This window comes from Notolepis coatsorum (genome assembly GCF_963971535.1).
Source record: "Notolepis coatsorum genome assembly, chromosome: 1".
Lineage (NCBI taxonomy): Eukaryota > Metazoa > Chordata > Actinopteri > Aulopiformes > Paralepididae > Notolepis > Notolepis coatsorum.
The window spans coordinates 125,593,700-125,665,788 of NC_140165.1; the positions used below are offsets into that span (position 1 = coordinate 125,593,700).

The 72,089-nt window shown below is 43.9% G+C and overlaps 1 protein-coding gene and 2 long non-coding RNA genes across 5 annotated transcripts; 1 reads left to right on the top strand and 2 right to left on the bottom strand.

The window, feature by feature from the left end:
* Positions 1–3,980: 3,980 nt before the first annotated feature.
* On the bottom strand, positions 3,981–20,577 carry LOC311222680 (uncharacterized protein). The gene is made up of 9 exons (XM_084307283.1): positions 20,556–20,577; positions 10,142–10,448; positions 9,503–9,549; positions 9,358–9,397; positions 8,774–8,863; positions 6,891–6,962; positions 6,618–6,646; positions 6,285–6,517; positions 3,981–4,288 (listed from the first exon to the last, which is right to left on the bottom strand). The coding sequence occupies exons 2-9, from the start codon at positions 10,440–10,442 to the stop codon at positions 4,153–4,155; spliced, it is 948 nt and encodes a 315-aa protein (XP_084163409.1). The 5' UTR covers positions 10,443–10,448; positions 20,556–20,577; the 3' UTR covers positions 3,981–4,152.
* Positions 20,578–21,351: 774 nt separating this feature from the next.
* LOC311235057 lies at positions 21,352–23,241 on the bottom strand. Of its 2 annotated transcripts, none has more exons than XR_014620124.1 (4): positions 23,114–23,241; positions 22,609–22,630; positions 21,794–21,877; positions 21,352–21,506 (listed from the first exon to the last, which is right to left on the bottom strand). It is a non-coding gene; the product is annotated as an uncharacterized lncRNA (long non-coding RNA). The 2 variants fall into 2 exon arrangements; XR_014620125.1 differs by having other exon boundaries at positions 21,794–21,966.
* Positions 23,242–24,369: 1,128 nt separating this feature from the next.
* On the top strand, positions 24,370–28,300 carry LOC311235046. Of its 2 annotated transcripts, none has more exons than XR_014620122.1 (4): positions 24,370–24,486; positions 24,700–24,810; positions 27,119–27,859; positions 28,145–28,300. It is a non-coding gene; the product is annotated as an uncharacterized lncRNA (long non-coding RNA). The 2 variants fall into 2 exon arrangements; XR_014620123.1 differs by lacking the exon at positions 24,370–24,486 and adding an exon at positions 24,582–24,618.
* The last annotated feature ends 43,789 nt before the right edge of the window (positions 28,301–72,089 follow it).

Below are 72,089 nucleotides of genomic sequence, written 5' to 3' on the forward strand. Positions count from 1 at the left end.
TAGAACACAGCTGTGGTACAAACATAAGAAATAATTATGTGCAAACAGTGATTTTGTACTTTTCTTCAGATTGCAGAATGGGTACAATACAGTACAGCTCAATACACACAATTGTTATGGGGATGTAAACCAGAGAAAGACTTTAGTCTTGTTTACATCAGGGTCCCCCATTTTCAATTCATCATAACATGACATACATGACATACAGATAGACATGTATGTATATGAATGAATGAATGACCTTTATTTATAGAGCACCCTTCACAGCACGAATGCACAGGGTGCTTTACACTACAGCTTAATATAAAAATACAATAAAAACAAAATCAGAAATAAATGACAACAGACAAACAGCAGTTAAAAACAGTGAAACCAGATAGAAAAAGTAGAATAAAAGAATTTGGATAAAATCATGAGTCACTAATTAAAACAACACTATAGAACAGAAAAAGGCGCCTATGTGTGATTAAAAGCCTGCCTGAACAAATGTGTTTTTAGTTGTTTTTTAAAAGAGTTCTCAGAGGGGGCAGTTCGCAGGTCCAGGGGGAGAGCGTTCCAGAGCCTTGGTGCTGTCACCTCGAAGGCTCGATCACCCCTTGTTTTTAGCCTGGTCCTGGGGATCACTAGGAGGTGCTGATCGGCAGATCTGAGTGAGCGGGTGTTGGTGTAGGGATGGATGAGTTCCGTGATGTAGATAGGGGCCTGACCGTGAAGTGCTCTGAAAGTGAAAGTGAGGACTTTGAAGTGAATTCTATAGTGTACCGGGAGCCAGTGCAGGGATACCAAAATGGGAGTGACGTGACATGATTTTTTTGACCTTGTGAGTAGCCTGGCTGCAGCATTTTGGACCATTTGTAGTTTATCTGTGGATGATTTGGTGAGACAGGTGAAAAGTGAGTTGCAGTAGTCAAGCCTAGAGGAAATAAAAGCATGCACGGATAGTTCTAGTTCAGAGTGAGATATGATGGTGCGCAGTTTTGCAATGTTTCTGAGGTGAAAGAAGCAGGTGCGTGTGAGTGTTTTGACATGTTTGTCTAGGTTCATGGCCTGGTCAAAGACAACACCCAGGTTTCTCAGGTGGGGACGTATGTTGTCTTTAAGGGACCCCAAGTGAGTGGCCACTCTAGCTGCAGTCTTTTCAGCTGCTATGATCAGCACCTCCGTTTTATTTGCATTTAACTGGAGGAAGTTACTCCCCATCCAGCTCTCAATGCCGAGCAGGCACTCCTGGAGAAGGCTGAGTTTCTCCAAGTTGTCGGGTTTAAAAGAGCAGAGTAGTTGTATGTCGTCTGCGTAGCAGTGATATTTAATGCCGGTGAATTTGTTGATGAGGAGGCCTAGGGGAAGCATATAAATGGCAAAGAGGAGTGGTCCTAGCACCGATCCCTGTGGTACCCCACATGAGAGAGGGGTGGGGTCAGATTTAAAAGGACCCACAGCCACCGAGAACGTTCTCTCCCTCAGATAAGAGGCGAACCAGTTTAGAGCGCTCCCATAGGCCTGTTGCAATAAGCAATAAATCAATTTATCGCGCAATAATGAAAATGAATGCAATGATTTTGACGGGCGCAATTAATTGCTATTTGCGTGTTTGTTTTAATGAGGCGGGAACCAGTACCTCTCCGTGTGGGGAGGCGGGCCGCTGACGTTACTACAGAGTACAGCACGGGAGCTCCTGTGAGCACCATGCGTATGTTGGGCAGTAGCAACGCTACATAGCTTAACTACATTTCTCAGTAGCGTGATTGTAGCGTCGCTCCTTTTGAACCAAGTAGCGTTCTTTGTAGTGTAGCTATTTTTAGACCCAAGTAGTGATGTAGCGTGAACAAACGCTATACGCTACTGCCCGGAGAAACTGGACTGCTAAATAAAGATTAAAGATCTAGCGTTGATGCTATAGTAGTTAACGTTAGTAGCTAACGTTAAAACTAACCTAAAGTTAGTTGTTCACCAACAATCTCAACATTTGTTTTATCATTAGCTCAAAAACACAGAACCGGACGACACAAGTTGTCCGCTCATAGGTTCTGCTAGGATAATAACAACAATACTTCCGGTCGGTGGGTTTAAAAATAAAAGAGCAAAGTCTAAAACACCGGAAAAGACGTTTATTTTGTACAGCGTTTTCCTCCACGAGTACTCAAGTACATCATGTGATCAATCGATCTGTTTTTTTTTGCCCATCCCTAGTTTATCCTGTGCTGAAAAGTCTCCATTCCAATAGAGATAGTATATATTTGTGTTTATTTGATTATTGTTGAGCTATATTTTAATCGAGAGTAACTGGTAGTGCAGCTTACTACATTTTCAAGTAGCTTGCCCATCACATAATCCGCGAGCTACAGTAAACAAATGCGAGCCACAATTAGGGTGACCAGGTGTCCCGCTTTTGGTTGTATACTGCACAGCCATTTTACCTAATGTCCCACGTCCCTCTTTTCGAAGCAAAAAATAAAAACATGGGTCTAAAAGCCCCTTCCTACAGTAAACGTAGCAACCCGCCTCTTGTCCACACACATTGCTCTGCTCGTTTTATCATTGCTCTCACGGAGATAAAACTGGGAACGAGGTTACTCTGCTTCTGACGCTACCTCATATCTGATTGGTTAGGTAGTAATTTAGGATATTTAAAATGTCTTCCAATGTTAAATAAAGGTTTATTGCACTTTGAAACGGTTTCCTTGCATTATTATGCTATTATCATTATATTAGTAAAAAAAAAAAAAGTTGATTGAAAACTTTTGGGAAATACATTTCTCAAAAAAATTATTTCTCTCAAAACCGCAATAATATCACTTATCGCAATAATTTCTGGGACAATTAATCGCCCAGCAAAATGTGTTATCGTGACAGGCCTAGCTCCCAGAGATGCCGACCCACTCCCTGAGCCTGTCCAAAAGGATGTTGTGGTTGACCGTGTCAAACGCTGCGCTCAGGTCTAACAGGACCAGAACAGAGCATTCACCAGAGTCAGCAGACATCAGGAGATCATTGGATACTCTGAGAAGGGCAGATTCAGTGGAGTGGAGTTTGCGGAAGCCAGATTGGAATTTGTCACAGATGTTATTCTGTGACATGTGGGTGGTGAGCTGGTTGGCTACAACCTTTTCTAACACCTTTGATAGTCATGTATAGTATACGTTTTCATTCATTCACTGTAATGTACATGTACCTTATATGTGACAAATAAAATAACATCTCAGTTAAGGCAACTCAAATATTGTTATTATTTGTATTTCTATCAGACTTTGTAAAACGAATTCCACTATACGATCCATGTTTGATCCAAGTCTGTAAGCACACATGAATCCCTTGCTGATGGAGATGACCCAATGCTGTTTTGTACCTTACAAGCTGTGGTTGTGTGTTCCAAATTGTATACAGAATAAAACCACACTCTACTGCTCCAGCACCTGATTCCGTGTCGGTCCTGGATGAGACAGCAGGCAGGACAGAATAGGAGAGGTCACACTGGTCACACAATTTTTTTTTTTTTTTACATTTCTACAACCTTTATTTACCCAGGCAAGCAAGTAAGAACAAATTCTGATTTTATTTATTGTCAAAAGTATGCATAATGTTGTGTTAATTCCACAACAAGAGATGTAATGTTAATTACCTGAAATTATAAAAATTTTGGGGGGGGGGAACCCTGCATATATCGGTATCGGTTGATATCGGTATCAAAAATTAAGAGTTGGACAATATCGGTATATCGGTATGGGTAAAAAAGCCAATATCGAGCATCCCTAACACCAATACATCTTGCACCCAGAGTGAAAATTGTGTAGTCCGCCGAGGTGGGAACAGGGTGAAATGATACAGCCTTCACTTTACGGCCTATAGGGACATTTTATTTCAGTCATCAGACACCATCCCATCTGGAGAGCCATGAGCAGGCCGCTAATAGAATAGAATAGATCTTTATTGTCATTGTTACAGTTGTTACAACGAAATTTAAAATACAGCCCTAGGTGCTAGTAAAAATATAAAAACAGTCCTAAACACAGTATTAAATATAAAAACAGGAGTAAGGCATAAATAACATTAACATAAACAGGGGGGTATAAAAGATAATTGCACTATCCCTTAATGTTGTGTGTGCGTGGGGGGGGGGGGCAAGGGAGACTGTCATCAATATGTGCACTAAACTCAGCTAAAATTTAAAACAACAACAGAGACTCTCTCCACGCATCCCCCGTCGATGTACAGGGGCTGTATGTCGGTCTTCTTCCTCCTGTAGTCCACGATCATCTCCTGGGTCTTTAGCTTACTGTATTCAGTGTAACTAGTAAGAGATATGTACAGATATAGTTATAGTATTAATATGTACAGTGATACAGGTATAAAGACACTATGGTAGTGGTCATACTGGCCAGCAGCGTAACTAGTAAGAGTAGGTAAGAGATATGTACAGATATAGTTATAGTATTAATATGTACAGTGATACAGGTATAAAGACACTATGGTAGTGGTCATACTGGCCAGCAGCGTAACTAGTAAGAGTAGGTAAGAGATATGTACAGATATAGTTATAGTATTAATATGTACAGTGATACAGGTATAAAGACACTATGGTAGTAAGGCATACTGGCCAGCAGCGTAACTAGTAAGAGTAGGTAAGAGATATGTACAGATATAGATATAGTATTAATATATACAGTGATACAGGTATAAAGACACTATGGTAGTGGTCATACTGGCCAGCAGCGTAACTAGTAAGAGTAGGTAAGAGATATGTACAGATATAGTTATAGTATTAATATGTACAGTGATACAGGTATAAAGACACTATGGTAGTAAGTCATACTGGCCAGCAGCGTAACTAGTAAGAGTAGGTAAGAGATATGTACAGATATAGATATAGTATTAATATGTACAGTGATACAGGTATAAAGACACTATGGTAGTGGTCATACTGGCCAGCAGCGTAACTAGTAAGAGTAGGTAAGGGATGTACAGATATAGATATAGTATCTACAGATATGTAAATGTCATTAACAGATTGCAGAATGGGTACAATACAGTACAGCTCAATACACACAATTGTTAAGGGGATGCAGACCAGAGAAAGACTTTCGTCTTGTTTACATCAGGGTCCCCCATTTTCAATTCATAGTGATATATATTTTTGGGCATACACTTACAATATAAGCAGCTGGGAAACACATTATATGATGTATTCAGGGCCATTTCACGTTGATTAAACGTTACACATTACATCCTGCTAAATGAACGTTAGCTAATATTACGCGGCCAGTGTTGAAAAGCCTTGAGGTCGCATTCAATTTTCGAGAGACCATAACGTTAACTTGACAGCAATGTGGATACAGCTTTATTTGAGCAGTTGCTACTGTAACGTTACCTTAGTTGATTGTCATTCTGACCTAACTGCAGTAAACAAACTAACGTTAAACCTAAGTTAACTTACCAGTAAATTCAGTACAGCGACAGCTGAAATCCACAGGACAGCCTGATCACAATAATCGACGGGCCAGTTACATTTCCCCCAACCAGAGCCTAACTAGAGCCACATTCTGCGAATCAGAGGCAGAGTAGGGGCGGGTCTTCGGTGCCAGCACGTTGGGTTGTCTCATAAAGAATAATACTGCACTGTATCTGAGTATCTAGATGATTATCCATAAAAAACGCACGTTAATCGAAAATACCACACCATTACTGTACCAATGACAGTCAAATAATCTACAGAAAAGCATTACATTGCAAAATAATATGTCCAAGACTAGTGTTGCATGCACACACAATTGTAGAATAGCTCCCTCTCTCCACCGTGTAACTCGACTCCCCCTACTGGTTGAACCAGGCAGAGCAGCGTCAAAAGACGTCATCTTGCGTCAACCACCGGCATCTAGCTTGCTACCGGCGGGAGACGCCTCGTTTTCCAGTCCCACATCTGTAGCTCATAGCTCTTCTAGCTCATACAGCTCGTATAGCTCATACAGCTCTTATAGCTCATACAGCTCTTATAGCTCATACAGCTCTTATAGCTCATACAGCTCTTATAGCTCATACAGCTCTTATAGCTCATACAGCTCTTATAGCTCATAGCTCATACAGCTCTTATAGCTCATACAGCTCTTATAGCTCATACAGCTTGTATAGCTCATACAGCTCGTATAGCTCATACAGCTCATAGCTCTTCTAGCTCTAGTAGCCCGTATAGCTTATAGCTGCAGGGAAGAGAAGGAGGCCAGGGTTTGAACAGGAAACAACTCTAGTTAAATAATCAAAGGTCAAAATGGACGTAAGGAAAGACTACACACCTCGGTGAGAGGAAGGACTCCGTGGAGCGGGGAGTGAGAGGGTCAAACTTGAAGGAAGGAAGACCGGAGAGAACGGTGGGAGCCTGGAAGACGAAGCCCTGGGGAGCGAAGGAGGAGGCGGGAGCCACGGGATCCTCCGAAGGGAGCGTCTCTGCTGGGGCAGGATCCTCCTCCTCCTCCTCCTCCTCCGCACGGGGTGTTGGGCTGATGGGACGGGCCATCTGCTCCGGCTCCTAGAGCGAGGGGGACAAACGCCAGACGTGAGTTTACCTTGAGTTACCAGCTATAGGACCACTGCACTGGGTATAAAACAGAGAAACTGAAAGTTCTCACCTTTGGCACGGCAGGTTGAACTTTAGCCCCTGAATAATAAATAAAAACAGTTAGTCAAATAAAAAAGTGTTCATTCAGGGAGAGTGAAATTGACCCGTCTCAAGTACCGCCCTCTTTTCTTGATCCTCCAATCACAACTGTTGCTTTGAGGGACTGGAGGAACAATAAAAGAGGGGTGAGACTTGAGATATGTCAATTGATGGGACACCATGTCAAAACTAAAGGTTTGTGACAGGTACATGTCCAAGCCGTTGGGTTGCTAAGAGACAATACCTTTGTTGGTCTTCACTCTGCCAGATGGGGGCGCTGCTTTGTTATTAAAGCTGCTCCTGGTGACTCTTGCTTCTGTTGGAATAAAAGACAACACATTCTCGAAGTCAACTTCCTGTCTGTTGTTGCTAGGTAACTGCAGCGTGGGGGGAAACTGCCCCGCCTGGTACATTGTGTACGCTTCATTTAGTGGAGAAACGGATCGTTAAAGCGGCAAATTAAAAACAATCAAGCGGAATTTTCTTCAGTCCTTCACAATGCCAAAGAGCTGCCGTGTTACACGTTGTACTGACAAAAACAGAAATCCAAATCGCAAGTTTTATACCATCACAGAGGAAAAAGTGTCTGGCAGCTAACGTTAACCTAGACAAATAGCTACATGCTGAGCTAACGTTAATTATATCATATCGAACAGATAGGAGCTTATCTTATCTAATCTTACGTGGCTGTTTGATCGGGTAGTGGCACATGTGGTACCACCACGTAAGATTAGATAAGATAAGCTCCTATCGGTTCGATATGATCTAATTAACGTTAGCTTAGCATGTAGCTACCACGACACCAGAGGGAGTTAGCCAAACGTTAGCCGCCAGCCACTTTTTCCTCCGTGATGCATCAGCTGGTATTATATAAAACTTGCGGTTTGTTATTAGTACAAAACGTAACACAGCAGGTTTTCCAAGTTGTAGGCCTTTCCCTGACTACATTGGAGCCAGTGTTGTAGGACTCGGGTCCAGGACAGCGACTGATAGCCATCTGATGGAAGTCATGTATAGTATGTATATATATCCAGTGCATTCCCAGAGTTCTAGGCAAGTGCATTTGTTTGGCTATTGTCACAAAATAAATAAACTCACTTTGAAATGGTGACCGTGACTGTCATTTATGTTTAATGTAGGGCTGTCTTAAATACTTCGAAGCTTCATTCGATGGGCATGGCATTCGAATATGAAAATAAAATTCAATTATAAAAAAATTTAAATAAATTTTTATTTTTTGTGTGTGCAAATCAACTCTGTTAACTACAACAAGCAATGCCGTTTGTTATTCAAGATGAGGTCGGACTCGGCACTGACAGATTTGTGTTCATTGTGCTGCTTTTATAAAGCCTCAAATGACGGCTTACAATATTTCATGAAAGCAAAGTGTTTAGTTTGTCTAAGATTTAAAAAGGTTTAAACTTTACAGCACTGACAAAGTTGAACAAAGTGCTGTACAAGTCCCACAACATAAAAAGATTTATTACAAAATGAAAATAAACTAAGCAGTCAGGTGGCGTAGCGGAGATTGCGCTCGTCACCAATGCAAGAGGCTGCGGTCTCGACTCCCAGAGTCAGCATTGCCTTGGCTTGGGCTGATCGCTATACTAACTCGTTTGGCTGGGTTAGGGGGAGGGAAGCCATGGGTGGGAAACTGGCGTTGTGAACAGCGACGCCTACAGGTCAGGTCTGGGCGCCTGCTCAGCGGAGGCAGGACTTGAGGAAGGCAGCGTGACCTCCGACGCGTTACGCTTCACCAATGAAAGCCCTCGCTGCCAGGTGAAAAAAGAGTCACTGGCTGTCGCCGCACGTGTTGGAGGAAGCATGCGGATACTTCAGGGTTCCCTTGTACCGACCAGTAGGAGAACATGCGCACAACAACCAGGTAGGGGGGGGGGGGGGGGGGATTGGCACAATGACTAAATTGGGACGGGGAGAAAAGAGAAAAATCGGAGAAAGAGAGATTATTATTTTTTTTTTAATCTCGAAGCTTCGAATTAAAATCGAATCTCGGCCCCGAAGCTCGGCCCCCTAGAAGTCACGTATACTGCACCTCCCAAGAGCTCCACAACATGCCCAGAGTTCTAGGACAGGAGGGAATCCTGAGATGTGGCACTCACTAGTTACCTATAGCAACTCTTCCTCTGGTAGTGGCCCGTGCTGGAGGGGGCTGGACCACAGCGGCTCGGGCGGTCCTGGTACCTACAGCTGGCTCAACTGCAGGACGATATGATGTCGCAACAAAAAGAGGGAAGGTTTTTTAGTTAACAAAAAAAGTCAATCGGCATCAAGATCAGGAGCTTTCACACTTTTTAAGTAACTGGACAATGTTCCTTAAAGTGCTAAGTACTAGGGATGCACCGATACCCATAGACCGATACCAGGCTAAAATATGGTATTGGAGCAATTCCCCGATACTAAAATCAGAAACAAAAGACAACGATGTCAGAAATCAAAGCATTTTTTACATAGTCGAGCACGTTAGATTGCTCTAATGGGAGACATTTCTATTATATCTTTTTGTCCAGTGGTGCAAACTTATGGTCCAACTCTATACGGTTATATAAGCTATGGATCAGATTGGTACTCGACAGACACTGGACTCGTAATCGGTATCGGCGAATCCCCACAGCGCGTGATGTCTTTGTGAAGCCCGGCCCTGGACAGGCGTGAAGGAGGAGGAAGAGAAAACATCATGAACATCAATTTACCTTTCCTCACGGCCACGCTTCGCTGCTGCTCCACTGGAGGCTGTGAGGAGATGTGAGGGAAAATAAGTACGATTCAAGATTGTATGCAACGAAATCACGATGAGAAGTGGACACAAGATGTTGGGAGGATTTAGAATGAAAATACCTTCTGCTGTTGCGGTTTCATAGAGCGGGTTACTCTGGTGCTCTGAGCTGTTTTCATAGTTGTCCCATGAGGAAGAAAAAGACAACATTGGATACAAATCCATGGACCGATTCAGTCAAAGTGAAGCCAAGAGGGAAGGCTCCATGGAAGGATTTCAGGACAAACGCAATAAGCAAATCCCTTTGGTCACAGGGCTCTTTGAATTAGGGGTTAGTTACTCGTTATCATATAGGGCAGATACAAGAATCAAACAGGGTATTGTATACGAGACTTCCCCCAATACAAAAAATCGGATACCAATAGATTATGTGAAACATGAAATGAAAGTGGCTTGATTTTTGCACACATTGAACCGTGTTAGATCTCTCCGATTGATTATATTGCAATGTTTATCGTCCAATGAGTAATGGATGAGATTACTGTATCAGCCAATACTTCCCAAGTTCGGGTCTCAGAGAGAATCTGTATCAGCGGTGAAACGGACCCCTCTCAAACGCCGGCCTCCTCCAATCACAGCTGTTGTCGTCGGTTACCGTTGCTTTCGGAAAGCAACAGCTGTGATTGGCGGATCAAGAAAAGAGGGCAGGGTTTGCGATAGGTCAGCAGCATCCCCGACTTTGGAACAAAGCGCTTCCTCACCTCCTTGGCTCTGGTCATAGTGCGGGTGAGGACGGGGGACAGGGGGACAAGGGTCATGGCGTCCTTCGTGACATTGACCGGGGGGGGGGGGTTCCTGCACGGCGGACACGTTGACCGCCATCACGGAGGAGACGTTGTGAGAGGAGCACTCCAGCTCCACAAGCTCGCCCAGCTGCCGGCGGCTGTTCACGGCCCGGTGCCGGTTCTCTTTCTGGGTCTGGGACCTCCTACGGGACATCTTGGCCCTCAGCATGCTCATGCTGCTGTCCCGCTGGCGCAGGTGGGCGTAGCGAGACTCCATGGTGATCTTGATCGCGTTGTAACATTACAGCGGGCGTGGACGGGGGGGGGGGACAAAGGGACATGTTAATGAATAGTATACCACAGGATAATGTTGCTCTTAATCACGCCGTGACCCTCGCCGACTACGTTGTGCCATTTGCAACGATCCGTGACAACTGGCTACTACTTACGCCGGAAATCAGAGACTAAACACTTGAATTTGAGACGTCATCAAGTGACACTCTCGATGAACTAATGACCGAATTTGTGGATTTAGTTTGAGCTATAACCTAAAGTCTGTCTCTATTACATAGAAGGAGAAGATGATTTTATTGTTTTATTTCTAGCTTTACCTCTCTAGGCCATCGTGCCTACAATTGAGTTTTACTGACTTCTAGGGCTTACAGCCTATTACACGGGCGGGCCTTTACACGGGCATCAACAAATCCTTGCTCCGCCGCCTACAACTGGTGCAGAACGCAGCCGCGTGCCTCCTCACCAAAACAAAAAAACATGAACATATCAGCCCAGTCTTGGCCTCGCTCCACTGGCTGCTTTAGGATCGATTTTAAATTAGACCTAAATGTTTTTAAATCACTAAATGGCACGGCTCCTCCCTATCTGTCCGAACTCCTGCACCGCCACACCCCCCACCGATCCCTCAGATCAGCTGACCAGCTGCTACTGGTGGTGCCTAGAACTAGGCTCAAGACTAGGGGAGACAGAACTTTCTCCACCACAGCGCCTAGATTGTGGAACAGCCTCCCCCTCAGCGTACGGACCGCCCAGACCGTGCAGGCTTTTAAATCACTTTTAAAAACCTACCTGTTCTCCTTGGCCTTCCCCCCCACTTAATCACTACTAGACCCCTGGCCCTTCTATCCTCTTTGTTTTACTGTGCCCTACCTGTTTTTATTACTTTCATTGCTTTACTATGTTTTTAATCTTATATCTTGCATCATATTATTTTGTTTTTATTACTTTCATTGCTTTATTATGTTTTTAATCTTATATCTTGCATCACATTATTTTGTTTTTATCAACTTGCCTGTGAAGCACTTTGGTGCCAGCTGCCGCTGTCTGGAAATGTGCTATATAAATAAAACTCGACAGATCGGAATCAGAAAATGTACTTTTATCCCAGTAAGTCACCATGTGGGTTCTGTTCCGTCAAAGTGCCCATCGAATTGTTCCATTATTCACCCTCTATGGAGCAGCAGGATTAGTCTTGATGACATCACTAACGTCTCATCTTACCTACATTGAAATGGTTTTACTAACTTTAATATACATAGTCTGCACTGTGCTGCTATATTATGTAGGAAAATAGTAAATACTCTGTATCGGCAATATTAAATGGCTTGGATCGGGGCAGTAAAACTTCATCCCTAGTTATGCAGCGGGCATTATGGTCGCTAGTGTTTCATAAGGGTTGCAAACAGTGCCTCATCCGTAGCCAACACTGTATTGCACTAATACACCGGAGGACCTTAGCATGTCTTTACCATGCTTTTTGTAAACTTTATGTACATTATACCCGTTATGTCTTATTCTATGTCTTATTACTTGTATTATTGCACAATCGCTGCAGGCATGACCACCCGCATTTCACTGTATGCTTGTATGCCGTGACAAATAAAACTCTTGACTTGACTAAGGGTTGCAAACAGTGAATAATAGTGATCCAACACAGGGTTCCTGCCGGTTTCAACTAGTTCAATTTAAGACAAGTTTGAGTATAATGCAATACTGTATATATATATATATATTATAAATGTATTGTGCGGGGTGGGGACTGATTCTGCATTAGTTATTAAACACGATACAGAAAGGTCATCGGAACCTCACTCCAGGACCTGTACGCCTCCAGAACTCGGAAGCGGGCAGGTAAGATTGTGGCCGACCCCTACCACCCCGGTCACAAGCTGTTGGAGACACTCCCCTCCGACCCCTACCACCCCGGTCACAACCTGTTGGAGTCACTCCCCTCTGGCAGGAGGCTGTGGTCCATCAGGGCCAAAACCTCACGCCACAAGAACAGTTTCTTCCCCTCTGCAGTGAGCCTCATCAACAAGACTCGGGACCCTCACTGACACCCCCCCACTGTGTTACACTAACACACCCTACTGGACTATATACTTGCCCACTGTATTGTTACTTCATTCTAAGTTAGTGTATATAATTGTATAATTGACCACATCTGCCCAGTTGCACAGCCCTGGCCTACTCCCATTTTATACTTATAATAATTGTATTATCTATCTATTGAGCTATATTTTATTTAGTTTATATCCCATCATTGTATTCAACTATATTTATTTCATAAATATAGTATTCTATTGTGCTTAACTTAGCTCATATTTCATTTTACGCCACCACTTTATTGTATCATCTGTGATCTGTCTGTCCAATGCGAATGTCGCACCAGTAAAGTCCAAACTAAGCAAATTCCTTGTATGTGAAAAGTACACTGGCAATAAAGACTATTCTGATTCAGATTCTGAAATGAGAAATAACATGGGTCTCAAAATGTAATACTTCTTATTGGACCTGTGGGAACCCTGTGAAAAGGAGCCGTTGGTGTACTTCTTCCACCACTGCGGTTAGATCCCTCTCCCACCTGCATGACCGCAACAACCAGGTGAGAATGCTGCTCATCGACTTTAGCTCAGCAATCAATACCATCAACTCCGCCAAGCATGGTGACCTCGTGGAAACCAAGGACCTCGACATCAACCCCTCCGTCTGCAACTGGATACTTGACCTCCTAATCAACACAGACCCCAGCATGGCAATCTCACCTCCACCCTCACCAACCACATCCCACGGGGGAATGCGTTGAGCCCTCTCCTCTACATGGCTCCAATACCAAGTTCGCAGACGACATAATGGTGGGTCTCATCAAAAATGATAGTCTGTCTTAGGGGTGGACGGTATGGTCTAAAATTTATATCACTGTATAATTTGAAGCATAGACGGTAACGGTATATATCACGGTATCAGTGTTTCCGTTAGAATAATTTTTTTTGCCTGATAGGCAGGCTATATAAAGAATGACATCCTCAAGGCATGTAGATTTATAATATTTTAACTTAAAACTAGGCTACTTTTGCGTATAAAGTCATTATATTCCAAATAAAATAAGTCCCGAGTCCGTGCTGCTCCCATTGCAAACAGCCGGGCTGGATGCTGGATTTTGCTAGAGGCATATAGAGCCGCAGAGCCAGCGGCGCTTTCAGGTCTGGTCACAGCTTTCAGCCGTTGGGTGGGGGGGTGCTGTTGAGCGGACCTGACCTGAAAGCGCCGCTGGCTCTGCGGCTCTGCAGCTGCATGCTATTCGCAAATCCACTGCTGCCTGCAGCCGTCCTCCCGGCTCCCGCTGCAGCCGTCGTTATCATAACACTACACGCATATCATAATGTTTACAGCAAACTGTAGTTGATCACCAGGTATGTTTTATTGACGTAGAATAATTCATATAAGAAAAACGATAGGGACATCTCTTACCTTTCTCCACTGGTTAAAAATGCCAGGAACTGAAATTGAAACTTGCTGTGCGCCGTGGTGATATGTGTTTATTATGAAATGACAATTGCGTGTTGACAGGCCCACTGCGCGAAGCCTCCTAAATAACTTTTTCCAGTTTGCACATATCTATTATCTATGACTAATTCTATCTATTTTTAGGGGCAAATGAGATTGAAATAGTCGCGCTGTGGTTACATGACGTCATTGCTATTTTAGAGCTGCTCTACCGGTTACACGGTATAGTCAAAATCCATACCGTAGAGCAAATTAATACCGTTTATACCGTATACCGTTTATACCGTCCACCCCTAGTCTGTCTACATGGAGTGTGGTGTAAGATAAGATATTCCTTTATTTATCCCCTTGGGGAAATCAATAAAGCAAGTTATCACGGTGTGCCGCCTTCAACACCAAGGAGCTCATTGTGGACTTAGAAAAGACCAAAGTAGGCATGCATTGCACACCCCCCCCCCCATCTGTATCAACAGGACAGACGTTGAGTGTGTCTCCAGCTCCAGATTCCTAGCCTACTGGAGATGGGAGATCTAAGCTAGCCTACTGGAGATGAGAGCTATAGGCTAGTCTACTGGAGATGGGAGGGCTAAGCTAGCCTACTGGAGGTGGGAGCTATAGGCTAGCCTACTGGAGGTGGGAGCTATAGGCTAGCCTACTGGAGATGGGAGGGCTAAGCTAGCCTACTGGAGATGGGAGGGCTAAGCTAGCCTACTGGAGATGGGAGGGCTAAGCTAGCCTACTGGAGGTGGGAGCTATAGGCTAGCCTACTGGAGATGAGAGCTATAGGCTAGCCTACTGGAGGTGGGAGCTATAGGCTAGCCTACTGGAGGTGGGAGCTATAGGCTAGCCTACTGGAGGTGGGAGCTATAGGCTAGCCTACTGGAGGTGGGAGCTATAGGCTAGCCTACTGGAGGTGGGAGCTATAGGCTAGCCTACTGGAGATGGGAGCTATAGGCTAGCCTACTGGAGATGGGAGCTATAGGCTAGCCTACTGGAGATGGGAGCTATAGGCTAGCCTACTGGAGATGGGAGCTATAGGCTAGCCTACTGGAGATGGGAGCTATAGGCTAGCCTACTGGAGGTGGGAGCTATAGGCTAGCCTACTGGAGGTGGGAGCTATAGGCTAGCCTACTGGAGGTGGGAGCTATAGGCTAGCCTACTGGATGTGGGAGATCTAGGCTAGCCTACTGGAGGTGGGAGCTATAGGCTAGCCTACTGGAGGTGGGAGCTATAGGCTAGCCTACTGGAGGTGGGAGCTATAGGCTAGCCTACTGGAGGTGGGAGCTATAGGCTAGCCTACTGGAGATGGGAGCTATAGGCTAGCCTACTGGAGATGGGAGCTATAGGCTAGCCTACTGGAGATGGGAGCTATAGGCTAGCCTACTGGAGATGGGAGCTATAGGCTAGCCTACTGGAGATGGGAGCTATAGGCTAGCCTACTGGAGATGGGAGCTATAGGCTGGCCTACTGGAGATGGGAGCTATAGGCTGGCCTACTGGAGATGCGAGCTATAGGCTAGCCTACTGGAGATGGGAGCTATAGGCTAGCCTACTGGAGGTGGGAGCTATAGGCTAGTCTACTGGAGGTGGGAGCTATAGGCTAGCCTACTGGAGATGGGAGCTATAGGCTAGCCTACTGGAGATGGGAGCTATAGGCTAGCCTACTGGAGATGGGAGCTATAGGCTAGCCTACTGGAGATGGGAGCTATAGGCTAGTCTACTGGAGATGGGAGCTATAGGCTAGCCTACTGGAGGTGGGAGCTATAGGCTAGTCTACTGGAGGTGGGAGCTATAGGCTAGCCTACTGGAGATGAGAGCTATAGGCTAGCCTACTGGAGATGGGAGCTATAGGCTAGCCTACTGGAGATGGGAGCTATAGGCTAGCCTACTGGAGGTGGGAGCTATAGGCTGGACTACTGGAGATGGGAGCTATAGGCTGGACTACTGGAGATGGGAGCTATAGGCTAGCCTACTGGAGGTGGGAGGGCTAGGCTAGTCTACTGGAGATGGGAGCTATAGGCTAGCCTACTGGAGGTGGGAGCTATAGGCTAGACTACTGGAGGTGGGAGCTATAGGCTAGCCTACTGGAGATGGGAGCTATAGGCTGGCCTACTGGAGATGAGAGCTATAGGCTGGACTACTGGAGATGGAAGCTATAGGCTAGCCTACTGGAGATGGGAGCTATAGGCTAGCCTACTGGAGATGAGAGCTATAGGCTAGCCTACTGGAGATGAGAGCTATAGGCTAGCCTACTGGAGATGGGAGCGCTAGGCTGGCCTACTGGAGATGGGAGGGCTAGGCTAGCCTACTGGAGATGAGCTATAGGCTGGCCTACTGGAGATGAGCTATAGGCTAGCCTACTGGAGGTGGGAGCTATAGGCTAGCCTACTGGAGATGGGAGCTATAGGCTAGCCTACTGGAGATGGGAGCTATAGGCTAGCCTACTGGAGGTGGGAGCTATAGGCTATCCTACTGGAGGTGGGAGCTATAGGCTGGCCTACTGGAGATGGGAGCTATAGGCTATCCTACTGGAGATGAGAGCTATAGGCTAGCCTACTGGAGATGGGAGCTATAGGCTAGCCTACTGGAGATGAGAGCTATAGGCTAGCCTACTGGAGATGGGAGCTATAGGCTGGCCTACTGGAGATGGGAGCTATAGGCTAGCCTACTGGAGATGGGAGCTATAGGCTAGCCTACTGGAGATGGGAGCTATAGGCTAGCCTACTGGAGATGGGAGCTATAGGCTAGCCTACTGGAGATGGGAGCTATAGGCTAGCCTACTGGAGATGGGAGCTATAGGCTAGCCTACTGGAGATGGGAGCTATAGGCTAGCCTACTGGAGATGGGAGCTATAGGCTGGCCTACTGGAGATGGGAGCTATAGGCTAGCCTACTGGAGGTGGGAGCTATAGGCTAGCCTACTGGAGATGGGAGCTATAGGCTAGCCTACTGGAGGTGGGAGCTATAGGCTAGCCTACTGGAGGTGGGAGCTATAGGCTAGCCTACTGGAGATGAGAGCTATAGGCTGGACTACTGGAGATGAGAGCTATAGGCTGGACTACTGGAGATGGAAGCTATAGGCTAGCCTACTGGAGATGGGAGCTATAGGCTAGCCTACTGGAGATGAGAGCTATAGGCTGGCCTACTGGAGATGGGAGCTATAGGCTAGCCTACTGGAGGTGGGAGCTATAGGCTAGCCTACTGGAGGTGGGAGCTATAGGCTAGCCTACTGGAGATGGGAGCTATAGGCTAGCCTACTGGAGATGGGAGCTATAGGCTAGCCTACTGGAGATGAGAGCTATAGGCTGGACTACTGGAGATGGGAGCTATAGGCTAGCCTACTGGAGGTGGGAGCTATAGGCTAGCCTACTGGAGGTGGGAGCTATAGGCTAGCCTACTGGAGATGGGAGCTATAGGCTGGCCTACTGGAGGTGGGAGCTATAGGCTAGCCTACTGGAGGTGGGAGCTATAGGCTAGCCTACTGGAGGTGGGAGCTATAGGCTAGCCTACTGGAGATGGGAGCTATAGGCTAGCCTACTGGAGATGGGAGCTATAGGCTAGCCTACTGGAGATGGGAGCTATAGGCTAGTCTACTGGAGATGGGAGCTATAGGCTGGCCTACTGGAGGTGAGAGCTATAGGCTGGACTACTGGAGATGGGAGCTATAGGCTAGCCTACTGGAGATGGGAGCTATAGGCTGGTCTACTGGAGGTGAGAGCTATAGGCTGGACTACTGGAGATGGGAGCTATAGGCTAGCCTACTGGAGATGGGAGCTATAGGCTAGCCTACTGGAGATGGGAGCTATAGGCTAGCCTACTGGAGGTGGGAGCTATAAGCTAGCCTACTGGAGATGGGAGCTATAGGCTAGCCTACTGGAGATGGGAGCTATAGGCTAGCCTACTGGAGGTGGGAGCTATAGGCTAGCCTACTGGAGATGGGAGCTATAGGCTGGCCTACTGGAGGTGGGAGATCTAAGCTAGGCTACTGGAGATGGGAGGGCTAGGCTAGCCTACTGGAGGTGGGAGGGCTAGGCTAGCCTACTGGAGGTGGGAGCTATAGGCTAGCCTACTGGAGGTGGGAGCTATAGGCTGGCCTACTGGAGGTGGGAGCTATAGGCTAGCCTACTGGATATGGGAGCTATAGGCTAGCCTACTGGAGATGGGAGCTATAGGCTAGCCTACTGGAGATGGGAGCTATAGGCTAGCCTACTGGAGATGGGAGCTATAGGCTAGGCTAGCCTACTGGAGGTGGGAGCTATAGGCTGGCCTACTGGAGATGGGAGCTATAGGCTGGCCTACTGGAGATGAGCTATAGGCTAGCCTACTGGAGGTGGGAGCTATAGGCTAGCCTACTGGAGATGGGAGCTATAGGCTAGCCTACTGGAGATGGGAGCTATAGGCTAGCCTACTGGAGATGGGAGCTATAGGCTGGCCTACTGGAGATGGGAGCTATAGGCTAGCCTACTGGAGATGGGAGCTATAGGCTAGCCTACTGGAGGTGGGAGCTATAGGCTGGACTACTGGAGATGGGAGCTATAGGCTAGCCTACTGGAGATGGGAGCTATAGGCTAGCCTACTGGAGATGGGAGCTATAGGCTAGCCTACTGGAGATGGGAGCTATAGGCTAGCCTACTGGAGATGAGAGATATAGGCCTACTTGTGTCCCAGCTTCTGGTAGAGGAGGCTCACCACCCCAACAATAGCCTGTTCAAGCTGCTGCGGTCAGGCAAGCGCCTCCGCATACATGCAGCAAGAACAGACTCCGACTCAGCTTCTTCCCCCAGGCCATCAGAACACTGATCTCTCCACACACAACTCAAGCACACATGAACACACACACCACAAAAAGGTAACTTTAAAAAAAACATAACTGTATATTATTGTATATAGTACTCATCAACTTTAACTTATTTCTTAAAGGAAAACTCCAACATTTTGGGAAATTAGCTTATTTAACATCTTCCCTGGAGTTAGACAAGAAGATTCATACCTTGGCTTTTTTGTCTCCGTGCGAGCATTTAGCTTTGGGAACTGTCGCTCCGTTAGCGTAGCTTAGCTTAATCACTGGAAGTGGGGGGGGGGACAATAGCCTGATGTTCCTTTAGAGTGTATACAGTCACCAAATACACTCTAAATACAACTCCAAAACGTTCATGTAAACATGTTGTGACCCGTGTATTTACCGCGTGGAGAAATAAAAAATTATTGATTTTTTTATTCGAAACTGGCCACCGTAAATGCCCAAAACCCCCACCACCTCCTAATAGACAGTCTCCTCCCCACCGCATGTATATATCCCCTCCCCGCCGTATGTATATTTCTCTCCCACCCACCCACCCCCTCCTAATGTACAGTCCCCTCCCCATCATATGTATATACTCTGTCAGGATCTAGGGGTAACAGTACTGTATATTTGAATATAGTTTATGTCACAAATGTATCAGTACTAAATACCTATGTCCCTATGCCATAAATGTCTATATGAATTGAAAATGGGGGACCCTGATGGAAACAAGACTAACGTCTTTCTCAGGTCTGCATCCCCTTAACAATTGTGTGTATTGAGCCGTACTGTATTGTACCCATTCTGCAATCTGTTAAATAAAGTTCTCATTCATTCATTCATTCATTCATCCTTTCTGGGGTTTTCAAAATAAAAGTGCAACGTTTATAGCAGCGGAAAACGTTTATTTTGTACATTATCTAACGTTAACACGAACCTAAACTAACGTTACAACTAACCTAACTAACCTGCTCAGCCTGCACTCCTTCCCAGCAGGAAACCAAGAGCAAATTGATTGACCTTTACTTAATTTTAAACAGTCCTGCACAACATATTGACGACCTCGTTTAGTCAACTGAAGGGTTTATATCCGGCCACTAGAGGGCAGCGTCTCACTACTATCTGACCCGATATGCCGTGCTCCTCCTATTCAGCATTCAGTTTGTAATTTCCCCATCATTTCAACAACATTTGTCATCAACATAGCCGCTTACTTTTCATATGCATCCGTGTGATCATTATTAATTGAGAATGGGGGACCCTGATGTAAACAAGACGAAAGTCTCTCTGGTCTGCATCCCCTTAACAGTTGTGTGTATTGAGCCGTACTGTACCCATTCTGCAATCTGTTAAAGTTTTCAATCAATCAATCATTGACTTGACAAATCTAACCACAAGCAAAGTGTATGGATTCTCTAGACCGGAGAACTCAGAGCAGTATGTAAAGCTCCAGTGTAGGAATGCATATCGATTCAGTTCAGTCATTCAACCAAGATGATGATCGCCCCGTGTTTTGTGACCATGTTATAAAAGTTGACAGTTTATTATTTCTCATCTCCAAACGCTGGCTGGCTGCTGCTAAAGATCTAACGTCAGTCTGGACTCAGGAACGGAGAACGTTTCAACTCTCAGATCATCAAACGGGGACAGTTGAGTTCTCGCTCAGGAATCATCTGGTTTGGTCGTTTGTGTAAAGATGGGAAAAGTGGGGAAATTGTGCAGAAACTTGTGAGAAACACGTTACGCAACAAAGTCCTTGAAACGTAAAGGCAGAATAAAAGTGTACAATAATAATATTAATAACTCACAGTCAGCTGCTGTCCGGGAAGATGTGCGTGTTTGGAGTTTGGGGCGAAACAGACAATCACAGCTGCTTTAATGAGCACCCATCAGGGGGCGTGGCCCCGCGGGAACAGCAGGTGGGCGGGGCCATAGGGGCGGGGCGAGATGCACCTATTACCCAGAGTCCTTTAATAAGAGTTACGACACGCTTTGATCTCGCCGACAGGATATCACGTGGTTCACGTATCTACCTGTAGTTCCAATTTGGCCTTCCTGTTGTTCTTATTTAATTTCAGCGGGACAGAACGGCAGAACTAATTATACGGCTCTGCTACTACTGTTACAGCAATTTTTGGTACGTATTAATACAATGTGCATTGATCACTGTTGCGATATATCATTTACATATCTGCTACTTTAATATTTACATTATATCACTAGGCGATGACGGCAATTTCGAACGTTAAATGCTAGCTGTGCTAGCTGACTTATTTTACATTAGCCATATCACCAGTTGTTACACAATCAAGCATCATTGTATTAATCAGCCCACATTATATGTGGGCTATTTATATTCAATATATATAATAGCATTTCAGGGGAGTGGCAGAGAGACTTGTGCTTCTACACATCCTAATGCTATCTATAAGACATTCATACATGCACATGTGAAAATGCAGTGAATAGCATATCTCAAGCTGTTTACTCTGCATTTCTTAGCATTTACATTTCATACTGTAACCATTGATATACTACTCAATTAAGCCAAGAAAGAAGTTTGGTCAACAGTAGAAAAAATACAAGGCAAGCAATTGCATTCCACACATTTTTTTATTATTATAGGCCTATAATATGTCCAGGTAGAGGGTAAAGGTCCAGTCTTCCACTCCTGTTGTTGGTAGTGCTAGGGCCTTTCTGTCACGACTGCTGCTCACCTCAGACTGGACACATGCACGTCATTATAGTGGTAATTTATCCTAGAAAACAAAACAGGGAGATAGAGTTATGGAGTTGCTCATGCACTCTACAACAACACACACCTTGTGTCTCTTCTCATCTCTAACATTTCCATTCCACAGCATGCAAGCATCCTGCTTCAAGAGGTGTATGATTGTGTATGTGACAATAAAACTCTATTTGATTTCAATATTTTAGAGGGTTTAGAGTTCACCCACCAGTTTCTGCTGTGGGAAACTTGATATTTTAGTATACATATTTTGCTTGCTTAATCATAACATCTAACTTTTATAGATCAACGTCTTACCATGGTCGGCTGTGCAGCATTCGGGTGCACCAATCGGTCAGAGAAAGGGATCCGTATGTAATTAACCCCTTTAATCCAGAAAGCCTGCAGAGATTTGAGTTATCTTGGCAGGCTTGCACATGGAAAGAAGTCAGAGACATTTGTGCCTCGAATGCAAATGGTTATCTTCTAATCTATCAAAAAAAAAACATATATATAAAACATATATATTTTCAGTATATATATATATATTTATTTATATATACTGTATTTCAGAATAAGGGAAAATATGTTTAATGTGCCCTTGTGCCATGAGATAAAATGTCGCTCAACACAAAATTGTATTAGATTAGATTAAAATGCATTGTCATTATACAGCACAAGTACAGTACAACGGAAATAAGTTTGGCATCCAACCGGAGTGCAAATATAGCAGTAAAGTGCAATAGCAATATTCAATGTACAGGTGATTAGACTGGATACAAAATATATAAAGAGTACTACTGAGTAATAATTATAACCAGATGTACAGTATGTACGGTGTTATAGTATTATTATCTACAGTGATACAGGTTTAAAGACACTATGGTAGTAAGTCATACTGGCCAGCAGTGTAACTAGTAAGAGTACGTAAGGGATATGTACAGATACAGATATAGATATAGTAACTACAGGTATGAAAAAAGGATTATATGCAGGTATATACCGACAAATGTGTATAAATATATATACGGTAAATATAAATATATGTATACGGTATTTACAGCATTATTGATATCATACAGAGTTGTATGGGTTATATGCAGGTGTAGTAGTAATATGGTAGGCATATTCACCTTATCAGTCTTCTAGTTGAACCTGGAATGATGTGACAAATAAACCTCTTGATTCTTGGTTTGCAGATTGCAGAATGGGTACAGTACAGTACAGCTCAATACATACAATTGTTACGGGGATGCAGACCAGAGAAAGACTTTCGTCTTGTTTACATCAGGGTCCCCCATTTTCAATTCATCAGGAAATATATGACACACACGACATACAGATATACAGTAGGCCTACTGCTACATCTATACATTTATGACATACCAGATTTGCAAATACAGTACTGTTTGTGATACAAAAAGTGTCCAGAAAAAGAGTGTATATACATTTAACGTTACATATACATGGTAACGTTATCTAACTGCATTTAGAATCTAACAAGCTATTAACTTATGATAAACATAAACTAAAGATTGCTACATAAAATACCACTATTGACTACATCCATGAGTGGTCTGCTAATGCGTTAAAATGTAAAAAAAAATGCAGTAAGTAAGTAAAGTAAAGTAAACTTACCAGCGAGTGCCGCTCGGCAACAATGAAATGAATGGCGATGAGCTGAGAGCTTGAACTACGGACCCCCCCTGAGGCGCTTTACTTCCGCATTCCACGATAACAACCAAGGTGGGTCGGAGTGGCGGAACTCTTAATTATACGGCTCTGGGTAATAGCAGAGCCCTTTAATTAAGAGTTGCGCCACTCCGACCCACTTTCGTTGTTATCGTGGAATGCGGAAGTAAAGCGCCTCAGGGCGGGTCCGTAGTTCAAGCTCTCAGCTCATCGCCATTCATTTCATTGTTGCCGAGGCGGCACTCGCTCGTAAGTTTACTTTACTTTACTTACTTACTGCATTTTTTTTTTACATTTTAACGCATTAGCAGACCACTCATGGATGTAGTCAATAGTGGTATTTTATGTAGCAATCTTTAGTTTATGTTTATCATAAGTTAATAGCTTGTTAGATTATAAATGCAGTTAGATAACGTTACCATGTATATGTAACGTTAAATGTATATACACTTTTTCTGGACACTTTTTGTATCACAAACAGTACTGTATTTGCAAATCTGGTATGTCATAAATGTATAGATGTAGCAGTACTGACTATCTGTATGTCGTGTGTGTCATATATTTCCTGATGAATTGAAAATGGGGGACCCTGATGTAAACAAGACGAAAGTCTTTCTCTGGTCTGCATCCCCTTAACAATTGTATGTATTGTACTGTACCCATTCTGCAATCTGCAAACCAAGAATCAAGAGGTTTATTTGTCACATCATTCCAGGTTCAACTAGAAGACTGATAAGGTGAATATGCCTACCATATTACTACTACACCTGCATATAACCCATACAACTCTGTATGATATCAATAATGCTGTAAATACCGTATACATTACTCAGTAGTACTCTTTATATATTTTGTATCCAATCTAATCACCTGTACATTGAATATTGCTATTGCACTTTACTGCTATATTTGCACTCCGGTTGGATGCCAAACTTATTTCCGTTGTACTGTACTTGTGCTGTATAATGACAATGCATTTTAATCTAATCTAATACAATTTTGTGTTGAGCGACATTTTATCTCATGGCACAAGGGCATATTAAACATATTTTCCCTTATTCTGAAATACAGTATATATAAATAAATATATGCGTGGCCCACAATCTATAGGCGTGGGATTGAACAGGGTCTGGCTACAGTCCCTGGATCAGTGGGGAGGGTCTGTCTGTTGGGATGGAGAGGCTGGTGGAGGGATGGAGAGGCTGGTGGAGGGATGGAGAGGCTGGTGGAGGGATGGAGAGACTGGTGGAGGGATGGAGAGGCTGGTGGAGCGATGAGGAGGCTGGTGGGACGATGGAGAGCCTGTAATATTAAATAAGGTGCAACGTTATTGTCTGAAATAATTTTCACAAATGATTTAATTCATATTACATTTATATATTGACTTACCATTTGTGTAGAAGCGATGGAGACTCTGGGGAGACGATGGAGAGCCTGTAATATTAAATAAGGTGCAACGTTATTGTCTGAAATAATGTTCACAAATGATTTAATTCATATTAAATTTATATATTGACTTACCATTTGTGTAGAAGCGATGGAGAGGCTAGTGGAGGGATGGAGAGACTGGTGGAGGGATGGAGAGGCTGGTGGAGCGATGAGGAGGCTGGTGGGACGATGGAGAGCCTGTAATATTAAATAAGGTGCAACGTTATTGTCTGAAATAATGTTCACAAATGATTTAATTCATATTCAATTTATATATTGACTTACCATTTGTGTAGAAGCGATGGAGAGGCTGGTGGGGCGATGGACAGCCACGCTAGGTGGTGGGACATTTGTAGGAGCAACGGTCAGACCAAACACGTCCATGGCAACGATCAAGGTGTTTGTTGGGGGCCTGCTTGTTGTAGGCCTAGATGTTGCTTGGCTTTGCTGGTCCTTCTTTGCCCTTTTTGTCTGGCTTTTACTCCCAAGATGCCCATCGTCAGACAGCACTGTTTTTCTTTCAGCCCGGATGTGCTTTGCTGCGATTCTCAACCTCAGCCTGATGTATCTGTTGGTTATTTTCTTTTGTACATCATGGCATGAGGGTAGTCTGCTGTCTAACAGCTTAGCCTCTCTCTCCAGCAAATCCATGGCATTTGGGAGCTTCATGAGGGCGGCACTGGTCTTGTTTCGGAACAGCTCCTCGATTTGCCGGACTAGAACAAAGGCCTCTTGTGACGGCCGACAAAGTGCACCTGGTTTGAATTCCTTCAGCTTCAGTAAAATACTGTGCTCTCCTTCAGGACTCTCATCATTGTACTTAATTGCATTTTGGCATTCAGCACAAATGTTGGAATAACTGATCACTTTCTTCACAATGTAGCCCGTAAGATGGTAGAGAGCACAGGTCTCGGTTTTTGTGGGGTCAGGTGCAGGGCTGCACTCCATCAGATCTTCTATTCTGAGAACAGGACTGGGAAATGTCTCCTTTGCGTCCAGGAAGTCTGCCAAAAGGCTGTTGTCATCCTCCTGATAGCTTCCTGATTTGACTGTTGCAAGAAACTGCCCAACTGATATTGATTTCAGTGCCTGCTGAGACTCCACTGGAGTTGGGACTGGATTCCTCTGTCTTATGCAGCTGAATAGATTTTCAAGACAGTCTTGGGTAAACCTGCTGGTCATCACAAACAAGTGTCCCTGGGCCAGCATGTCTTCTTGGATTGATAGTATTGTTGATGTTGCCATCACAATCCCTGTTTGCACAGGCTTCCATCTAGCCGGTTGTCCAATCTTCAGCCCACGGAACAGTTGGACCGTGTCCTGGAGGAAACTGATGGCCTTTTGGTATTCCTCCATCTTGTGCCTGCTCAGTGCCATTACTGGGTGGCGAGAGGACATGAGGTCAAACCAATGGTCCACCTGCTCCAGGAACCATGCTGTTGTCTGGTAAGAGGGGGGTCGTTGTTCCCGCTCCACCATGTATTTCAGGCCGGCACTTGTTGCCTTGCTGAAGACATTCAACGCAGGGCCCACCTTCATCTTGTCGAAATGACTGGGCTGAAGGGTTTTACGTGAGAGGTTTGGAGCAATTTTCAATACCAACCCCTCTTGAAAATTCACCAAATCGTTCAATGGACTAATTGAAACCTCATTGGATGAGAGGTTCTCCTTCTCCACCATATGTGGTGGAATTGTAAACATCTGTCCACGGACCAGGGCACTCTTCAGGTTCTTCACCAGATGTGGGACATCTGGCATGAAATATAGCCTCCTGTCTGGTCTTGCTGGATGTGGGACAAACGTTTTGTTTTGGTTCACTCCAAAGGCCTTCCACATTGCCAGATTAGGGCTGCCCATGTCTGTGGTGACATTAATTACATGTAGCCCTATGGAAGCTGCTCTGTCAATAATGTCCAGAATGATGGGTTTATAAATTGCTCCATTAGTGGAATTGCCACTGTAGTGGTAAGCCACTACTTGTTTCCAGCGTGTCGTGGTCCCTGACAACATAAAAACACACGCATGTGTTGCCTCTCCTGTGTGGCCGGGTAACGTCACGTCCCCATAAAGTTTCCCTGTCCCCAGATGCAGCTCCACGCTGGGTGTGATTGACATCTCGTCCAGAGTCAGCACACACTCCCTCTCCATCTCTGTCAGGCCATCTACTTTCAGCTTCAGTATGTCAAACACCTCCCCTAATATTCCTGGTTCCATCTTTATATGCTGCAGTCTCCTTTGCAGGGTTCTGATGTCGGGGAGAGGAATCTCCATCTCCTGAAGCAGCCTGTAGCCTGTTGAGCCTGTGGCAAAACGGATTTTTATGGCCTTTTTAATTATGTCATTTCCCCATCTCATGCCCCTCTTGCTCTTCATACCAATCGCTTTAATCTGATCTTTTGAAAAAATTCCAGCAAATTTCTTTTCCATGACAATTTTTTTTCCCCGTAGGACCACATTCATTCTTTTTTGTCTTTTTAGGGCTGCCTCTAACTGATTTATTTTTCTTTCTAACTCAACCCTCAGGTCTTTCTCACTGGCTCCTGGTTCACTTGGACGCTGCACACTGGTTTCTGGCTCATTGGCTCCTGGTATGGCCCTCTCATCAATCTCCTCACAGTCTTCACCTTCATTGCCCTCTCTTCCCTCATTTTCCCTCCCTGCCTCAATATCTGAAATGATGACATGGCATTGTCAGTGAGGGTGTACTGTGTAGGCTAGTCATTGAAATTAGAAATATTATATAAATTATAACTTCACGTTTATTCATACCAAAGTTAATTTGAGCACAATATGTGTGGTCACTGGCCACTGTATGAATATGTGCTGGAGGTTCTGGGGTTCTCACAGTGGGACCCTTCCTCCTCTTGGGTCTCGGGCGATGCACAAATAGTGTCGGAACAGCATCAGCCTTCAATTTCAGATGGCCTTTTCTGTTTGCTGTGAACTGTTCTCCCTCAAAATGTGCCTGCAGAATAATTCCAGACTTTACCCCATAATTGCTAATCACAATTTCATTGTAGTCATGTACATATTACAGTAAAATAAATTGAACCTTAATCCACAAGTGAAATGTCCAAATGTGGAGTAGAAATGTAACTTACCGCACACAGTTTTCTACTATTGTAATTTCGTGTGATGGTCAGGTTGCTTCTGCTGACTTTGGCCAACCATTTTCTTCTCCGGTCTGTGTCCTTTGGGAACCCATACATACGGATCCCTTTCTCTGACCGATTGGTGCACCCGAATGCTGAACAGCCGACCATGGTAAGACGTTGATCTATAAAAGTTAGATGTTATGATTAAGCAAGCAAAATATGTATACTAAAATATCAAGTTTCCCACAGCAGAAACTGGTGGGTGAACTCTAAACCCTCTAAAATATTGAAATCAAATAGTTTTATTGTCACATACACAATCATACACCTCTTGAAGCAGGATGCTTGCATGCTGTGGAATGGAAATGTTAGAGATGAGAAGATACAAGATGTGTGTTGTTGTAGAGTGCATGAGCAACTCCATAACTCTCTATCTCCCTGTTTTGTTTTCTAGGATAAATTACCACTATAATGATGTGCATGTGTCCAGTCTGTGGTGAGCAGCAGTCGTGACAGAAAGGCCCTAGCACTACAAACAACAGGAGTGGAAGACTGGACCTCTACATGGACATTGGACATATTATAGGCCTATAATAATAAAAAATGTGTGGAATGCAATTGGTTGCTTTGTATATTTTGTACTGTTGACCAAACTTCTTTCTTGGCTTAATTGAGTAGTATCAATGGTTACAGTATGAAATGTAAATGCTAAGAAATGCAGAGTAAACAGCTTGATATGATATTCACTGCATTTTCACATGTGCATGTATGAATGTCTTATACTATACTTATACTATAGATAGCATTAGGATGTGTAGAAGCACAAGTCTCTCTGCCACTCACCTGAAATGCTATTATATATATTGAATATAAATAGCCCACATATAATGTGGGCTGATTAATACAATGATGCTTGATTGTGTAACATTTAGCATTTAACGTTCGAAATTGCCGTCATCGCCTAGTGATATAATGTAAATATTAAAGTAGCAGATATGTAAATGATATATCGCAACAGTGATCAATGCACATTGTATTAATAAGTACCAAAAATTGCTGTAACAGTAGTAGTAATTAGTTCTGCCGTTCTGTCCCGCTGATATCAAGTAGACAGGAAGGTCAAATTGGAACTACAGGTAGCTACGTGAACCACGTGATATCCTGTCGGCGAGATCAAAGCGTGTCGCAACTCTTACTTAAAGGGCTCTGCTATTACCTAAGTCCAACTCCATTCATTCAAATTAGGGATGCTCGATATTGGCTTTTTTACCGATACCGATATTCCGATATTGTCCAACTCTTAATTTCGATACCGATACCGATATCAACCGATACCGATATATGCAGGGTTTCCCCCCAAAAAAACTGAATAATTTCAGGTAATTAATAATTTCACTGGATGCATTCAAAAGGCTTTCTAAATGTAAGCATTATCTGTGCAAAATATGATAATTAAAAAAGTAAAAATTAACATTACATATCTCTTGTTGTTGAATTAAACCAACATGCATACTTTTGACAATAAATAAAATAAGAATTGGTTCTTACTTGCTTGCCTGGGTAAATAAAGGTTAAATAAATGTAATTTTTTTTTTCTTTTTTTTTTTTCTCCGATACCGATATCTTCCGATATCACATTTTACTGCCGATATCGGCCGATAATATCGGTCGGCCGATAAAATCGGACATCCCTAATTCAAATGCAATGGCTTTCATATGGTTTTGTCACTGAATGGTTAGATTCATCCAATCATTTAATTAACGGTTTCTTTTTCCTCATATTTTTATATTCAGATTTAATTTGATTGCCTATATTTATGACTTCCCACTATTACCCTGCCCATACCTGTACCCCCCCCTCCCCCTCCCCCATGCTGTTATGACACTCAAACTTCCCCAAGGGGATCAGGATCAATAAAGGAATATCTTATCTTATATAATCAAATAGGCTATATGGATAACATCAGCCCTGATCCACTTTCATAACTTGGAATTTGTCTCATGTCATTATTAGTAGCCTATATATTTTTTCCAGCATCATATAATGAGGTCAAAACAGTTTAGCAAATAGTTGTTAGGCTACAGCTTGAGTCACAAGGCCAATAGGTCAAATAACCCAGTGGGCTATGATAGGTCTACAAAGATTATGAGGATACACCTCTTTGCAGCCAAAGTAGCCTCTCCTCACTGTTTACATTTACATTTAGTCATTTACATTTAGTCATTTACATTTAGTCATTTAGCTGAACACTTTGATCAAAACGCGACTTACAAGTTCTGTACAGTTCTGAACAGGTCAGCAGGAAGGGTGCAACTCTAAGGGTGAGTAACATTGTTCAAACTGTGTTGGACTTGAGTGCTACAGTCTTGAGTGCATATGGGGGTGACAGTGGCTCAGGAGGTGGAGCAGTCGTCTGGTAATCTGGAGGTTCCCGGTTTGATTCCCGCTCCTCCCGGGAAGAATGTCGAAGTGTCCTTGAGCAAGACACTTAACCCCTAACTGCTCCCTATGAGCAGGTTGGCACCTTGCATGGTCGCCTCTGCCGTGAATGTGTGAGTGAACGGGTCAAATGTGAGAAACAAATTGTAAAGCGATTTGGATAAAAGCGCAAAGCGCTATATAAAAATGCACGATTTACCATAGTAGTATAGACATAATAGGTAGTATTATAGGCAAGGTAGAATACTTAAAGTAGAAAAGTGCCTTTTTTTTGTTGCAGTTTTGCAGTTTTGCGTGTACTTGTTTTGTATATTGTATATTTTGTATAGTTGCATGAAGCACAATCTCAGGAGGCTCATACAGAACCACGCATTTCACTGTAATGTACCTTATATATGTGACAAATAAAACAAAACTTGAACTTGAAACTTGAAAGTGCATAATAGTAAAAGACAGTACAAAGGTTAGTCGTCTTTTCAATTTACTCATTTAATAGTAGTACAAGAGGGCAGGCAATTTTCTTGCTTAGTTTCAGCCACACCCTCCCCATTGTAGGAGAAACCATGGCCGCCTCCAGCCATTCCTTTTTGTTGTTGTACTTGAGGAAACCTCAAACCTCAGCCCTCCAGCGGCACTGTGGAACATGGATATTGTACTGCTGTTTGTGAGTCTTTTTCAATCATAATCAGAGATACCAAGGATTTTCTGTGTCTATCTATTTGTCTAATGACATAATAATGTTAATAATATAATAAGATGTTAGAATTGTATATAGTCATCTTGCTGTTATTTTATCTTATGCTATTTTTATTTTATTTTATTTATATTATATTGGATGCTGCTACGGTCGAGGAACCAAAACGAAGTGAATTTCACTCTTTTTCTTTTGCTGTAAAAGGTACAGAAGGTTTACGCTTTCACTGCCACACGACAAAGGGTTAACCCTTTCACTACCACATTACAGACGGTTAACCACCCTTGTAGTGAAAGGGTTAACCTTCTGTAGTGTGGTAGTGAAAGGGTTAAGATGCTTGCCACATGATTGGAAAAGGTTCTCCCATCAATCGTATCGCCAGAGCAGCTTTTAGTTCTCTAACCTTCGTTGACTTCATGATATTTTGTCCTCCAGCTCAGCAGGCAGAGGTTCTGTACGACAGGTCAGCAGGAAGGTTTTGTACGACAGGTCAGCAGAAAGGTTCTGTACGACAGGTCAGCAGGAAGGTTCTGTACGACAGGTCATCAGGAAGGTTCTGTACAACAGGTCATCAGGAAGGTTCTGTACAACAGGTAATCAGGAAGGTTCTGTACAACAGGTCAGCAGGAAGGTTCTGTACGACAAGTCAGCAGAAAGGTTCTGTACGACAGGTCAGCAGGAAGGTTCTGTACGACAGGTCAGCAGGAAGGTTCTGTACAACAGGTCAGCAGGAAGGTTCTGTACAACAGGTCAGCAGGAATGTTCTGTACAACAGGTCAGCAGGAAGGTTCTGTACGACAGGTCAGCAGGAAGGTTCTGTACGACAGGTCAGCAGGAAGGTTCTGTACGACAGGTCAGCAGGAAGGTTCTGTACGACAGGTCAGCAGAAAGGTTCTGTACGACAGGTCAGCAGGAAGGTTCTGTACGACAGGTCAGCAGGAAGGTTCTGTACGACAAGTCAGCAGGAAGGTTCTGTACGACAGGTCAGCAGGAAGGTCCTGTACGACAAGTCAGCAGGAAGGTTCTGTACGACAGGTCAGCAGGAAGGTTCTGTACGACAGGTCAGCAGGAAGGTTCTGTACGACAGGTCAGCAGGAAGGTTCTGTACGACAAGTCAGCAGGAAGGTTCTGTACGACAAGTCAGCAGGAAGGTTCTGTACAACAGGTCAGCAGGAAGGTTCTGTACAACAGGTCAGCAGGAAGGTTCTGTACAACAGGTCAGCAGGAAGGTTCTGTACAACAGGTCAGCAGGAAGGTTCTGTACGACAAGTCAGCAGGAAGGTTCTGTACGACAAGTCAGCAGGAAGGTTCTGTACGACAAGTCAGCAGAAAGGTTCTGTACAACAAGTCAGCAGGAAGGTTCTGTACAACAAGTCAGCAGGAAGGTTCTGTACGACAAGTCAGCAGGAAGGTTCTGTACGACAAGTCAGCAGAAAGGTTCTGTATGACAAGTCAGCAGGAAGGTTCTGTACGACAAGTCAGCAGGAAGGTTCTGTACGACAAGTCAGCAGAAAGGTTCTGTACGACAAGTCAGCAGAAAGGTTCTGTACGACAAGTCAGCAGGAAGGTTCTGTACAACAAGTCAGCAGAAAGGTTCTGTACGACAAGTCAGCAGAAAGGTTCTGTACGACAAGTCAGCAGGAAGGTTCTGTATGACAGGTCAGCAGGAAGGTTCTGTACAACAGGTCAGCAGGAAGGTTCTGTACAACAAGTCAGCAGGAAGGTTCTGTACAACAGGTCAGCAGGAAGGTTCTGTACGACAGGTCAGCAGGAAGGTTCTGTACGACAAGTCAGCAGAAAGGTTCTGTACGACAGGTCAGCATGAAGGTTCTGTACGACAGGTCAGCAGAAAGGTTCTGTACAACAAGTCAGCAGGAAGGTTCTGTACAACAGGTCAGCAGGAAGGTTCTGTACGACAGGTCAGCAGGAAGGTTCTGTACGACAAGTCAGCAGAAAGGTTCTGTACGACAGGTCAGCAGGAAGGTTCTGTACGACAGGTCAGCAGGAAGGTTCTGTACGACAAGTCAGCAGGAAGGTTCTGTACAACAAGTCAGCAGGAAGGTTCTGTACGACAAGTCAGCAGGAAGGTTCTGTACGACAAGTCAGCAGGAAGGTTCTGTACAACAGGTCAGCAGGAAGGTTCTGTACAACAAGTCAGCAGGAAGGTTCTGTACGACAAGTCAGCAGGAAGGTTCTGTACAACAGGTCAGCAGGAAGGTTCTGTACAACAAGTCAGCAGGAAGGTTCTGTACAACAAGTCAGCAGGAAGGTTCTGTACGACAAGTCAGCAGGAAGGTTCTGTACGACAAGTCAGCAGGAAGGTTCTGTACAACAAGTCAGCAGGAAGGTTCTGTACGACAAGTCAGCAGGAAGGTTCTGTACGACAGGTCAGCAGGAAGGTTCTGTACAACAGGTCAGCAGGAAGGTTCTGTACAACAAGTCAGCAGGAAGGTTCTGTACAACAAGTCAGCAGGAAGGTTCTGTACGACAAGTCAGCAGGAAGGTTCTGTACGACAAGTCAGCCGGAAGGTTCTGTACAACAAGTCAGCAGGAAGGTTCTGTACAACAAGTCAGCAGGAAGGTTCTGTACGACAGGTCAGCAGGAAGGTTCTGTACGACAGGTCAGCAGGAAGGTTCTGTACAACAGGTCAGCAGGAAGGTTCTGTACAACAAGTCAGCAGGAAGGTTCTGTACGACAAGTCAGCAGGAAGGTTCTGTACAACAAGTCAGCAGGAAGGTTCTGTACAACAAGTCAGCAGGAAGGTTCTGTACGACAAGTCAGCAGGAAGGTTCTGTACAACAGGTCAGCAGGAAGGTTCTGTACAAGAAGTCAGCAGGAAGGTTCTGTACAACAGGTCATCAGGAAGGTTCTGTACGACAAGTCAGCAGGAAGGTTCTGTACAACAGGCAGGGGTGTAAAAGTACTTGAGTAATTGTACTTTGTTACAATACTTAAGTACTGTTTTGGGGGATTTGTACTTTACTCAAGTATTATTAGGTTTATTATTAATATTAGTATTATTATATATTAGTATACTATTATACTTTTACTCACTTACATTTCAGAGAAAAAAAAACATACTTTTTAATTCTTACATTTAAAATGCAGACCTACAAAGTACAAAGTACAAATCTTGCAGGTCCAACTATGTGAGAATGCTGTTCATCGACTACAGCTCAGCATTCAATACCATAGTCCCCTCCAAACTCATAGCCAAGCTCAGGGACCTGGGCTTGAACTATGACCTCTGCCAGTGGGTCTTGGACTTCCTGACGGGCAGACCCCAGGTGGTAAGAGCAGGCAACTGCACCTCCTCATCCATCACGCTCAACATATGGGCCCCCCAGGGATGTGTTCTGAGCCCCCTCCTCTACTCCCTGTACACACATGACTGCGTGGCACAGCGGAACAACAACACAATCATCAAATTTGCTGATGACACAGTAGTGGTGGGCCTGATCTCTGCCAACAACGAGAGGGCCTACCTGGAAGAGGTAGAGAATCTGTCACAGTGGTGTCAAGAGAACTGCCTCTCCCTGAACGTCAGCAAAACAAAAGAGATGATTGTGGACTTCAGGAGGTCGGGGGTCAAGGACTACAGCCCCCTCAGCATCGACGGGGCACCGGTTGAGAGAGTGAACAGTTTCAAGTACCTCGGAGCCCACATATCCGAGGACTTGACATGGACCACACACATTGACAGTGTTGTGAAGAAGGCACGACAACGCCTCTACTTCCTCAGGCGCCAAAGGAAGTTCCAAGTCAGTCAGAAGATCCTTAAGAACTTCTACTCATGTACAATAGAGAGCATCCTGACTGGCAACATCACCTCCTGGTTTGAGAATAGCACTGCACAAGACCGTAGCAGACTACAAAGAGTGACACGTTCAGCCGAACGCACAATTGGAGGGGGGCTTCCCACCCTCCAGAACATTTACAACAAGCGGTGCAGGGGTAAGGCTAAGAGAATCATCAAGGACTCCAGCCACCCGAACAACTGCCTCTTTGAACTGCTGCGGTCAGGCAAGCGATACCGGAGTCTTAGAGCGAGCACAGAAAGACTCAGAAGAAGCTTCTACCCCCAGGCCATCAGGCTGCTCAACGAACAATAAACACTATGCAACAACCATCAAATGCACACAGCACACACACCCACACGCACTTAAACAAACAACACACTGCAGCACCCACTCTCCACACTTTAGATCACCTAAACACACTTTACACATTATATTTATTGGTAAAGGATTTGCACTACAACTCGTACACCTTACTGTAAATTGTACCTAAATTGTACCTCATCCCATTGAGATATAATCGCTGGTTTACTCACCCCTCTCCCCTATTTCACTAGGAACATTAGAACCATATCTGAATGGGGCAGGCCTCAAAGGTAGGCTACATATCAGCCTACATGTGGTGTTATTGACCATTTATCTTTTGTGAAATCTATAGATCTATAGATAGGCCTACCTGCCCTGTTAGTACATTTTACTCAAACTGAGTACATTTTACTAATTTTTTTTTGTCATTCTTATGTTGTGGTAGCAGCAGGGACGACGACTTCGTAACCTAGTTACTTTCAAAGTAACTAAGTTACTCTGATAATCAAGTAATCAGTAAAGTAACTAAGATTACTTTTTAAAGGAGTAATCAGTAATCAGTAATCAGATTACTTTTACAAGTAATCTGTGGCATCACTGCTTACTACCATAGTGTCTTTATACCTGTATCACAGTGGCGTCATTGGCCCTGGGCTTCCGGGGCTTTAGCCCCGGATGTTTTTCTCCTAGCCCCGGACCCAAAAAAATAAAATAAAAATTGTTTACATTTTTTTTTTTTTTTTTTACTTTTTTTTTTTTTAAAGATGTCAGCATCCCCATTGTCTGTGCTGAATGTTTGTTAGTGTTTGGTATTTTGTGTTGGTTTTAAGTACTTTTAATCCATTTTTAGTAAGTACCCAGATAGCAAAAGACATTAATTAAATGTTGGATTTTGGTCAGATTGGTTATTTTTGGTTGAGGTTGAAAAAGCTATGTTTATTCAATATCTAAATTACAGACACCATTTCAACATTTGAAAAACTGTTGTTGAATCGATTTAGTATAGATGCTTGTTTTTCAATGTTGAAATGCCCAACAATGAAATTACATGGTTACAACGTAGTGCTGATAATCCCCCCTCCCCTCCCCCCTCCCCTCCCCCACAAGCCATAGACATGCACTTAGACAGAAAGTTAAACAGAAAGGAAGTTGACTTCGAGAATGATTCCAATAACTGCTATTATTCGGGATCATTCTACCACAAAAGGTAACGTTTATGACAAATATTGAAACATAGTTAGTTTATCTTCCCTATTGTTAGCATTCAGCAACAATTAGATTTTAAAAGTTTCAAAATGGTGCCACCTTGATCAAATAAAAAAGCTACTGTACATTACAGTAGATTTCATTATCTGTTCTCATGCACGCTGGTGATACTAAATCCAAATTGAACTCGGGCATTTGAAAGATAATATATGTATATATATAAATGTGCGAATTGGCTATAATAAGGTAATTTATGAGCCTGCTATTGTATATTCTATGATAATATTTCAAATTACATTGGTCCGGATGGGAGAATTCAGTACAGTATCTACAGAACCTTCTGTTTAATAATCTTCCCTTTATTTATTTTACACTCAAGAAGGTATTGAACAAGATCAGTGGCAGTTTTTAATGTTTGGTCATTATTAGCATGGTGTTATTCACTGTCAAAGATGCAAAGAAAAATCAGAATTAATATTCTCCTTTGTTTCATCACAATTTAAGCAAGCCTAGGCACGTGCACACATAGAGGCCAAGGGGTGCCTGAGCACCTGCCTTTTTGAGCCTCATCAAAAAAGTGCCATTTTTGAAAAAAAAAAAAAAATGTACCGTTACGCATATAGACTGCCCTTCCAACTGAAAAATGTCAGGATATAATCAAAATATTAGGTAAAGAGAGAGATGCCCCATATTCCATTGCAGTTTGCACGGCCTCCTCAGCGTGCCTCTCCGCGGACCTATATATTTTATGCATAGCGTGGGCGGTGATGATGATGATGATAGAAACCGCTGTTGAATGCTGGTATTACACTCATTGAGGGACACGAAGAAGTCAAGTCCGATGGGATTTGAGAATCTCAAATACAAATCGGGATTGGAATAAAAAATGCATTTATATTAAACAATACAGAATATACAGCACTTCTTGGGGTCTGTAGGGTAAGCACTTATTCCCTCCCCCCTGAACATTTATGGAGATGTGTGGGCCTTTTAAGTCAGTGATAAAAGTGTCTTTCAAGGATAAGTGAGCTCCTGCACTGATTATTATAGTTCAATATTCAATATTTGATCACCAAAAACCCCCAAAAAGCATAAAAAGGGGGCTCCCCGCCTGGAAAGGGCCCTTGAAAATCGCCCACGCGCGCTACGTGCGCTCGGTTTATATATACACACAAGTGTAGTGCCCTTTTCAGCCTTTGAGCACCTGCCCCTCTAAAGTCCTGTGCACGTCCCTGCCTGCAGGGGTGGTAGTGCAATACCCCTGGTACGCTCGGCTGAGCGCACCACTCTCTGTAGGGCCTTCTTGTCCTGTGCCGTGCTGTTTCCATACCAGGCAGTGATGTTTCCAGTCAAGATGCTCTCTACAGCTCCAGAGTAGAAGGACTGGAGTATCTTCCCAGATACTCTGAACTTCCTTAACTGTCTCAGGTGGTAGAGGCGCTGCTTCGCCTTCTTTACGACTGAGTCTATGTGTGTTGTCCATGTCAGGTCCTCTGAGATGTGGACCCCCAGGTACTTAAAGCTGCTCACCCTGTCCCCGGTGGCCCCGTTTATCCTCAGTGGTGTGTGTGTCTCCTGCTGTCCTCTCCTATAATCCACGATCAGCTCCTTGGTTTTACCAATGTTCAGGAGCAGGCTGTTGTTGTGCTTAGTTGTGCTTAGTATCACATAGTTCAATATTCAATATTTGATCACCAAACCCCCCCCAAAAGCATAAAAAGGCCCCTCCCACCCAAAAATGTTCAATGTCCCAATGTTCAGGAGCAGGCTGTTGTTGTGCTTAGTTGTGCTTAGTATCACATAGTTCAATATTCAATATTTGATCACCAAACCCCCCCCAAAAGCATAAAAAGGCCCCTCCCACCCAAAAAGGCCCCCCAAAAATAGCACAGGCCCAGTGCCCTTTTCAGCCTTTGAGCACCTGCCCCTCTAAAGTCCTGTGCACGTCCCTGCGTCCTACGCCAACTACACTGGCTTCCCATTAAACACAGCATAGACTACAAGATCCTCCTCCATACATTCAAGGCCATCCACAACCTCGCCCCTCCATACCTGTCCGACCTCCTCCACATCAACATTCCCACCCAGTCCCTCAGGTCTGCCTCCTCCATCAACCTGACCGTCCCCCCAGCCCGTCTGTCCACCATGGGGTCAAGAGCCTTCAGCCTTTTAATTGTTGTACGGCGACCTTGAGTGTCTTGAAAGGCGCCTTATAAATAAAATGTATTATTATTATTATTATTATTATAAAGACATATGGTCAGGCACTCTACTACTGGCCCCTGAGCAGCTAACACTGGAGCGGTTAAAGCTGAGGTGCCTTGCTCAAGGGCACAGCTAGCAGGCACGTGCACACATAGAGCCCAATGGGTGCACAAGCACCTGCCCTTTTGTGCCTCATAAAAAAGTGCCCTTTTTATGCCAATTATTTTTACCATATTTTCTTTTTTACCTCCATATAGAGAGAGTGATCTGCAATCTGCTTGGGTTGGGGGTGCAATTCCTAACAGGCTCAACCATATGTGTAACTGAGGGGTACAATTCCCTGACTGTATTAATCAAGTACTGATATCATTAATCACTACCGTCTATGTACTCCTGGCCAATACTGTACATAAGTATTATTAGATTAGAACACTCCCACAATAACACGGTTTTCCACACAAAATACTCGGTTAGAATATTTATTACATCAAAGGGAATATTGTTACATAATATACTTTGCTTAGATTGCGCTTATAAGGCAAATAGAATGTGCAGGCAAATCAAATGGTGAATATTAAGGATTATCTCTATGGTTCTTCTGGGAAAGGGTGTACTACCGGTTGTAAGCCAGCAGAGGGGGGCCAAGCTCTATGCAAGTCCAGGGTTCAAGGAGGTGATGTCACCCCTGTGTGGTCAGCGGGGAGAGGCAACCTGATCCCAGGGTGCGCGCCTTGCAGGTGAAGGTAGAAGCCGTGGAGCCTCTGGTTCGACAGAGACTGGCTTGAGTGTTGTCCCCACGGGCACGTGGATCCCACAGCAGTGGGTGTAGTCGGTTCTCTGCTTCCAGCAGTACTGGTGAAGAATGAAGAATAATAATCCTTGCCCGGAGAGTGGCACCGCTGGCAGGGTGTAGATCCTCCGTGGTGCTGCTGCTCCGGTGTAAATCCTCCGGTGCGGTAATGCACGGTTGACCTTGACGTTACTATACTATTAGCACGGGCAATAAGTGCTCTATGTCGACGCACAATTACTCACTCCACGTGGTCTTTGACTCGTAATGAAGGTTTACTAATGAATAGAGAACGATACGACAAACAGACGTATTAGGATAACACGAGACTATCTTGGGGCGATGCGAGCCCTGCTCTGCCCACGTTGCGTAGTGGGTGAGACGTTGCTTGGATAACTGAACCAGACTGAACTGAAGGCGAACTGAAGAGGAACTGCAAGGGGGGTTCTGTATTCGCCGCGCTATATTTCTATGTGCGGGGGGTAAACGATGGTGCCAGCCTGCTCACTGTCTCGTAGCCTTGGGCGAAAGCGGGCATGTTTGGGCAAGTCCTGGCGGTAGCTTTCAAGTCAGCTCGAGGGGGTAAGGCTTTACTCGGTACCTGGCGCCAGGGGATCGCTTCCAATAGGGGAACGAATATTATGGTCTGTCCTGCTAGACTAAAGGGATATTCCGTGCATATTGTACAAGGAATATACAGGGGATATCAAACGATATACAAATATTATACATGGGATCTCAGGCAATAAATATATATATTCGGTTTAATCTGACCCTTTGTAACAATATGGATAAAAGTTCCCATATTATGTGCAAACTAAAAACAGATATTACATTACATTACACAAACTACAAACAGATATTACATTACATTACACAAACTAAAAACAGATATTACATTACATTACACAAACTACAAACAGATATTACATTACATTACACAAACTAATGCACCACCTTTGGCTGATAGTTCAGTTCAGTAATTTTTTATTTCGGGCTTTCGACACATAACAACGGTCATTCCATAAATCACCACACTTTTACCAGCTGCTATTGCAGCATTGTCCAATTGTCCGAAAAGGGCTAGGGAGAAGCACTAGGCTTGTCGGGCCCTACCCCTGAAGACTTACGCTTAAAAAAAAAGTTTTTTTTTACATACATACATAGTAGATACATATAGTACACATTTCAGTGCACACATATAGTACACATTACAGTACACATTACAGTATAGTATACCTGCAGTATATAATAGTATATATAATAGTATATAGTACATAATAGTGTATACAGCACATATATAATTTGATGTGAGATATAAAGTACATGATATATACAATACAATATAGTACCATAATATAATAGTACATACTGCAAATATAGTTCAATATAATATACAAATGAATTATAATATGATTATATAATGTGATATGATATAGCGCACAATACAGTATCATACGTATTTATTATTATTATTAATTGTTTTAAATATGTCATTAAAGCTCTTCTTCCCTTCTGTAATAGATTTTTTTAGTCTAGATTTGAATTGATTTATGTTTTCACAGTATTTTTGCTCATCCTGTAGCCCATTCCACAGGGTGGCTCCGTAAGAGGAGATACACATTATTTTCAGGTTGGTTTTCATCACAGGTTTTTTGAAGTTCAATGGTCCTCTGAGGTTGTATCCCCCCTCTTTATCCAGAAATGTGCTTCTTACATTTACCGGTAATTGATTATTTCTTGCTTTGTACATAACTTGCAGAGTTTTAAAGTTTACCATATCAATGAACCTCAAAATGTGTGACTGTAGAAACAGTGTGTGTGTGTGTGTGGTCCCGATATCCTGCATTGTTTATTACTCGTATTGCTCTTTTTTGTAGGATAGTCAATGTATTTATGGTTGTTTTGTATGTGTTACCCCGTACCTCTGTGCAGTAATGCAGGTAAGGCAAGATCACTGCACAGTACAGAGTGTGCAATGAGTTGGGATTGAGTACATGTCTCACCTTACTAATAATTGAGATGCTCTTTGCCATCTTAGCCCTCACATATTCTATATGGGGTTTCCAGCCGAGTTTATTGTCTAAAATCACTCCTAGGAATTTATTTGCATATGCTATTTCTATTATATTATTATCTATTATGGCTGATAGTAATTTATTAATTTCTTAGGATTTATTTTGGTCTAATAAATGTTTAAGGTTCTTAGATGGATCCCCTGCTGCCTCCTCCTCCTCTTCCTCCTCCTTCTCATCCTCATCTTCCTCCTCCTACTCTTCCTCCTCTCCCTCTCCCTCCTCCTCCTAATCCTCCTCTTCCTCATCCTCCTCCTCCTGCTCCTAATCCTCCTCTTCCTGCTCCTAATCCTCCTCTTCCTCCTCCTCCTCCTCCTCCTCGTCCTCCTCCTCATCCTCCTCCTCATCCTCCTAATCCTCATATTCCTAATCCTCCTCCTCCTCCTCCTCCTCTTCCTCATTCTCCTCATCCTCTTCCTCCTCCTCCTCCTCCTCCTCCTCCTCCTCCTCCTCCTCCTCCTGCTCCTTCTCCTCCTCCTGCTCCTCCTCCTGCTCCTCCTCCTCCTCCTCCTCCTCCTCCTCCTCCTCCTCCTCCTCCTCATCCTGCTCCTGCTCCTCCTCCTCATCCTGCTCCTGCTCCTCCTGCTCCTCCTCATCCTCCTGCTCCTCATCCTCCTGCTCCTCCTCCTCATCCGTCTCTTCCTCCTCCTCCTAATCCTCCTCCTCCTGCTCCTCCTCCTCCTGCTCCTCCTCATCCTCCTGCTCCTCCTGCTCCTCCTCCCTCCTCCTCCTGCTCCTCCTCCTGCTCTTCCTCCTCATCCGTCTCTTCATCCTCCTCCTCCTCCTCCTCCTCCTCCTCCTCCACGGGGAGCAGCGTACTGGCTCATGTAAAATGGCAGGCCATGAATTATGCAGCAGCTTAGGTCAAAGCGCTGGGTCTTCATGTCCTCGGCTACAGTCCACTTGTCGCTGCTCTGGTCGTAGCGCTCCACTTTGGAGATGGTGCTGAAGTCATCAGTGTAGCCTCCGACCACGAAGAGCAGGTCGTCCAGCACCGCGATGCCAAAGCATCTGCGGGGGGTGAGCATGTCGGGCAGGGCGCTCCAGGAGTCAGTCAAGGGGCTGTAGGCCTCCGCGCTACGCAGGTAGTTTACATCATCACACCCTCCCACCTGAGGACAGGACACATGAGAGGAATGTTTTAGTGTGTGGTTAAGGCAGGCAGACACTGTATTAATCCATTTAGGGAAATGAGGGCATCACAGAAGCATTGAAAGTCAAATGATATATCTATACAAATATCTAGTATAAAGCATTTGTCTCCGTGTGCACCTACTGCATAGACATGTCCTCTGTATGCTGCGACTCCCACTCCGTAACGCCTGCTGCTCATGGGGGCGATCAGAGTCCACTGGTCGGTGTCTGGGCTGTAGCACTCAGCTGTGAAGCCACCACAGATGTAAACCTGTAATAAGAAATAATATTATAATTTAAAGACATTTCTGATTTCTGATCTAACGTTCCTTGTGTTCATCTAGCACCCTGTGTCCCTCAGTTCCACCCACCTTGCCCTGGAGGGCTGCTGCCCCGGCATCGCTCCTGTGCTCCAGCATGGGTGAGATCACTGTCCACTGGTTGGTTTCAGGCTCGTAGCGCTCGGCGGTGTTCAGCTCCACGTGTCCGTCGTTCCCTCCCATGGCGTAGATACAGCCGTCCAACACGACCACGCTGAGCTTACGGCGGCGTGAGTGCATGGGAGCCGCCTGCAGCCAGCTGCGAGTGACAGGGTTGAACCTGCACACACTGTTGAGAGGCTGTACGTCCCAGCCACCGACGCAGTAGACCAGACCGTGGAGATAAACGGTGCCGTGGCACCACCGGGGACTCTCCCCCTCAACGCTCACGTCCATCCATCCACCGGCTCGGATATCGTAAGCCTCCATGGTGGTGCTGCCGCCACCCCAGCCTCCGATGGCCAATAGGACCTCCTGGGGCCGGCGTGGGCGGGTCAGGGGGTTTGGGAGCCTGTCGGAGCCAGAGGGGTTCAGGACGCTGAGGATGAGGGCCCTGCAGTCGTGGCTGTCCCTCACCACAGGGTTGTTCTCGACGTTTCTCCTGAAGTAGTCAGGCCTCATCAAGCCCATGCGAACCTGGGAAGAGACAAGCAGACAGCGGGTACAACTTAGACATCGGTTGTAGACGATTTCTGTTGCTAGGGAACAGTTTGGACCCAAATGTTTGACAACCACTGTACTAGGGAACCTAGTGTTGTTTTAATGTAATGCACAGTAATACAATTAGTTTTTTTTAATTTTTTATAAATGTTTTTATTTAATTTTCATACATAAAACAGAACATAACAGTACAACAATAATAATAATAATAATAATAATAATAATAATAATAATAATAATAATAATAATAATAATAATAATAATAATAATAATAATAATAATAATAATAATAACAATGACAACAGTGACGACAACAATAATAACAGTAACATGAATCATAATGACCTTGGCAAGAGACAGACAAACAAGGAAAAGTAAAATAATAAAAAAATAAATAAAATAAATGTGGCTCAGGCAATAGCAACCATGTTTGCGTATCCATAATACAATTAGTTACCTTGGGCAGCAGCAAAGGGATGTCTGCTTTACGCTCCTCACGGGAGTGGTCGATCCAACGGAGGACGGCCTCGAACACCGTCTCCTCGCTCTTCACGTTCAGTTCATCCCTCTCGATGATGTCCACCAGTTGCTGCAGGGACAGCTCCACAAACTCCTGTGAGACGTGCAACATCTCCTCAAAGTGGCACACGATGCAGAGATGGGCCTTGCGCCTCAGGTCAGGGCAGCAGTAGATGTCCGTGAACCTCCAGATGCCGACACAGTTTTCCAGAGACAGCTGGCCCTCTAGGAAGTCAGAGCATGCTCCTACTATGCCAGTGACGCGAAACTGGTCTGCAGCCACCAGAAGCTCTTCCACGTTCTCTGCTGTCACCAGCACAAAGCGTGTGTAGGAGTACTCTATGATGAGCTGCATCATACCCGGGGACACCCCAGGGATAGTGTAGACTGCTTTCTCTGAGTCGCTCCAGCGAGTGAAGAGGGCTCTGTGGGACGCAGAGTATAGAGATATCTGATGAGTAAACAGTAAGCAACATTCTGTCCTGTGTAGTAATATATTTTCACTGTAGAAGTATAGGGTCTTAGCACAGTAGAAGTATAGTATCTTTTTAGGGTAGAAGTACAGTATAGTATCTGTTTACGGTAGAAGTACAGTATAGTATATGTTTACAGTAGAAGTACAGTATATTATATGTTTACAGTAGAAATACAGTATAGTATATGTTTACAGTAGAAGTACAGTATCATATATGTTTACAGTAGAAGTGCAGTATATTATATGTTACAGTATAAGTACAGTATAGTATATGTTTACAGTATAAGTACAGTATATTATATGTTTACAGTCGAAGTACAGTATAATATATGTTTACAATATAAGTACAGTATTGTATATGTTTACAGTAGAAGTACAGTATATTATATGTTTACAGTAGAAGTGCAGTATAGTATATTTTTACAGTATAAGTACAGTATATTATCTGTTTACAGTAGAAGTGCAGTATAGTATATTTTACAGTAGAAGTGCAGTATAGTATATGTTTACAGTATAAGTACAGTATAGTATCTGTTTACAGTAGAAGTACAGTATAATATATGTTTACAGTATAAGTACAGTATTGTATATGTTTACATTAGAAGTACAGTATAGTATCTGTTTACAGTAGAAGTGCAGTATAGTATATGTTTACAGTAGAAGTACAGTATAGTATCAGTTTACAGTAGAAGTACAGTATATTATCTGTTTACAGTAGAAGTACAGTATATTATCTGTTTACAGTAGAAGTACAGTATATTATATTTTTACAGTATATGTACAGTATAGTATATTTTTTACAGTAGAAGTACAGTATATTTTTTACAGTATATATACAGTATATTATCTGTTTACAGTAGAAGTACAGTATAGTATATGTTTACAGTAGAAGTACTGTATATTATCTGTGTACAGTCAAAAGTACAGTATGGTATCTGTTTACTAACCAAGCTAACCTGAACCAAGCTAACCTAAACCAAGCTAAGCTGAAGCAAGCTAACCTGAACCAAGCTAAACTGAACCAAGCTAAGCTTAACCAAGCTAACCTGAACCAAGCTAACCTGAACCAAGCTAACCTAAACCAAGCTAAGCTGAACCGAGCTAACCTGAACCAAGCTAACCTGAAACAAGCTAAGCTGAACAAGCTAACCTGAACCAAGCTTACCTGAAATAGTCGCTGCAGTCACACAGGAGGGCCTTGTGGGCATTCAACTCAGTGCTGTTGACTTTAATAACCACATCACAGAGCCTTCCCTCCAGACGCAGCTCATTAAGGATTGTACAGGACATTGTTTCCTTTTCCATGTGGGGATTTTAAATTGTATCTACAGAATATATTCAAGCTTACAGACAAATAGCCAGGAACAACAAGTGAGATCTTCACTTGTATTCTGAGATCTGAGAATTGTTGAATATATACTCTACACAAATGTTCTAGAATGTTTGATTATGACATCATACTGTGACATCACAAATGTTCTAGAATGTTCTATTATGACATCATACGGTGCCATCACGAATGTTCTAGAATGTTTGATTATGACATCATACTGTGACATCACAAATGTTCTAGAATGTTCTATTATGACATCACAAATGTTCTAGAATGTTCTATTATGACATCATACTGTGACATCCAGTGATGGGAATATTTTTCAGTAACGAGTAAACGGATTACTCTTCCAATCTTAATAACGCTGTTACCGTTACTGCCAAAAAATGCGGTGCGTTACTATGATTGAAGCTGTTTTTTTTCAGATCAGACAGATCTCTGCGCTGAGAAGCAATACTTTTTTCCTTGGTTAGTGGGCAGTGCGCGATTGGCTGAGGTTGAGTAAAATGTCATGGTAAGCCAATCAGAGGTAGAGGTAGGCGGGTGTTCGAAATAATCCAGAGGCTGACACACAGCGACAACACAAGCGACTCAGTCAACGACAGACCGCGGTTCCGTGTACGTTTTGATAGTTTGTTTGGCGAGCCCAAATAATCCAAAACTAATCCAACGAACAACACAAGCAGTCAACGACAGACAGTCTTTTTGTTCACTCTTGTGTTAGTTGTGTTGCAGCGCAGGGCACTACAGTAGTGGAGGCTACAGCCTTATCAACAGTGCTGCACTTCCTGGTTTAATAGCACAGTCTTCAGGTGCTCAGATATATATATGTATGTCATGCATGTCTTAAATGTCACCATTAGATTAGTTTAGATGATTAGATTAGATTCTTATATCTGTATGTTGTGTATGTCATAAATGTCATGAATTGAAAATGGGGGACCCTGATGTAAACAAGACGAAAGTCTCTCTGGTCTGCATCCCATTAACAATTGTGTGTATTGAGCTGTACTGTACTGTACCCATTCTGCAATCTGTTCATTAAAATGTTCAATCAATCAGTATATATTTGTTATTTATTTTTGGTATAGTGCTTAACAAGCATAATTTAATGTTGCCCAGTTGTGGCCTGTTGAGGGGCAATACATATCAAAAGTTCCAAAACATCTATTGTGTTTGTATGATCCACTATATAAACATAGTAATTATAATATCTACATACATGACATTTGATTGGAGGCTAGTCTCACTTTGTCCCACAGCAACATTAAAATAGTTTAGATTTGTGTATGTTGTTTATGTAAAAATTGTACTTGAAAGTAACACTAGTTACTTTCTGAAGTAACTAGTTACTTTTATAATTTGTAACTGAGTAAGTAATTTAGTTACTTTTTGGAAGAAGTAACTAGTAACTGTAACTAGTTACTTTTTAAAAGTAACTTGCCCAACACTGGATCACAACGGAACATGTTTGAGTACCATTTGAATAATTTAAATAATATGTTGACATTAAAAAAAGAACAAATAAAATGGAAAAAGAAACTACATAAAACAATGATAGACATTATAATAAAATATTTAAGTAAAATGTATAGAAATAAAGAAAAATAAGACAATGAAATAAAGATAATAATTCATTTAAAAGCTATTTTAAAGAGGTAAGTTTTGAGCAGTGCCAACCGAGTCTGCTGTCCTAACAGACTTGGGGTCTGTAGGGTAAGCACTTATTCCCTCCGCCCTGAACATTTATGGAGATGTATGGGCCTTTTAAGTCAGTGGTAAAAGTGTCTTTCAAGGATAAGTGAGCTCCTGCACTGATTATTATAGTTCAATATTCAATATTTGATCACCAAACCCCCCCCAAAAGCATAAAAAGGCCCCTCCCACCCAAAAAGGCCCCCCAAAAATAGCACAGGCCCAGTGCCCTTTTCAGCCTTTGAGCACCTGCCCCTCTAAAGTCCTGTGCACGTCCCTGCCTGTATGTCATGTATGTCCCTATGCCATAAATGTCATGATGTCATATATGTTGTGTATGTCATAAATGTCACTATGAATTGAAAATGGGGGACCCTGATGTAAACAAGACAAACGTCTTTCTCTGGTCTGCATCACCTTAACAATTGTGTGTATTGAGCCGTACTGTATTGTACCCATTCTGCAATCTGTTAAATTAAGTTTTCATTCATTCATTCATTCAGCATTGCCTCCGGCTTGGGCCAGCCGGGTGGGGATTTGGACGTTGTGCACAGCAGAGACAGGAAGTAGCGGGGGTAGTGTGAGCCTCGCCACTGAGAGTCCGCGCTGGCAGGTGAAAAGATGTGACAGGCTGCCTCCTCGTGTACCGGAGGGGACACGTGATGCAAGGCTTCTATCCTCCCCACAACCGACCAGTGGGGGGCATAGTCGAGCAACGTTCAAGACAGGGGAGGGGAGAATTGGAAACACGAAATTGGGATGGGAGAAAAATAGAAAAATAAGGAGAAAAGGTGGATACAAAATTTAAAGAATATATAGAACAATTAAACACCATTCTATTGGGTCTCAGTTATCAAGTGGAATCACAATGAACTCTGTTACAACTTCATCCTGCCCTCTGGTAGAAGATATGCTGCCCTGTATTCAAAACAAACAGACTCAACATAACCTCAGCACCTGCCTTCATCCTGCCCTCTGGTAGAAGATATGCTGCTCCTGTATTCAAAACAAACAGACTCAACATAACCTCAGCACCTTCCTTCATCCTGCCCTCTGGTAGACGATATGCTGTCCCTGTAGTCAAAACAAACAGAGTTTCATCCCCTCTGCTATTAGGCTTCTTTACAAACAGAACCCTCCGGCCCCCTTTCATCTGGAAGAACTGGACCTCTTCTACTAACACCCCCCCCCCCCCATCCCCCCCAGGAGTAGAAAGCATTGTTCTTATTTTTAAAATATATGTTTTAGAATGATACCTCCTGTTTTTACTGTGGTGTTATTTACTTATTTTATTTATTTATATATATGTAGTGTACTGACCAAAAAACTAACACAGATCCATATACACACAATACATCAGTATACATGTACAATCACACTAGTTAACATGCAGTATCACACAGATCCATATACACACAATACATCAGTATACATGTACAATCACACTAGTTAACATGCAGTATCACACAGATCCATATACACACAATACATCAGTATACATGTACAATCACACTACAGTTAACATGAAGTATCACACAGATCCATATACACACAATACATCAGTATATACATGTACAATCACACTACAGTTAACATGCAGTATAACACAGATCCATATACACACAATACATCAGTATACATGTACAATCACACTACAGTTAACATGCAGTATCACACAGATCCATATACACACAATACATCAGTATACATGTACAATCACACTACAGTTAACATGCAGTATCACACAGATCCATATACACACAATACATCAGTATACATGTACAATCACACTAGTTAACATGCAGTATCACACAGATCCATATACACACAATACATCAGTATACGTGTACAATCACACTACAGTTAACATGAAGTATCACACAGATCCATATACACACAATACATCAGTATATACATGTACAATCACACTACAGTTAACATGCAGTATAACACAGATCCATATACACACAATACATCAGTATACATGTACAATCACACTACAGTTAACATGCAGTATCACACAGATCCATATACACACAATACATCAGTATACATGTACAATCACACTAGTTAACATGCAGTATCACACAGATCCATATACACACAATACATCAGTATACATGTACAATCACACTACAGTTAACATGCAGTATCACACAGATCCATATACACACAATACATCAGTATACATGTACAATCACACTACAGTTAACATGCAGTTTCTCTCTGATTTCCCTCAGGATGGGCTGCAGGTGTTGCCATATGGCAGGTGGTCCCTTCAGTCTGGATGCTGATACAGTGCAGAAGGAGGTAGGGGCAGATGCCTCCCCCACATAGTAAACCCCAGTGTGCAAAGTGGCCTGTTGGTGTGATGCACCAAAATGGACAGCCTGTACTTCAGTGCTGTACTTGCAGCTGTAGTTCTCTGAGACGTCGATATGGACTGCACATTCATTTGCAGGGAGATCCAGCTTCAGGGCCCGTGAGAAAGCATATTGCTGCCTGATGTTGTAGAGATGGCGCCTGAACTTCTGGAGCAAAATCTGAAAAGTTTCCACCAGCTCTTCTTGGGAGCATTCAAATATTTTTTTCAAAGTGACCTTTGAGGCTGCTCCGGGATCATTTTTGTGCTATTTGTCCACAGTGGCCCACTGAAGGTAGGAGACACGATCGGTGGCTCTGTAGTGGCTTGTTGTGAGTGTATAGGTATTGTTGCTGCAGTTCTGCTTGTGGTGTCACACATGATGGCTTGTGTCAGGCTCTCCAAATTGGATGTGTCAATGATGTGTATCTGGTGAAGCCTTTTGGCAATAAAGCCTAGATTTTCATTTTGTTTGCACATGCAGGTTTCACAATCTGCCAATGTTGGATGCACAATCCAGTAGGGGCGAAGCGTGCAGAACAGTGAGTATGATAGATGGAGGTTGGTGTGCTCAGCCAGGAACTTCAAATGGAGGTGGTTCTTCATTGAATCCATCAGTAACCTTTTCTGCATTTTCTTTTTTTCTTTTGTCAGCGTTTGCTTTTTTCCAGTTGTGATCCTGCTGACATCGTCACGTGAAAAGAACAATCTCACCGTTGACCCCAGTGTAGCAGCTAAACCCTTGTGTTTCTTCCTCTGGTACTTGCAGACATTTTCATTTGCCAGTTTTGTCCACCTTCTCCTTGAAAAACCATAAGCCTCCTGTGCCAATCTCTGCAGCCTGTACTTCTTCAGGACTTTGTTGGTGACTATTCCTGCAATGACCTGTTTGTCACTCTCTCTCTCTTTGAATGTGCATACTTGTCACGTACTTCCTCAGCTACAGCTGTGTGGAACAACAGGGTTCTCCTTAGGGTTGTGACCGAGATGTGTCGAATCAACTTGTTGACTTTGGATCTTGGAGATGGATTGTTCTTTTTCAAACGTTGGAGTCGCTTTCTGTATTTTGCTGCCCTCTGTTCAGCTTTCCTCAACGTATCCTGTACTTTCTGGAACTCCCTGTTTAACTTTGCTTTGGTAGCCCTCAATGTTCTTCTCCCAGCATCACGTTGCCTAAAAGAAAGATATAAACATAAATACATTGTCACATAATCATTTCACTTGCATGGACTTTTTTCCAATTGTATTTGGGTAACACCTTACATTAAGTCTGCATTCACTACTATTAGGCACTAATAACATAGTTGTTACTAGTACATGTAAGTACAGTTAGTTACAGATGGAACAAGACATCTAATAATTACAAAGAAATGTGTGTAATTACACATGTTCATGTTCTACTTCTGTAAAGACATACTGCTGAACTGAAGGAGATGCAACCCTGTTACTGTAGTGCAACCCTGTTACTCTAATTATAGTAACAGGGTTGCAAGTAACAGGGTTGCAAATCAATGCTAATGTTAGCTTTTACCTCAGGAAAATATGCTAGCTGAGGAATGTAAGTTACTGTCAATGTCAAGGTTAAACATAGTTATATGAATAAAGAAAGACAAATTTGAAATAAATGTGTCTTATTGTGATAATATGAGTAACAGGGTTGTGTTGGCTAGAGTGACACAGTCAATCAAGGCTGAAAAGATTAGAAAAATATAAAAAGTAGAAGAGAGGATGTCGTATATTTATCTAAATAAAACCTGTAAATTAAACAATAGAAATTATGCACATATATGAAATAGCAAAGAACTAGGTTCTTTTCTCTTAGAAAAATAGAGACTCACAGCCATGCCAAATCACCTGTTAGGTTAACCATACATTTGAGTCAACAAGAAGGCTGTTAACTGGCCTCAGTCTAAATGGTGACAGATGGCCAAAAGCTACCTTGAGATGTACGGAGGGGAAACACTGAATACAGGTCAGGGAAGGACAAATGTGGATAGCCTTCAAATAAGCTGAGACCAGCAGAAAAACGTGTTTGTGTAAGGTTTAGAAGAGATTTTATGACTACACAGTCCCACAGTTCAAAGGAAGGGTGATCGTTTCATACAGATGTACTGAGACCACAGATGACACATCTTCCTCCACAACGAACAGGGATGGTGCGCCCAATAACTAATTTTTAAGTCAAGAAGTGACGGCCTGAAGGCCAGCACCCGAGTTCTGTTTACTTTAGCTAAGCAGACCAAACAGGCCATTCTGTGATACCCACTGTTAGGTTGAGTGGGTACTATATTTCCATCTGTATGAGGGTCGCATTCAGGGACACTTGGGTAGATCATTCTAAGAGAAGACTAGTTCCTGTCCCCTCTGTAAGGTCACCTTGTAACGCTGTTTCGCAAGACCCAAATGACTCACTTAGAGGGGAGACCTTCTAGCCAATAGAAAAGCAGGCTCTCTGGGGTGACGGCACTGGATGGGGCAAGGGTGGGGGGATTCTCTCTTCTCTATAAAACCTACAGGTTGAATGATGGAAGAGAGACAGAGACACAGAGACACCGAGACGCAGAGAGACACGCAGAGAGAACGGAGAAGCAGAGATGGAGAATCCACCCCACCAGAGTTCGAGAACAGAGCCGAGAAAGAAACCTTCGAGACGAGCTGATTAAGAAATAGAAATAATTGATTGCTGTAAACCTGATTGATTAAGCTGTTGGATCTTCCAATAAAGCAACGGTCAGAACCGTTTTCACCCGCAGCGCTGTCTCCGCCTCCACGTGATTTCCAACGGACCACATTTGAATGAACTGTTACTTTAACGGGAAATACAACGAGCAGAGTAAGCTATTCCACTATACATTAGAGAACGAGCATATAGCTATAACATAGAATCATTGAGAAGATACATTAATCTGGCGCCGTGACTGCCGGTCTGTACATCCGAACGAAACCCAGGACAAGGACACAACAGAACTTCAAAAACTCTCAGAGCAGAGCAACGACGCCTGACTACACCATCCTCGAGCAACAACAACCAGCAGAGGTCAAACGGTGAGTTGGAGATGTGTCTGTATTGTCGGGGTTTGTTTGGGCAGATTTCGAACAGGGGTAGGGAATGGTTGCATTGGCGCGATCGAGTTAAACGATTGAGCGCACAGCCGTATCGGCACTAATGAAATTAAGGGGATTGGCGCGATCGGGTTAAACGATTGAGCGCACAGCCGTATCGGCACTAATGAAATTAAGGGGATTGGCGCGATCGAGTTAAACGATTGAGCGCACAGCCGTATCGGCACTAATGAAATTAAGGGGATTGGCGCGATCGGGTTAAACGATTGAGCGCACAGCCGTATCGGCACTAATGAAATTAAGGGGATTGGCGCGATCGGGTTAAACGATTGAGCGCACAGCCGTATCGGCACTAATGAAATGAAGGGGATTGGCGCGATCGAGTTAGACGATTGAGCGCACAGCCGTATCGGCACTAATGAAATGAAGGGGAGACAAATCGACGTGCTAAAGACAAATCGGCGTCGTACGAATCCGTTTAATTCTTACGGAACAAGAGATCTGGAGCGCGTAAAGTAGTCCTCTTAAACCTCGGAAAATTTAGCACTTGTGCACTGGGGGTTTATAAAGATCTGCGCTTATGTTCGAACTAAAGAACTGCACTTAGAAGCGATGAGGCATTATATAAGGACTTTGGTATGTAACAACGTATATATGTTGTTTCGATGAAATAGGATGGCACATGCATGGTATCATATCTATGATCAAACGTACGTCATCATAACGCTAAACGTTGCAGATTACTATATTGCTGCAGTATACGGAATAAAGCCGTTTTATACCCGGGAAGCTACTGCTATACAAAGCAGGGCTAATACATGCTAAGCTACGTTGCAAGCTAACGGGGAATGCTTGGGGCTAATAATGTTTAGTACGACTGATGTGTTGAGATGACGGAACTTATAGCTTCATCCATGGTGCTACATGATATATAAGGTTAACCAGTGCTAAGAATGATTATGTTGCTGAATGGGAGTATGAGTGTAACTGTGCGGATGAGAGAGAATGTGTGTGAATGAGTCTGCTAGAGGTTATGACTTATGAAGTGGATGCCAGTATTTTTTGTATCATTATGATAACTCTAGGGACGGGTACGGCCGCGGGGACACCATAGCACTGTCCGCGAGAACGTCGTACATACCGTATGGACGCTGCGTTGCGATATCGAATGAATTGAGTGAATGGCGAGTGAGATGGAACCAAAAGGATGTGTCACATTATTTGAATTTTTTTAAATCAGTGGTAATGAGTTCAAGTTTCTTTAATAGTTGTCATACAGAAGTACAGAATACTTTTGTACAAAATGCTTCTTACTGTTGCGCTCCAGAGACTGTGCATGACAAGATAAGTATGAAATAAAAACATAGTAAAAATTAGAAGAAAAAAAAGAGGTCACAGTGTTCAGTTTAGACATATGTACAATGTTCGTAGACGTAGTTACCATACAATATACAATACTGTGCAGTGTACTAATATACAATACTATATAGTGCAAGGCATAAATGGACGAGGTGCAGTTTAGGTACAATTCACAGTAGGTGTACGAGTTGTAGTGCAAATCCTTTATCAATAAATATAAAGTGTAAGTGTGTTTGTGTGATCTAAAGTGTGGAGAGTGGGTGCTGCAGTGTGTTGTTTGTTTGAGTGAGTGTGTGTGTGCGTGTGGGTGTGTGTGCTGTGTGCATTTGATGGTTGTTGCATAGTGATTATTGTTCGTTTAGCGATTATTGTTCGTTTAGCAGCCTGATGGCCTGGGGATAGAAGCTCCTTCTGAGTCTTTCTGTGCTCGCCATAAGACTCCGGTATCGCTTGCCTGACGGCAGCAGTTCAAAGAGGCAGTTGTTCGGGTGGCTCGAGTCCTTAATAATTCTCTTAGCCTTCCCCTTGCACCGCTTGTTGTAAATGTTCTGGAGGGTGGGAAGCCCCCCTCTAATTGTGCGTTCGGCTGAACGTGTCACTCTTTGTAGTCTGCTACGGTCTTGTGCAGTGCTATTCCCAAACCAGGAGGTGATGTTGCCGGTCAGGATGCTCTCTATTGTACATGAGTAGAAGTTCCTAAGGATCTTCTGACTGACTTGGAACTTCCTTAGGCGCCTGAGGAAGTAGAGGCGTTGTCGTGCCTTCTTCACAACACTGTCAATGTGTGTGGTCCATGTCAAGTCCTCGGATATGTGGGCTCCGAGGTACTTGAAACTGTTCACTCTCTCAACTGGTGCCCCGTCGATGCTGAGGGGGCTGTAGTCCTTGACCCCCGACCTCCTGAAGTCCACAATCATCTCTTTTGTTTTGCTGACGTTCAGGGAGAGGCAGTTCTCCTGACACCACTGTGACAGGTTCTCTACCTCTTCCAGGTAGGCCCTTTCGTCGTTGGCAGAGATCAGGCCCACCACTACTGTGTCATCAGCAAATTTGATGATGGTGTTGTTGTTCCGCTGTGCTACGCAGTCATGTGTGTACAGGGAGTAGAGGAGGGGGCTCAGAACACAGCCCTGGGGGGCCCCTATGTTGAGCGTGATGGATGAGGAGGTGCAGTTGCCGGCTCTTACCACCTGGGGTCTGCCCGTCAGGAAGTCCAGGACCCACTGGCACAGGTCATAGTTCAAGCCCAGGTCCCTGAGCTTGGCTATGAGTTTGGAGGGGACTATGGTATTGAATGCTGAGCTGTAGTCGATGAACAGCATTCTCACATAGTTCCCCTTCCTCTTGTCCAGATGTGATGCTGCTGTGTGCAGCACATGGGCTATGGCGTCCTCCGTGGACCTGTTGGGGCGATATGCAAATTGCAGAGGGTCCAGGTTGATGGGGAGGGAGGAACAGATGTAGCCCTTCACTAGCTTCTCAAAGCACTTCATGGCTATGGAGGTGAGGGCTACAGGGCGGTAGTCGTTGAGGCAAGCGGGCGTAGATTTTTTGGGTACAGGGATGATGGTGGACTTCTTCAGACAGGTGGGGATGACGGCCTGTTCCAAGGACAGGTTGAAGATGTCAGTGAATACCGGGGCCAGTTGGTCGGCACAGACTTTTAGGACGCGGCCGGGGATGCCGTCCGGTCCTGCTGCCTTCCTGATATCCACTTTTTTAAAGATCCGTCTCACCTCATGCTCTGTTACCCTGAACACTGAGTCTCCATCAGCAGACCCCCCCCCCCCCATTGCCGTGGTTTGTAGGCTGGTGTTGTTATTCACAGCCTCAAACCTCGCATAGAAGGAGTTGAGATCATTTGCTAAGGAGATGTCACTGTTCAGTTTGAGGGGGGTTCCTTTGTAGTCTGTCATTGTTCTGAGGCCCTGCCACATGCCTCTAGAGTCAGCCTGTTCAAACTGAAGTTCAACTTTATCCCTGTAACGCCGTTTTGCCTCTATTTCTGCTCTCCTGACGTTGTATCTTGCCATCTTGTGTTCTTCCATGTTGCCTGTCACCAGCCCGGTGTTGTATGCTGATGTGCGCACTTTCAGAGCCTCACGGACGGATTTGTCTACCCAGGGCTTTTGGTTTGGGTAGATATTAATTTTGGTGGTGGGGATTATTACTTCTACCTGAGTACAGACATAGTCAATCACCGTTTCGGTGTATTCGTTAATATTGGCTGTGTTATCACGGAGTACACTCCATTCTGTGCTTCCCAGCACTGCTTGGAGTGACTCTACTGACGTCACGGTCCAACGCTTAACCTCTCGCGAGACCACCGGCGTTCGCTTGAGACACTGTTTGTACTTAGGCAAAAGAAAAATTGCGGCGTGATCGCTTTTACCGAATGGACTAAGAGCCTGTGACTTGTACCCATTCTTAAATTGCGAGTATACATGGTCTAATATGTTCTCGCCTCTGGTGGGACAGGTCACATGCTGATAGAAATTCGGCAGCACCTTTTTAAGACGCGCGCTGTTGAAATCCCCCAAGACCAAAATGGCCGCGTCAACGTTAGCTGCCTGGAGTTTGTTTACCTCGTCGTGAAGTTTTGAAAGTGCGACCTCAGTGTTCGCGTGTGGTGGAATGTACACTCCGATGAGGATGATGGACGTTAACTCTCTTGGGAGGAAGAAGGGTCGACATTTTATCGTGATAAACTCCAGGTCTGGGGAGCAGTGGTTAGACATTTCCTTTGTGTTGCCTAAATCGCACCACTCCTTGTTTATCATGAAGGCAATGCCGCCTCCTTTCTTCTTTAGTGACTCTAATGCCGTCCGGTCTTTTCGTAGAACGAAGAAGTGGTCTGCCGGTTCTATTGCATGATTCGGGACATCTGGACTCAGCCAAGTTTCTGTGAAACAGAGGACGTTACAATCCCGAATGTCCCTCTGGAATTGGATCCTTGCTCTGATGTCGTCCAATTTGTTTCCTATCGATTGCACATTGGCCAACAATATGCTGGGCAATGTGGTTCTGTGTCGTTTGGACCTCAGTCTGTTCCGGACCCCGGCTCTCTTTCCTCGTCTTCGCGGCGGCTTTTTGTCTTGTCCGTGGCCGGCATAACAAAGGATCTCGTCGGGCCATTTCTGCTGTTCAGCGATCCGATCCAGAGAGCAGTCCAAACGGTAAGTTTTTCTTAATCCAATGTCAATGATTGACTGACGGTCATACACATATAATGCACCAACAGTTGGTGCAAATAAAACTCCTAATACTATAAAAATTAACAAAATAAAGCACAGTCTCGTCGGAGCGATCAGAAAGGCAGCCATCACAGCAGCGCCATGAGGTCGTGGTTTAATGTGGTAAAGATCAAAGAAAGCAGGGTTCTTCTTCTGCTTCGAGGAATAAATGGCAGATCGCGGCCACCACTGATGACGTCACTAGGAGCATCTGCTTGGTGGGGGCCTAGAGGGGGTGCGTTAGATTTGAAATACGGGGCTGGATCGGGAGCGTTAGATTTAAAATACGGAGCCGGCCGGGGCCGGACGGGCGGGCAAACGAGAAAATGATACTGTAGGATTTATAAACGAATGCTTAATAAAGTTAAAATTATGTTATAAAGTATGACTGGGTTGTGCAAAACGTCGCGATGTGTTGTGCCGCTCAAATCAACAGGATAGTGGGCCGTATAGGAAACGCTATTGTAAGGGGCTAGGCTAAACTAACTAGCCGTGCTAGGCTAATCGAGCGATAGCAACATTGAGCTAAGCTAATGGGGCTAACAGTATTAAACTAATGGTGTTAGCAGTGGACAGCTAACTATGCTAAAAATGCTAAGCTAATTATGCTAACATGCTAAAGCTACCTGTGCTAACAATGTTGCATGCTGGGAGTCTCGGGGAATATCGCGTGATGCTATAAACGTGACGTAAGCCTGTGGCGACATCTCGCGGGAAGCCGTCCTTAATAGCGGACTACGATTCGGTACAGGGAATTCTGGGAATTGGGGTTCATGTTGTGTGAGCACGTCGGCTGACGTCATGGGAGGAGTGGCTGCGTGATGACGCACTGTGGGGCAATGGGGTTGATGTGCGAATAGAGACAGCAGGGGGCGGTGTTGTCTTTGAAATGGATATACCTCTGCTGTTGCTTGGCCCTCTCTCCCTAGGTTGCCCCCCCTCCTTTCCTCCATCCCTCCCTCCCTCTCTCTCCCTCCCTCGCCCCCCCTCCCTCCCACTCTCTCTCTCCCTCCCTCCTTCTCCTCTCCTCTCCTCTCCTCTCTCTCTCTCCCTCCCTCACCTCCTTTTCTTCCTCCATCCCTCCCTCCCATTTCCACTCCCTCCCTCCTTTTTTCCCCTTTTATGGCTAAAATGGTACAGTGTATGAGAGGATACTAGAAGTTTCATCGGGGCCCCCCCTCCCCACTGTAGCCTTCCCTATAGGGTGTGCCCCCTCCTGCACTATTATGATGGGTGCCATCCTGCACTATTATAATGGGTGCCATCCTGCATTATCATAGTGTGTGCCCCCTTCCCCTCCCCCCTTCCATCCATCCTGCACTATCATAGTGGGTACCACATTCCATTCCATCCTTCCATTTATTATATGGTGTGAGCTCCCTATGGTACAGCTCCTTCCCTGGAATACTTCCTTTCTTTCATAGTCTCTCCCTTCATAGCTTCTATGGTGTGTGCCCCCCCCCCCCGCCCCACTGTAGAGATGAGATATCATCTCCCTCTATACCATAGTGTGTGCCCCCCCATGCAGATATAGTACTCTTTTCCCTCCCTCCCTCTCTCCCTCCCTCCCTCCCTCCCTCCCTCCTTCCCTCTCCTCTCTCTCCCTCCCTCCCTCTCCTCTCTTTCCCTCCCTCCCTCCCTCCGTCCCTCTCTCCCTCCCTCCCTGCCACCCTCTCTCCCTCCCTCTCTCCCTCCCTCCCTCTCTCCCGTTCCTGTGTGCGTATGAGTCACGTGTCCGTTCTAATGTTTGCAAACAATGCACCTTTAGATGTAGTTGTGATGCGCTCTGCTCACGAGGACAAGTTTGTAACATGAGACGTACATGAGGTCTTGTTTCGCATTTAATTTAACCTTTATAAAGATCTGCGCTTATGTTCGAACTAAAGAACTGCACTTAGAAGCGATGAGGCATTATATAAGGACTTTGGTATGTAACAACGTATATATGTTGTTTCGATGAAATAGGATGGCACATGCATGGTATCATATCTATGATCAAACGTACGTCATCATAACGCTAAACGTTGCAGATTACTATATTGCTGCAGTATACGGAATAAAGCCGTTTTATACCCGGGAAGCTACTGCTATACAAAGCAGGGCTAATACATGCTAAGCTACGTTGCAAGCTAACGGGGAATGCTTGGGGCTAATAATGTTTAGTACGACTGATGTGTTGAGATGACGGAACTTATAGCTTCATCCATGGTGCTACATGATATATAAGGTTAACCAGTGCTAAGAATGATTATGTTGCTGAATGGGAGTATGAGTGTAACTGTGCGGATGAGAGAGAATGTGTGTGAATGAGTCTGCTAGAGGTTATGACTTATGAAGTGGATGCCAGTATTTTTTGTATCATTATGATAACTCTAGGGACGGGTACGGCCGCGGGGACACCATAGCACTGTCCGCGAGAACGTCGTACATACCGTATGGACGCTGCGTTGCGATATCGAATGAATTGAGTGAATGGCGAGTGAGATGGAACCAAAAGGATGTGTCACATTATTTGAATTTTTTTAAATCAGTGGTAATGAGGTCGTGGTTTAATGTGGTAAAGATCAAAGAAAGCAGGGTTCTTCTTCTGCTTCGAGGAATAAATGGCAGATCGCGGCCACCACTGATGACGTCACTAGGAGCATCTGCTTGGTGGGGGCCTAGAGGGGGTGCGTTAGATTTGAAATACGGGGCTGGATCGGGAGCGTTAGATTTAAAATACGGAGCCGGCCGGGGCCGGACGGGCGGGCAAACGAGAAAATGATACTGTAGGATTTATAAACGAATGCTTAATAAAGTTAAAATTATGTTATAAAGTATGACTGGGTTGTGCAAAACGTCGCGATGTGTTGTGCCGCTCAAATCAACAGGATAGTGGGCCGTATAGGAAACGCTATTGTAAGGGGCTAGGCTAAACTAACTAGCCGTGCTAGGCTAATCGAGCGATAGCAACATTGAGCTAAGCTAATGGGGCTAACAGTATTAAACTAATGGTGTTAGCAGTGGACAGCTAACTATGCTAAAAATGCTAAGCTAATTATGCTAACATGCTAAAGCTACCTGTGCTAACAATGTTGCATGCTGGGAGTCTCGGGGAATATCGCGTGATGCTATAAACGTGACGTAAGCCTGTGGCGACATCTCGCGGGAAGCCGTCCTTAATAGCGGACTACGATTCGGTACAGGGAATTCTGGGAATTGGGGTTCATGTTGTGTGAGCACGTCGGCTGACGTCATGGGAGGAGTGGCTGCGTGATGACGCACTGTGGGGCAATGGGGTTGATGTGCGAATAGAGACAGCAGGGGGCGGTGTTGTCTTTGAAATGGATATACCTCTGCTGTTGCTTGGCCCTCTCTCCCTAGGTTGCCCCCCCTCCTTTCCTCCATCCCTCCCTCCCTCTCTCTCCCTCCCTCGCCCCCCCTCCCTCCCACTCTCTCTCTCCCTCCCTCCTTCTCCTCTCCTCTCCTCTCCTCTCTCTCTCTCCCTCCCTCACCTCCTTTTCTTCCTCCATCCCTCCCTCCCATTTCCACTCCCTCCCTCCTTTTTTCCCCTTTTATGGCTAAAATGGTACAGTGTATGAGAGGATACTAGAAGTTTCATCGGGGCCCCCCCTCCCCACTGTAGCCTTCCCTATAGGGTGTGCCCCCTCCTGCACTATTATGATGGGTGCCATCCTGCACTATTATAATGGGTGCCATCCTGCATTATCATAGTGTGTGCCCCCTTCCCCTCCCCCCTTCCATCCATCCTGCACTATCATAGTGGGTACCACATTCCATTCCATCCTTCCATTTATTATATGGTGTGAGCTCCCTATGGTACAGCTCCTTCCCTGGAATACTTCCTTTCTTTCATAGTCTCTCCCTTCATAGCTTCTATGGTGTGTGCCCCCCCCCCCGCCCCACTGTAGAGATGAGATATCATCTCCCTCTATACCATAGTGTGTGCCCCCCCATGCAGATATAGTACTCTTTTCCCTCCCTCCCTCTCTCCCTCCCTCCCTCCCTCCCTCCCTCCTTCCCTCTCCTCTCTCTCCCTCCCTCCCTCTCCTCTCTTTCCCTCCCTCCCTCCCTCCGTCCCTCTCTCCCTCCCTCCCTGCCACCCTCTCTCCCTCCCTCTCTCCCTCCCTCCCTCTCTCCCGTTCCTGTGTGCGTATGAGTCACGTGTCCGTTCTAATGTTTGCAAACAATGCACCTTTAGATGTAGTTGTGATGCGCTCTGCTCACGAGGACAAGTTTGTAACATGAGACGTACATGAGGTCTTGTTTCGCATTTAATTTAACCAGATGTGTGGAGGCTTATTTCCTGATACGGGTTCGAAGATAACTTCACAGTTATTGGCAATTTGTTTCCTTATATCGCTTCCTCCTGGGTTCCAACTTGTGTTGACAGACGGCAACCCTGCTCAAATACGGAGCGTCAGCGCTCTCGCTGGACTAGAAGGGTGCACTCAGTAGAGCACAGATGTCCGCCAGGACGGCAGCCACACGTGATAGTGATAATAATGGATTGGATTTGTGATGCGCTTTTTGTTCGATGGGATCCCAGAGTGCTACGCTACAGGTTTAAAACAGTTATAGGGAAGAAATAGAACATGGTTAATTAGAAACATAGAATAAACGAAGGATTTAAAAAACGAGGGCGATAAAGTTAAGATAGGAGGCTGACAGTCGAAGGCCTTTTTGGACAGGTGGGGTTTCGGCCTGCCTTCTCCCTCCCCCGTCCCCCCCTCCTCCCTTCGTCTCGCCGTCTCTCTTTTTCTTTCCCTCTCTCCCCCTCTCCCTCCCTCCCTCCTTCTCTCCCCCTCTCCCTCCCTCCCTCCCTCTCTCCCTGCATCCCTCCCTCCCCCATTCCCTTCTCCCTTCCTCCGTCCCTTGGGGTATAGTGGTGGCTTTTAGGAACTCCATGCAAAGACCATTAGTTGTATTAAGCTGTGGGTTAACTGGACCAGGCTATACGGTGTAGTCTGCTGGTTGATTCTGGAAATAGAAAGAGAATAGATAAATCTCCTGTCATAGCTCCCCCCCTCCCTTCATCTGTCTGTGCCCCCCCTCCCTTCATCTGTCCTCCCTCTCTCCCTCCCTGTCTTCCTCCCGCTCTCCCTCCCTCCCTCCCTCCCGGTATCTCCCCTTCCCTCTGTCTATCCCTCTCTCCCAGATAGACTCTGTTGATTGATTGGTTGATTGGAAACTTTTTCAGAATGGGTGCAATACAGTACGGCTCAATACACACGATTGTTAAGGGGATGCAGACCAGGGACAGACTTTCGTCTTGTTTACATCGGGGTCCCCCATTTTCGGAAGGATAAGTTGATATTCATGGTCGTTTGGGAACTCCTCTTCCGTATGTATGTCTCTCCCCCCCTCTGTCTCTCCTTGTATTTCTCCCTGTGTCTCTCCTTCTCTCCCTCCCTTCATTTCTCCACGTGCGCCCCCCCTCGATGCCTTGCCTTCAAATGGATTGTGGGTACGTTACGGACCGTTTCTAGTTGGGGTCCCTCCAACCCCCAGACTGGCCCTCTTGAGAGTGGCGTGTGTGTTTGGGCTGGGGGCAAGGAGTTGGAGCATTTGTTATAAGGGAGGTGGGTTTTACATTAGGTTGGTTTTGGTTAGAGACGGTTGTGGCGTGGTTTTTGTTTTTCATTTTAGGGAAGGTGCCAGTCCCCTAGTTTCCCCCTTCGGTTGGGGTCCTTGGAGGCAGGGTTGGCTTTGCGTCTTGTTGTGTGTTATTGGTTGGGTGGTTGTTTTAAACTATGTAGCTGTTATGTATGTGAAATAGGTGCCGGTACAGGTGATGGTTGGGCGAGTTGTGATATTCCTTGGAAGGGGGCTTGGGGTGTTTTCATTCAGGTTCGAAACTGAGGGAAGATGCTTTGGGCTGTGAAATGACGGGTCTCGGTGGATTCAGGGATCATGGCAAATGTTGCGGTGGGTATAGTACTGGGGTTCATGAATTTAATAACGTGGACAACTGGGCTATGTAACGGTCAGGGGTTTAGTGACCTAAGTTGCTAAAGATACATTTTTTTCCCGTGATAGTGGTTGGGAGCAGTGACGCCACCAAAAGGTTTTTTTGGTGGTGTGAGGGGGTATGTGTGGAAAAATAATGTAGAATGATGTTGTATGAAGAATGTGATGAAGGCGTGAGATGTAAATGTGGTGAGAAATGTAGGAAGAAGTATAGTTTTTGATTTTCATAGTAGAAAGCAAGTAGGGAAGTTAATATTACATTTATACATAGTTAATACGCGGAGCAGTCATTTAAAGTATAAATTATGACAATTTCAACAAGGCAAAAAGAAATTGGAACAGATGGCTAACCAAGTTTACCATTTGTTAGAATTGATAGGTTGTGTGGAACTTAATGATTATGTTCCCCAGAGAACCAAAGGTGAAAAGAACACAAAAAGGATTGGAACCTCCAGTTTCCGGTTGGACAAACGGACAAAAACAAGTAAAGCCGTATCGTTATATTCAAGTAGATCACACCGAATCTATCTAGAAGAATTAGTATAGGAATGCCCGACATTTCCAATGCATAAATATTGAGGAAATGACAAGGGAAATGCCACTGTATTAAGTGTTATGTTTTTGCTTTCTTTTTGCACAGGCTCGGCAAGGACTGGGGCTCTGACGATTTCAATACCAATTGGGGAAATGGCTATATGAGCCTTGGTATAGTATGAATGATAAGAAAATTGTCAATCCCTGTCTGCACCGGTATAAATCTGATAGTGTGGGTGAATTTTAACTCAAGTAGCGAAAAATAGGTTTGGACACAGAGAAACTTGTTCTTCCAAACGGTGATTGCAGGTGTGTTTGGAAGTGGTGAGAATGTCGGGTACACAGGAAGTTCACCTTAGTGGAACATTGATAGAGACAACTGAAGGTTTAGAAGCAATAACGATAGCAAAAGTAGACAATCTGTCTATGTCAATGACTGGAAATATCACAATATAAGTGAAGAAGCCATGGCCAAAGAGATTCAGGCCTTTACAAAACCTTGTATTTAAGTATAAAAAAGGAGGCTGTTATAGATTGAGAAACAAAAATAAAAAAAAAACAGAAAAGGAGAGCACGAAGAGCGATGAAAAGAAGTAATGCCGACAATAGCAATAGGCTGACAACCTTTGCAGACACTCCCGTAGAAAGATTGATATCTGAAGTTAATCTGATTGAGTGGGATGTGATGGAATTTCCTCAGGTGACCAGTACGACAGAGGGACTGGAAATAATGACTTTGATTCCAATACAGGAGGTCTTACAGGAGAGAGAACCAGAGACAACGGTTTTACTCCAACCAGAACCGAGCCACACTGGGGTGTCCATTGCAGGCGACTGCAGTTTAACCAAGGGACAGAGAAAGAGACTGAGAAGAGCGGCGTTGTTACAGCAGTCCCACGAAGTCTATTCTGGCCGTACGGCTGGTACAGAGACCAACAGCAGGTATGGAACTATACATGAACAGTTTCTACAGCCCACCCGTTTCCCATGTCCAGTCGTCCCTCGAGACCAAAGCCGGGATGAGAGGCGTGGGCCGGTGACGAGGAGCCAGCCAGCGGGGGCCAGGGTGGAGGTAGAGAGGATGACGTGCCTCTCTCCAGAAAGACAAAGAGCATTCACGGAAGCGTCCGAAAGACATGAGACAGTCCGTAGAAAACTGGTGGAGAAGCAGCTGGCGGTTGACCAAGTCACACGCGAGAGGGAGGTGCTAGAACAAGAGCTGGCGAAACAGACTGTGATCATGAGTGATGTAATTTTGGAAATCATGTTTCGTACTGCAGAACAAGGACTCAGTGAGCAAGAGAAGTCACTTGCCCTGTTACCTGAACAGGGAGCGGAGCAGCGAGGGAATGATGACAGCCGCAGGGGGGGTGAGTTTCCAGGCCCCTCCCAACAACAAAAGGCCCAAGGTGCGGCGGCTGGGAAGAACAGGTATGTCCCTCTCTCATCCAGACAACAGAACTGGCAGCCCCAAGGAGGGAATGGACGACAACGAGGGGGACCGCTTGGATGGCCGGCATCAACTGAGTGCTGGAAATGTGGAGAAATCGGCCATCTCGCTCGATCATGTGGCAAAGGGTGGCGGGCTCAGCAAGAGTCCAATAGAAAGCAAGCGTCCATCAGAAAACAGAGTTGCTGAACATGTGGAAAGTTGGGACATTTTCAGAAGGGGTGTAAAGAGGGTGTGTCTGCAAAGGCCATAGGTTGAATAAGAACGAGGCAGGAATGCACAAGCGAAGCTAATAGTGCTCGGGAAAATAGAGGTATTAATAAGTTAAAATGGGAAAAAGGACTGATTGGAATAAAAATAGAATAAAAAATATATAGAAGCGTTGGTACATTAGAATATGAGTGGAAGCGACTAAGATGGATGTGCAACTAACAGGGAGAGATGAAATGACCAATCGTACTAACAGTTAATTAATAGACCAATCATGGGTTTTCCTTTTTGCTACAGTGTGTCTGATCAACTCTTGCTGTGGCAGTGAGGAAAACGTAAGGGAGAAGGGTATGGTGGACGATTTTTGGTATCTCCCACCTGTACAGCCTGGCCCGGCTGCACAGATTGGAGAGAGAGAGAAAAATGGTCACCGCAATGGCTCTTGTGGTCATGTGAACTCTGAACCAGACGGTGTCAGAGAAGGGTTAAACAGTTGATATTTAGACATAATATTAAACAGAGTTAATAACAAAGGACTATTTTAGTAGTGATTATACATACTTGATCCAAGGGTGGTCAAGGAGACTTAAAAAAAAAAAAAAAAAATTAATTTCTTTACTTAATTTCTTTTTAATTTTTAATTTTTATTTCTTAGTGGTTATGCGGGGGTATTTATGCCTCTAGCTGATAGTTTAGTTCTGTTGATGGGTGTGTTGCATGAAGGCACTCACGAATTTTTGTTTATGTTTGTTTGCAATTTTCTTTGTTTTTGTTTGACACTCTATTTTTTTTTAGGAACTGACTGGCTGGGAGGGATCTCTTGCCGGTCAGGGATAGCAGGTGGTGGTGACACAGCGGGACTGGTAGGAATGTCTAATATGATGGGCTGGAAACTAAGGGTGGACGGGAGCTGGTTCATGATTTAGTTTTCCGCTCATTGAGAGTCCAGGAGTAGTATCTGGGGAGTTGTGTCACTTTTTTGGGTTTGGTAAGTGTTGGGCGAACGTGTTTCTCTGTTTATAGGTAAGCTCTGTAGATTTTGGTCGCCATTGGCCAAATAGTTTGCAAATAGGGTGCAGACATGTGAAATTGATAATTGGCTTATGGGAGACTCTGCACCGGCTTGTTGAAGGCTGGCGGAGTGTGTGGGATGTGTGTATAAAGGGACTGTGGTTTGTTACCATGCACATAGGTTCTGTTGGTGGTTGGCCTCGTCTAGAGCTGGCTGTCCGGACCGAGGAGGCTGTCTGGAAACAAGGTATTGATAGTGTAAATGGTATAAATGGTTATTCCACTTTCAAGGGTGGAGTGGTGATTGTGTTGAACTTGAGATATTTGATCTAGTAAGATAGTACAGCACAAAAATGAATGAGACAAAGGTGATTTGATTGAATATTAACAATTGAAGCTGTGGAATATATAGATAACGAATTTGGAAAAAGAGTGTTGTCAAATACAGAACAGTAAAAATGTATCTGTGCGAAAATGAGACCTTCCAATCCATTGTGTGTTTGTAAATAACAATCCAAAATGCAAAAAAGGACAGAGGGAAAATCGTTTCCTTCTGTGGAAAATCGGAGCAGTACCAAAAACTGCATACAACAAAGAAGAGGCTGTGGTTAGCACAAAATACAACAAGAAGAAAACAGTCAAAACGAGGTAGCCATAAAGACCTCAGGAGGTTTAAACAGGGATAACTGACAGGGATGAAAGCGAAGAATAATTGAGGCCTCAGTGGTCTTTTCAAGGAGAAGAGATGATTTATGTTTGCTTGTTTGAATCTCCCTAGATGTTTAGAGTGTTAATCTTTTGGGTAGGATGTATTAATCTTTTCTTGCAGAGTCCATTACACAAAACAGACACATTGAAGCTAAGTAAACATGGATAAAATAGTCTAAACAAAAAATCTGTTATTGAAAGAGTGTTTCCTTGTAAAAACAGGAACAGCTTTCTTAGTCTAAAGTCATAGTAATAACTGATATTGTGTGTGACTGGGGAAGAAGCCAACGGAAAGAGTGAATGATGATTTTGTAACTGTACAGACGGAAATGGGTTTGGTAGTTCGATTTGTGTAAATTTTGGAGTTTTTGAATTTTTTGAAAATATTAGCAAAAATGATAATTATGGTTTAACATGTTTAATTTAGAACATATTGGTGCTATATAGTGGGTTATGAAACCCACTAAGGGTGGATTGTCGTATATTTATCTAAATAAAACCTGTAAATTAAACAATAGAAATTATGCACATATATGAAATAGCAAAGAACTAGGTTCTTTTCTCTTAGAAAAATAGAGACTCACAGCCATGCCAAATCACCTGTTAGGTTAACCATACATTTGAGTCAACAAGAAGGCTGTTAACTGGCCTCAGTCTAAATGGTGACAGATGGCCAAAAGCTACCTTGAGATGTACGGAGGGGAAACACTGAATACAGGTCAGGGAAGGACAAATGTGGATAGCCTTCAAATAAGCTGAGACCAGCAGAAAAACGTGTTTGTGTAAGGTTTAGAAGAGATTTTATGACTACACAGTCCCACAGTTCAAAGGAAGGGTGATCGTTTCATACAGATGTACTGAGACCACAGATGACACATCTTCCTCCACAACGAACAGGGATGGTGCGCCCAATAACTAACTTTTAAGTCAAGAAGTGACGGCCTGAAGGCCAGCACCCGAGTTCTGTTTACTTTAGCTAAGCAGACCAAACAGGCCATTCTGTGATACCCACTGTTAGGTTGAGTGGGTACTATATTTCCATCTGTATGAGGGTCGCATTCAGGGACACTTGGGTAGATCATTCTAAGAGAAGACTAGTTCCTGTCCCCTCTGTAAGGTCACCTTGTAACGCTGTTTCGCAAGACCCAAATGACTCACTTAGAGGGGAGACCTTCTAGCCAATAGAAAAGCAGGCTCTCTGGGGTGACGGCACTGGATGGGGCAAGGGTGGGGGGGATTCTCTCTTCTCTATAAAACCTACAGGTTGAATGATGGAAGAGAGACAGAGACACGGAGACACCGAGACGCAGAGAGACACGCAGAGAGAACGGAGAAGCAGAGATGGAGAATCCACCCCACCAGAGTTCGAGAACAGAGCCGAGAAAGAAACCTTCGAGACGAGCTGATTAAGAAATAGAAATAATTGATTGCTGTAAACCTGATTGATTAAGCTGTTGGATCTTCCAATAAAGCAACGGTCAGAACCGTTTTCACCCGCAGCGCTGTCTCCGCCTCCACGTGATTTCCAACGGACCACATTTGAATGAACTGTTACTTTAACGGGAAATACAACGAGCAGAGTAAGCTATTCCACTATACATTAGAGAACGAGCATATAGCTATAACATAGAATCATTGAGAAGATACATTAAGGACTTACCTTTGGTCTAGCCATTTTGTTAGCAGATGGCTTGATGATGTAATTTCCTGTGTCATGTCAGGTGAAATAGGTTTCGGTAACAGGGTTGCACACATGTTGTGGGACACAACTTCAGTGCATAATTACTATTATTTAAAATATGTTGATGAATAAACAAATTGTTTTTATAATTACAAGAGACATATATCAACAATATAATACCAAAAAAGTATATTTAAAACATATATTTAAATGTTATATTGGACATGCAAATTGGTCATCAAGAAGGTGGGACAAGAGAAAAGTGCCATTTTAGGGGGTGTTCAAGAGCTATTTGGTATTTTAAATAATATTTTGGAACCACTTTTTCTACAACCATATTTACATTTAGTCTCAGGACAAGTACAATTTACATAACAAGTGCATGTTTTAGTATTTTGTGCATGGATTGTTTGGAATTTCATGGGTGGGACTGAAAATGTCCTCCAATTCTGGAATGTCCCACCTACAACTGGAGTAGTTGAGTAAAAATGTGCTTAATCCATGCTCAACTCAATTCAAAACGAGTGAAAACACAATGGTGTATGTTGTGTATGTCATAAATGTCTTGATTAATTGAAAATGGAGGACCCTGATGTAAACAAGACGAAAGTATTTTTCTGGTCTGCATCCTCTTATCAGTTGTTTGTATTGAGACTACTGTATTGTACATATTCTGTAATATGTTAATAAGGTTTTCAATCAATCAATCAATCAATCAATCAATCAATCAATCAATCAATCAATCAATCAATCATGTATTCGTTCTGATCAATAAATCAACATTGCCACCTTGTGGCGTGTGTGGGTACGTGGCGTGTGTGGGTACTGCGCTACATACTGTCTGCCACAAAATGGCATCCAATGTAATAAAAAAAGTCAACCAACGAACACGATTCTTGTACCGGATCTCCTCTCTGGTAAACAAGAATACCCTGAAGACTCTGGCAGGAGCACTCATTCAAGGGTACTACGACTATGCTTGCACCTCATGGTACCAAAGCACCTCAAAGGCACTAAAAACCAAATTACAAACATCTCAAAACAAACTAGTCAGACTACTGCTTGACCATACTCCTAGAACCCACCTCACCCCTGCCCACTTTGACAACCTAGGATGGCTTAGAGTAGACGACAGAGTACAGCAACTTGCAATGGGCCTGGTCTACAAGATACACTACACGACCAAGGTACCCATGTACATGTCAAAATACTTCCTAAAGGTCAGTGAATACCACGACCACAACACCAGAGGGAGCTCCACAAATCATGTTCAACCCAGATTCGGCTCAAACAAGGGACTAAGTTCACGTTTTGCAATAATGCCACATCAATGTGGAACGCCCTACCCAAAGCTGTAAAGGAATGTGAATCACTACCCACTTTCAAAACCACTCTCAAAGAGCACCTACGGGAGACTGCAATTCTAAACTGGCCCCTGTAAATGTCCTAACACAACCCCCCCCCCCAATGTACAGTAAATGACCAAGTATGGTCTTGTCAATATTCCAATGTACAGTTTTGCTTGTTCAGTTGTACAGTGTCCCCCACCCACTCCTCCTACCCAACCTCCCCCCAACCTCCTCCAATGTACAGTTTCTACGTCAAATGTATATACTCTCTTTCCTGGACTCTTTTCGTATCACAAACAGTACTGTATTTGCAAATCTGGTATGTCATAAATGTATAGATGTAGCAGTACTGTCTATCTGTATACATGTATGTCATGTTATGATGAATTGAAAATGGGGGACCCTGATGTAAACAAGACGAAAGTCTTTCTCTGGTCTGCATCCCCTTAACAATTGTATGTATTGAGCTGTACTGTACTGTACCCATTCTGCAATCTGTTAATAAAATGTTCAATCAATCAATCAATCAATGCCCTACTGCAGGGGTGGGCAACTTTGTATATGGTGAGGGCCACAAAATGTCCACAATCAATCTGGGGGGCCGCATTGTTTATCGGCAGTCCCGCCAGTAGTACCCCATCACTCAAATAGCCCTAATAGTCACAAGGTATATAAACAATTATAATTTGTTGTAACTTTGTTTTTATTCCATTTCAAATGCATTTAGTAATGCAATTTCAACTTTATGAATTTATAAACAGCTGAATTTAAAAGTATTGCTGTGTAACCCCAAATATATACAAAAATGATCAATTATAATTAAGGCTTCTAATAAAATAAATTTATGAACTTAAAGCCCACTGCTCAACAAACACAAAGCAGCATTCCTGCTGCATTTCACAGTAAATCAAAAGTGCAATAATAAATGATTTTGTTAAATGTATAAACTTTTATCCTGCTACTAAACAAAACATTATAACACTGAAATGCATGTTATGGATATGAAGCACTCAGGAATGTTTTGTTTAGTAGCAGGATAAAAGTGTATACATTTAACAAAATCATTTATTATTGCACTTTTGATTTACTGTTGTAGTGAAATGCAGCAGGAATTCTGCTTTGTCTTTGTGTTATTAGTGTTATCTGAACACTACAAAAGTAAACAAGTAAAGTGCAAGTAAAGTAAAGTGCAATACTACATGCCTCCCATTGACCCTTTATCAAACTGGCATGACATTCACCCTCGCCCCACAGTGGGTCAATAATGGTTATAATAATAATAATAATAATAATAATAATAATAATAATAATAATAATAATAATAATAATAATAATAATAATAATAATAATAATAATAATAATAATAATAATAATAATAATAATAATAATAATAATAATAATAATAATAATAATAATAATAATAATAATAATAATAATAATAATAATAATAATAATAATAATAATGGTCCCCTCTCTACACCTCTCCATCATCTCCCCCCCCCCCCTCTCTACACCTCTTCATCATCTCTTCCCCCCTCTCTACACCTCTTCATCATCTCCTTCCCCCCCCCCCTCTACACCTCTTCATCATCTCCTCCCCCCCTGTCTTTAATGAGACACTTGTGGTCTCTCTTGTTGGCGCACAATAGCAGGAATGTCAACTTCAATGTTTGTGCATGCAATCTGCATCAGATGAAATAATGTTTCATCCGACAGCCTGTTTCTCTCCTTTGACTTGATGTGCTTCATGTTTGAGAAATTGCTCTCACATATGTATGTGCTCCCAAACATACTGGCCATAGAGAGGGCAAAGTCCCTG

Coding starts and splice junctions, on each gene's coding strand:
- LOC311222680 (XM_084307283.1), bottom strand. CDS start 10,442: ATGGAGTCTCGCTACGCCCACCTGCGCCAGCGGGACAGCAGCATGAGC. Junction 8,864..9,357: donor AAGCGTGGCCGTGAGGAAAG/GTAAATTGATGT, acceptor ATCGTCCTGCAG/TTGAGCCAGCTGTAGGTACC. Junction 6,963..8,773: donor CAGAGGAAGAGTTGCTATAG/GTAACTAGTGAG, acceptor TTATTCCAACAG/AAGCAAGAGTCACCAGGAGC.